This window comes from Myxocyprinus asiaticus, chromosome 8 (assembly GCF_019703515.2).
Source record: "Myxocyprinus asiaticus isolate MX2 ecotype Aquarium Trade chromosome 8, UBuf_Myxa_2, whole genome shotgun sequence".
NCBI classification, from domain to species: Eukaryota; Metazoa; Chordata; class Actinopteri; order Cypriniformes; family Catostomidae; genus Myxocyprinus; species Myxocyprinus asiaticus.
This window is the reverse complement of record NC_059351.1, coordinates 7,004,205-7,060,660: the sequence shown is the minus strand read 5'-3', so window position 1 is coordinate 7,060,660 and position 56,456 is coordinate 7,004,205. Positions and strand designations below refer to the sequence as shown.

Below are 56,456 nucleotides of genomic sequence, written 5' to 3'. Positions count from 1 at the left end.
CAACTGATATTTTCATCAGAATGAAACCTACAGAGAAAGAGAAACCATTATTTATATTGCATGAGTCTTGAACTTTGAATTATGTTCTTTTTTTTCTTTTTTTGCTTTACTTTTGAATATTAACAGTAGCAGTAGAGTTTACAGTACGTTCCTGGCTACTAGTTGCATGACTTTCACAGTATATTTAACAGTAGTATTTCTACAATTTATTACATTTAAAAGACAACTATATACTGTGAATTTACAGTACATTGAACAGGTCCAGGAAATTACTGTAAAGTAGCAGTGCTGCATTGTAGATTCACAATTATCAAATGTAGATTTTTTTTAACCTGCAATGTTTGTTAATTATCATTGAGTTGTGTGTGCTGAGTTTGAATATCTGTGTGTACCTGGTTGCTAAATTTACCAAAAGTTTATGTGCAATAACAGATCAATTGTATCACAGCATGACATTGCAAGAATCACTTCCTCATTATTTAATTACAACTTGTTTTTCTTACAAATGCACCATATAGTTTAGTCTAAAAATCTTAATCTGACTTAGTCAATCTCTAAATTAAATTTATTTTCTCCCTGCAGCACAGTGTAAAGAATAATGTTCTTAAAACACAACTGCACCAGCTAGGAGGAAATGTATTAACTTTAAACAAGTCAAAGTTCCCATTCCCAAGGGAACACTAAACACCATAATGTTGGCTTCTCAAATGAAACACAATTACCCCACAATGCAGTGCGATATAGTAATATCTTTTTTTAAAGTAATTTGTTGTGTTATAACAGAAAATGGCATAGCCTGCATTGATTTTACAGAAAATTCTGAAAGCAGTATTTTGTTGTAAGAAATTACTGTTAAATCTTGTAAAATCCTGGCAATTTTTGACAGTTACAAATAACTGTATAAAATAAACATATAACTTAAACAGCAAAAACACTACCAGTCATGAGTTCGGACTGAATTAAATTTTCTTATTTTTTTTTTTTTTTTTTTTTTGTAAACTAGTTTTAAAGACAAATATGAATTTCTATACAAAACATTTGAATAAAAAAACATATTTGGTAATGGAAAAGTACTACTTTGAACTACTTTGAAGAAGCTTAAGTATAACAAAGTTTTGATTTGCTTAATATTTGATTTTTTTTTTTTTTTTTTTTTTTTTTGTCACAGTATTTGTAATATCCATTTGTGTTAATAGTAGACTTTACTATTATTCTAAAATGTGGAACACTTTTGACTAGTAGCGTATATATCATCACCATGGTGAAAGTTTCAATACATCGCAAATGTTTGCTTGCCCCATTTTATTCAACCGCCAGTCCTTTAAGCTGTGGACCACCCTAATCAAACCAAACACAGTCAGTCTAGGCCTAGTGTGCAGCTGCTGTTTACTGATCCCAGTGCGCTGGATGACCCGGGGCACTAGAGGACTATGGGCCGTAAGCTTGTTAGAGCTGGAAAGAGTTTGACTACAAGGCTTAAAGACCAATTTCTCTGGATGCTACTGTGTAATTTGGGTTCAGTGTAAGCACAGAAAAACTCTTCTGTCACCAAACCAAATGTTACTGTTGCCAGAATGGAATTATCCACACTTATCAGAAACAATATGTGTGGTATATACTTGTGTGGTAATACTCAGTTTCCTAATCTAGATGTCCTAAAATCCCACCATATAAAAAGTGAGAGGGAAGGTATCCTATTTTCCTATTTTTCCTGTCTGTCTGGTAGTGTTATAAACTGCTTGCTAATTGTCTCATGCCTGGTCGTAGAACAAGTTAAAAATGTCACCACAAGCAGTAGATTGTTTAGGCTCGGTTGCAGCCTAATCTATTTTGAATCAATGGAAAAGATTGACAATGATAAAACAGTGAAAAGAGAACTGTTTAACACACTCTGAACCACATTTGTAAGATATTCCATAAAAAACTGCAGTTCTGGGAACAGATTCTTAAATTGAATCCAGAGGGATTAATGCTATGTATCCAGGGTTTTCACCCAGGGGCCCGTGGAAGGTGCATTAACTAATGGTCTGATAAGCATTTTGTAATGTAATAATACTGATACTGAAGGGGATGCTTGGAGAAGAAACATAAAACACAGAATGTTCTTTAAATATTTTCAAGACATTTCTAAAAATTTGAATGAACATTATTAACTAATGATCCGATAAGCATTATAGTGTATCAGTGCGTTAAAGTTATTTTTATTATGCTTTAATATTTTTACACCATGATCACACGGGAAGGTGGCATGTTGTTTCTGAGAGTTCTGGTACCCTAAGATCAGTATTATTATGCCAACTCACTGACAAGTGACATCTCCTATCAGCAGGAGTGGAGCCAGGATTTTTTCACAGGGGTGACCGGGCAGGGGCCAGAAATTTGTCTGTGGTGGCACAGAAATTTCCATGCAGCATTTTCGAATGGTGGTGGGGGGTGGGGTGTTGTTAGTGTAGAAAGCGCAGGCGTGTGGATACAAAAACAGAGGAGAGTGGATACAGTGACACCCAGGATGGAGAGGTGCGGCGACCTTGGAGTGCGCACATGCTAAGTCTCCTGTGTTTTGCGGTTGTACAGAGACGGTTCCACTTCTAAAAAACTAAATTGTGTCCAAGACAAAAAATGACCAAAATGGCAATTGCAAGTGAGGTGACCAATGGGGTGGCCAGGCTTCAGTCCATGGTGGCCACAGCCACCACTGGCCACCCCTTAGCTCCGCCCCTGCCTATCAGACATTTTTGCATCGGCTCCAATATGTTTACATTCCATTGTGGCGCATCCGGAAGAGCGTTGCATCAGCAGCATAGGAGACTGCGTTGAAACCAGGAAGTAATCGTGTTCGCATAATCAGTGACGAGCATGGTTCAGAGGTTTAATTTTTCCCTCCAACTTTGCATTTTTACTCTACTTATGATTAGTTTAGGTTTTCAGTTTGGGTTGGGGGGTGGGGGATGGGGGTACAGTTTATAAATGCTGCATCTGAAAACTGGAAAAAGCTGCCTTCAGTGACTGATGAAATTAAGGTGCTGTTCTGAGACCAGTTTCCTTAAGAATTCCAGTTTTCAGTTAAGTCATTAGCTTATAAGGCAGTGAGACAGCAAGTAAGCTGCCTACGTTTTTGGAGGTAGCCAAAATATGCATTCCTCTTCACTGTATTACAGCCTGTACAGCTGAAAACAACTCGCTTCATGACTCACTTTTGGAGCCCCTCTGTAGACATGACCAGCAGCCATATCACCCTGTAGCTCTAGACTGGTTACCCACTGAAGCTAAGCGGGGTTGAGCTGGGCTAGTACCTGGGTGGGAGACCTCCTGGGGAAAACTAAAGTTGCTGCTGGAAGAGGTAATAGGGAGGCCAGCAGGGGTGCTCACACTGCAGTCTGTGTGGGTCCTAACACCTCAGTACAGTGACCAGGATACTATACTTTAACAAGGCACCGTCCTTTGAATGTGACGTTAAACTGAGGTCCTGACTCTCTGTGTTCAATAAAAATCCCAGGACACTTCTTGTAAAGAGTAGGGGTGTAACCCTGGTGTCATGGCCAAATTCCCCCATTGGCCATTATCAGTCATAGCCTACTAATAATCCCCATCCATTAATGGAGACTTTGCTAAGCCCCGCCTTAAAAGCGCTTCTGACCAATCCTGTTTTAGCAACTGTTGCCCTGCCGCCAATACTCTGACATGCGTTTGCTATTTTCTAATAAAAGCCTATGGGAGTAATGTGTGTTTGAGTACTTTTAAGCGGGATTTAATCAAAATTATTTTTAAAAAATGTAAAACTCGTTGTTGACGGGTTTGTCTGTGTGTGTGTGTGTGTGTGGGCAGGTTTGGGTGGTTTACGAGGTAATTACAAGGGTATTATGCTATAAATGTGGTTTATGAGGACATTTCTAGTGTCACCATAATTCAAATTGCTTAAAAAACCTATTAACATACAAACTACAAAACAAACTTTTTTTTAAAATGTAAAAATACAGAATGTTTTTGTGAGGTTTAGGTTTAGGGGTAGGGTTAGGGTTAAGGGATAGAATCTATAGTATAAAAATCATTATGTCTATGGAGAATCCACATAAGGATAGCCACACCAACATGTGTGTGTGTGTGTGTGTGTGTGTGTGTGTGAGAGAGAGAGAGAGAGAGAGAGCGGGAGAGAGAGAGAGAGAGAGAGAGAGAAAGAGAAAGAGAAAGAGAGAGAGACCCTCAGCGAGTGGACATTGTTTAAAAGCCTTGTTTTTGTTTGTTCTCACATTGTCCCTCTGTCACACACACATACAGACTGACAATCATACACAGAAGACAGCAAGAGATAAACACTTCTCTTTATTACATCCCTCTATCTCCTTCTTTCGTTTCTTTCTATTTTCAAGCCTTTTGACCCATAGATCTTTCCTTTGTACAGCTTTTTAACTGTGTCATATTTATCTTCTTTTCCTGTAGCTCTTTCATCTCATCCCTCTCTTGCTGTCTTTTTTGTGTATCCTATCTTTCCAATCAGAGGGAAAATGTGTGAGATTAGTCACAGAGATTTGCTCACGGCTGGAGTGTGTCTCGGTCTGACCAGGTCTTACGCAACCAGTAAAATGCACAGACAGCAACCAAACCTTCACACTCTTGCACGCACCCACTCAAGACTTTATTGTACTCCATTGGTGATTTAAACTGTTAGGTACAATAGTGGCAGCAGTACAGAGAGAAAGGGGTAGTGGAGGGGGGTGTCATAGTGGTAAGCTGCTTTGCCGATCATCTTTTTGCTTTCTATCCACTGTGAGCACAAGACATACTCTATGTCCTTCTCTCACTCCCTGCTGGTGAACTCTGAGCGTGAAGAGTCCACTTTCTCTGATTCTGAATTTCCATCTCTTTCTAGCCTACATTTTGTGTCACCATTGCTGTTGTTTTACTGTTTTTTTTTTACTGTCCTTTTTTGTAAAATGGTTTTCTTTAAAAGTATGCTTGTGCTATATTTCTTTAAAATAATTGCCAATTGTTTTGATATTTTTGTATCTAATACAATGACATTCATACAGGTACATTTTATGTGTGACTTAGGTGTAAAAATACTATTTGGGTCCACTGATATATATATATATAGAACTAGGTCGCTGACACAACATTAAACTGCCAGCAGGAGGTGAAGCCACCGGAAGTGTTCGAGCAGCCATCTTAGTATGCCCAAACTGCCATAGAGCATCAATGACTGACAGGCGAAAACACACGTTTCACCATCTCCGACCTGCGGATATGACAGCTGCATTTCGCCCTCTAGTAACAATCATGTTTAATGATGAATTAGCTGTTATCAATAATATTTGTTACAAGGGAGAAAATATATGCGGATCACGATGTCAGAGCATTCACCTGCCCGGGTGTTCAGCCTATCAGTGCAGCACAACGATCACAAAAGTAAGCGGCAAAACTATCCACAAGTTGTAATTTAAGTATGAAAAGCTTTAATATTTGCTTGTTTTGGGGTGACAACATGTCCGTTTTCCTTGGAGGGTCCCCAGTGGCTTCACTGATATGACGTCATGAGCAATTCAGTTCTATATATATATATATATATATATATATATATATATATATATATATATATATATATATATATATATATATATATATATATATCAGTGTTTGGGTCCACTGTAGGATTTGTAATCATTCAGAAAATTTGATTTGTGAGAAAAGGCCCCTACCTTCTCTGTTTGGACAATTAAAGAGGATATACCCAATTCATAAGGCTTTCATTTTCCACTTTACCCTAGATCGCAACATAGAATCTCATATTTTCAATATGACATGGATGGCACTCAAGACCAAGGCCATACTATATGACTATTAACTGTCTGTCAGGACACTCGTCAAAATCTTACCTGTTGTGTGCAGGCTCTTTCAGCAAGGCCAGTGTCTGAGGAATTGTGAGAGGACCTGCTAGATTACTTTTATTGCAGTCTGGGTCTTTCAGGGCACAATAAAAGTCATCAAAACTCGGTCAGAGAGGTGCAGACTGAACAGAGAGAGCAAGACAGAATATTCATGGACACAAATCAGTTTCAAACACTAGCTATGTTTCCATTTTCCAAGTTGTGAATTTATTTTATATGAAAAAACATAATATCGCAAAAGCAATGTGTGAATAAAGCTGGTTTCCATCCCATTTGTTCAAAAGAACAAAATCATCACTCATGAATAAATTGTAGCCACTGTGACTCTTTTATTAATAAATTACTTGCGGTTTAGAGCATGCAGACAAAATACTCTAAATATCTCCTGTCTGGGAGCTAAAGCATGTCACACAGTCCTGGGAGCACTATGTGTGTACATTCCACCATCCTTATGACTTTATCTTGCAGATCTATAAGATATTTTCCAAAAGTGTCAATAAACAGGCTCTTCTGCACAGTTTTAGTTTGTATTCAACTAAATTGCTTTGCAAACTTTTTGCAAGCTTTAGATTTTCAGGACACTGTTATTTCAAAATGACCAGAGCAGCATTTCAGATGCGATGATTGGTCCGCTGGTTAGTCTAGTTATGAACGAGTTACCCAGACACATGATTTTTTTGACGCACATCTTGTATTCCTAATAAATTCTATTTTATTCGGTAAATGTGTTTCAATCATAGTTTATGAGCATTTCTTCTTATCGAATAAAATATTTATCCACCTCAAGTGAGTGTGTAAGTTTTTTATGCGCATTTTGGAGATTTTATTTGCATCTTAGTGTTTTTAAATGTATGCGATATCCCAAAATGTGCATTAAAACACCTAGATGGAAAGCCAACTACTGATCATTAGAGTGCACACAGCTTTCCATAATGCATAGCAAAACATGTTTGCTCTGTGTGGGTTTATCTAAGCATGGCCCTATTCATTTTTGCTCGAATAAGAATTAAAGTTAGGATCTCACTCTGAAGTTAGATCTCACTCTGACTTACTTACCGAAATAGAAGGTCTTTCAACTATTTAGCTGTGACAGGCCGCCTCAAGAACGTAGTGAGGATCTCAAGCACAGACCTAGGAAAAAATCAAGCCATAAAAAATACACATCCAAAATTAGCATCTCTGTGTGCGAGTGTGTGTATGTGTTTTTAACTCTTGTACCTGTTGACCAGAGGTTTGCCATCAGGGTGGTTATTCTTGAACAGGATTTTGAGTGTCAGAACTCCTGTGATTTGAATACGTTCTTTAAGCACGTCAACAAACTTTAAAAAGACACATGGAGAGCAGTAAAATGCATAACTCAAACTGGTATATAAGTGTACTGTGGTTTCTTAAATTACTTATACAATAATAACTAATTGACAATGAGCAACTCACAAATATTCTACACTATTGTTTTCATTTTTAATTTCAATCATAACACACTATTCTACTTGACAAAAATAGAATCAAACAAAGGTTAAGTATGGAGTGCCACAGGGATCAGTTTTAGGGCCTCTGCTTTTCTCCTTGTATCTGCTTCCCCTGGGAGATTTTATCAGGAATCGTGGAATAAGTTTCCACTGTTATGCCGATGATACTCAAAGATTGGACGGCTAGAAATTTCGTCCTACTCAATTCCGACAAAACAGAGGTACTAATTATTGGACCAAAAACCAAAAAAAAAAAAAAAATAAGATGCTAAAATATAATTTGACTCTCAATGGATGTACTGTAACATCGTCTTCTACAGCGAAGAACTTATGTGTTATATCTGATACCAATCTGTCCTTTGAAAATCAAATTTCCAATGTTTGTAGAACAGCATTCTTCCTTATGACACGTTCCCTGTTGCTGATGCCGAAAAACAAATTCATGCGTTCATGACCTCAAGACTAGATTATTGTAATATATTATTGGGAGGATGTCCTGCAAGTTCAATAAATAAACTTCAATTGGTTCAAAATACAGCAGCCAGAGTGCTGACTAGAACCAAGAAATATGATCATATGAGCCCCATTTTATCATTGTTACACTGGCTACCTGTTAAATTTCATATTAATTTTTAAATTCTGTTAACTATGTACAAAGCTTTGAATGGTCTAGCTCCGCAGTAAGTGACCATCTACCACGCTATATTCCATCACGTTCATTATGGTTGCAAAATTCTGGCCTGTTAATAGTACCTAGGATCAAAATCCACAAAAGGAGATAGATCCTTTTCCTATTTGGCTCCTAAGCTATGGAATAGTCTTCCTAACACTGTTCGGGACTCAGACACACTCTCTCAGTTTAAGTCTAGACTAAAGACTCATCTATTTAGCCAGGCATACACCTAATTTATCCATCAACTCATAATTAGGCTGCTTTAGTTAGGTCTACCGGAACTGGAAACACTTCTCATAATCTATAACTCTGCAATAAATTTAATGCCATCTACGCTAATATTAATTTATTTGTTTCCCTGTCTCAACCTCAGGATTCATATCTTGAGGTTACCAGAGCCATCCGGATCCAGCTCCATTCCTGCTTGGTGTCGGACTCCACTGCTACGTGTCGCTGAGTGATGATGACTAACTGCAGCCAGTGCCAGCCAGACATCATTTCAATCTACTATGATGGACTTCAGAGGATGAACTGATGTCAACTCCAACTGTAAGACATGGGATACTTCATAGGCCACTGCCTGAACCTTGGATTTAGGATGGACCTCACTGAACCTCACCGAAATGACCTGCCGGTTGAACTGCGATGCACGTCACTGATCTCTGCCTGCATCACCTTGGTCTAATGATGGACTACACTCTTAAAATGGAATACATAGACTTTCAATTAATTGCCAACAAAAGCCTTGATCAGCCAACTAACAATGAACAATGTATCTACGTGACCTTCTGCAGTTAATCCAGGATGGACTTCAAAGACATTAGTCATTAATCTTACAGTTCAAACAAAATCTTTGTTTAAACACTAGCCCTTAAAACTTACTTAGTTTACTATTTTTAAACCATGACTTGCACTACACACAAAAAAAAAAAAAAAAAAAAAAAAAAATATCATATTGACATTATATTCATGCTGGTTAGCCAGAGGGCAACTGGACCCACAGTGAACCTGGTTTCCCCCAAGGTTATTTTTCTCCATTAACCATCATGTAATGGAGTTTTGTGTTCCTTGCCACAGTCGCCTTCGGCTTGCTCACAGGGGTTCTAAATACAATTATGATTTACTTATTTATTTTATTACACAATTTACAATCATATTTTAATCAAACTACACAATGATGACTCTAAAAATTTATAAATATTACAGTTTCATTTTCTGTGAAAGCATGATTTTCTGTAAAGCTTCTTTGAAACGTATAAAAAATAAAAATGACTTGACTTGACAAAATAAGTGCATACTTGTTGCTGTAAGTTTGAATTTTCACATGTACATTAGTTTTGATGCTAAAATGTTTAAGTTTGAATTTTAGTGTTGATGCAGATCTACCACAGATTAACTGCAAGTTTGGCATTAAAAAAAAAAATGAATTGATGGATCATAAACAGATCAAAGAAACAAAAATATCAAAAAGTCTCATTCTACAAAAGTCTTGTCATGGGGGAATGTATAAATGATAATATCTCCATGTTGATGTGAATCTATGGTTAGTGTCTTCAGTTGAAAACTGTAGTAACTGAAGGACTTGCATGATTTAGAGGACTGAATGTATTAAATATGTTGAATGACAGCACGTCAAGCTTCTTTTGTGAATGGGATAGGATGGAGGGGTCGTGTGTGTTTATCCATACACCCACATACATCCACTCTGACTCTTGTGACGGGTGTGTGTGTGTACCCCCACTGTGTGACTAAGGCAGCTCTCGTGACCAGGCGGAGTCGAGGGGGCTTGTGTGCTGGGTTCAGTCGGACAGACAGGCAGGACCCCAGGGATAAGACTGGCAGGGTTAATCACACACAACACCCCCTCCAGAATACAGACACCTGCAGATTTGCAGGACTTTCTCTCTCACACCCATTTCCATACACATGCATGTGATCCCTCCCTTTCTGTCTCCCTCTTTTTATCTCTATCTCTTTACTAATATCTCTCCTGGGTAAGCTCAGTAATACATTGGTGTTAAGCACTGAGCTGCAGCTGAAATTTTATCAGTTGGTATTCTACATAAGCAGTAGCTCTCTTTATGGGATAATGACTGACTTTGATGTCAAAAGGAGGTAGACAGGCCAGCAACCATGTCATTGAGAGGAAAGCACAAGGGGATACTTGAGAATATGTTTGTATTAATTCACTGCATATATATATATATATATATATATATATACACACACAAATGCCACTTGGTTTGATCTAATGCAAAGATATGAATACATTTTTAAGAGCAATTTAAGTGTCCAAATACATTTGGGGCCACTGTATGTAGAGATCTGACACTTACAATGTGAGGTATCATGAACATATTATTTAACATAAACATACAATTAATGTGATAGATGAGTGTTTATTACCTGATCAGTTTGATCTGTCATCCATGACTCATTGCTGGTGTATGTTGTATGAGAAACTCTACTTGTGGAGCGATTTTCTGATGCCACCCAGTGACCTGTTTCATACAAACAGCACCAAACACACATGTAACAAATGATTTCATTTAATCTAACCAATAAGCCTGTTTACCTGAAAGGAAATGGGGGTCCAATGTAAATAGTTAAAAAAAAATCTTCAAACTTGGTGGAAAGAAAAGAGAAAATACTCTGAATTAAAATAAAATAAGTAATATACTTATTAATATACTCAGTCTCAGCATTTTTGCATCAGTCTGTGCTGTTTTTAATAGTTTTTCTATGCAAACATGTGCTAGACCATGGGTGGGGAACATCAGGCCTCAGGGCCCTGGCCCATGAGGCCATTCGAGAAATAATTTGATCTGTTTTTCACCCACACCTATTATATCACTTCTGAACATATAGATTTAACCACTGGAGTCATATGGATTACTTTTATGCTCCCTTTATGTGGAAAATGTTGGCACCCATTCACTTGCATTGTAAGGACCTACAGAGCTGAGATATTCTTCTAAAAATCTTTGTTCTGCAGAAGAGTAATACACATCTGAGATGCCAGGAGGGCGAGTAAATTGTGAGAGAATTTTCATTTTTGGTTGAACTATCCCTTTAAAGTCTGTATAATATAGATTACTGTAAGTAGCTTGACAGAAATTTCAGTCAGGTATCAGTCCACTGAACAGTTCATTCCTTTGATGAGAGAGCGCCCTCTTGTGGACAATGGCGTGAAAGGGTGAATAAATGAAAAATTCGAATGTGTCTAATGTGATCGTGGATGAGGAATTTGAAAATTGCATCAGTGGTGATATGCATAAGTACAGTGACACATTATTTTTTCAACGGAAAAGTTATAAATCATGAGAAGAGCGATGAAGCTTCACAGTCAGCAATTCATTTGGCGCTGTTTCAGGTGCTGAGATATTGATTTACAGGCCTCCATAATAAACAATGCCAACACATTTGAGGGACATGTACTACTAACAAGCTTCATAAATGTCATGCTTTAACTCACAGAAGACAGGTAGCCTGGGGTTGTCCGTGTCGTGGACTACTCTCTCTGGGATTTGCTCTGGAATATCCAATCCTCCTCTTTTTCCTCATCTTTCCTTTTCAGAGAGCTGATATCACTTCTGCTGCTCTGACTGCGAGGCTCTCCGTCCCTGGAGACTGAGGTCTGATTCTTCTCTGGGGGATGCAGTATCTCTGATCAATGTTGCAGTCTGTTGAAAAACCCCGTAGAGAAATGTGCTCTGGGTCTCCAAGTCTTGATGAAGGGTGTTGAATGGCTGGGAGCCGTAAAGAAGCCTCTGTGGACATCATGACTGAAATGATTCAACTCTCTATTGAAGCTCTTGAGCCAAAGTGTGAAGCCATTGTCATGTCTCGTCGGCTCTTTGAAAGCTTAAATGTCAAAAAGCTCTGTGTGCTACAGCGGTGCAGTATTTTTATGAGAGGAGATTCTGTCTCCCTAATGTTTTACAGAAGAGAAGCCAGGTCGCTCCTAGCAACATAAAGCGCTCGCGCCTCCAGTAGCAGGTTGCACGAGCTGAACTCATAGTCAGTAAATGCGCGTTCTTACACGAGACCAAGAAGAATCACACGCGCGCGCGGTGAAACAGTGTTTCAACCTCTCTATTGGGCATGCAGTTTTATTATTGAGCATACTTAAACTTTAAATCCCTCCGAGAGTCAACTCTTCAGACAGTCAGTGTAGAACAGAAATGTTTCTGTTTCTGTGTCTGAGGAAATTTGTGCTGATGTGTACTTGGCACCCAGTCAAACTCTCACTGGGTTTCAAAACCTGTCTCCTGCTTTGTTTTTAGTAACATTCAAAACACCTCAATGGGAATACGGCTGTATTGCAGCTAAGCAACTGACCAAACCAACAAACTGAGAGGGAGAAAAATAAAATGAGAGCAGTTGTAGCAAGAGAAGGGTGTATGAGGACTGTCATGCCAATGACGCTCTATTCTACCATATTAAACACACGTGGTAGCCAAATACTTTACATGTTACACAATACACATATACCCTATATATTAATACAATTGATAACAAAAAGCAATAATAAAAAGGCTACACTGTAAAAAAATAATAATAATAATAATAATAATAATAATAAATAAAAAACGTCTAATTTTATTGGTAAAAGTCTGTAAAAATGCTAAAATAAAACGTTAATTGATTAACGAATATTAACAGTAAAATATACAGAATTGTTTTTAAATATATTTTAAAAGACAAAAAAATTTTTTTGTAAAAATTACATTTTTTTAGATGTAAAAGTATGATTTTCCTGTATAATTAATGGTAAAAATTTACATTGTTTAACAAGAGAGTACATGTACTTTTTTTAAAAAAATTTTACAGTAAATTATTGTTAAAATACGGTACAAAAAACAATAATCAGGCGTTCCCACAATTCCTTGCATGACCCATCATATTACATTTTATGGGAATATTAATGATTCTTCTTATTTTTAATATCAGTTACATACATTGTGGTGTTCTGTTTTATATTTAATATAGTTTAGTTAATGTTTACTGCATTATTTAAATGCCACGTGTGTAACTCTGATGGTGTTTAGTGTTTGTGTGAGTGACACTGAGCACTGTCTCTACATGTTTATTGGTCATTGCCCCTGGAAGAGCCACTATGGGTGAACTTCATGTCATCATGTGCCCTTCTGTAATTTGTACGGCGATTAACAATACCTTATGAAGTAGAAAGTAGATTTGTACAGTTTCAAAAGGTTAATATCAAGTTTGACGTTTTTTTACTGTAAATTTAACAAAAATTTTCCAATTTTTTTCAATTTTTTTATATAGTGCCATTGTGGTCATGTAAATTACAACAGTTTTAAACTGAAAAATGTACAGGTTGAAGTTGTTTACATGTCTACTGTATTTTTTACATAATTATTCTGACAACCACAGCTGCCAGTTTTTTTTTTATTTTTTTTTTTTTTTTTTACAGTGTACTAAGCAATAATAGCCTACTTACTAAAGTGTCTTTACAGGTTTACAGAACTTACAGTAAGTGTGTCCACACATATAATTAACCTGACTGTTCAAACATTCACACATATGTGAGGAAACAAAAGAAGAGAACATTTAATTGTAGTGCATCAGTGATTTCAAAACCCCTATATGCTTAACAGACATAAGAGCGCATTTTAGGACATTATAATACAAATAAACCTAGTGCACGCTTTTAATAAATTCATTTATCTCCTTTAACTTAGATGGAGTTTTAAATGTCTGCAGAAAATGTGATGCTCTGCTTTGGTCTTGAGATAATATTGATATTGCAATGTAATAATGCTTATAATAGTGTACATGTCATTTGAGGCCTACTGGTCTGTAATTGTGCTAACACTCACCATAATATACATTTGGCTCTACATACAACATACTGTAGCCAATGTGTATGCAATTCAGAGAACTGAACATCTCAGTGACAAGCAAAAGCAAATTTCCAAATACATAGACCTATACATTTATCTTCAATATTAAATCAAATATTATCAATTCAAACCAAATTTAAAATAGACATGAACGATAGGAAAACATCACATGGCCTACTGCAGAGATTGCCTGTATTTATATCATTGTACAGTATATTTACTGGCCTATAACCCTTAAGCATGTTCGTGTTAATTTTATGTTGAACCATAAATAAATAGAATAAACCATTACGTGCAAAACTATTTTTACTATTTTCTCAGATTATGCCGTAAAGATATCTCACACATAGGGTTAATATTTCAACTATTTAAAAGAGTTTATAATCCGACTTGCTATGTTAATGTAGGCCTAATTATGTTATGTTGCTGTACAAATTAAATTTGCCCTTTAAACGTCCCCAGATCATGACCCGGCACAGGCAGTTATGGCATTAATGAACTTGCGCAAGACTCGTGACCCCTGACCAGGGATATTTATTCAGCTTTGATTTTCTGTTCGTTCCCGCGTGGATCCATCATCTACTCCTCTCGCGATAATAACTCGGGATATAATAGGGGCAAAGACGAACGCTCGTCCATTTGAAGGGACGTCGCTGGGGTTCTTGTTGGGTCTTTTAGTGGTGATATTGTCTTCCAGGAGATAGGACATCATGTCTGACGCAGTGGTCAGCTTTTTGAAGGATTTCTTGGCCGGTGGTGTGGCCGCTGCCATCTCCAAGACCGCTGTGGCCCCCATTGAGAGAGTCAAACTGTTATTGCAGGTGAGTTTTATATACAGCAATCACATGATTGCATTGCATAAAGTTATACTGAATATCATCAAGTAACTTTAAAAGTTGCATGCAAGTCTTCAATCAATCAGTAAATAAATACATAAATAAAATTGCATGAATTTGTGAGGCAAACGACATTTAGTTTGAAAATGTTTAAATAAAATTTAAATGAAAAGATTCAAACAATACAGGAGAAAACATATAAACTCTGTAGGTAAAAGAAAAGTTGTGGCGCTGTCCGTGGTGCTACTTCAGAAGACGTTTGTAAGAGCTGAAATGAAACGTACAAAAAAGTAGTTTCTGCACCGAGCGAGTTTAAGAAATTTTACTTGATGTTTATTTGCTGTTATTTCCGCAGAGTTTCCAAGAGCATATTTTGGAAACATTAACCTAATTTTCAATCATTTGTAGCCTAATATTTGATCTTGTAACGACTTCCGTCACGCTTTCTTTAAGTGCCAGAGTTAATAAAGGCCAACCATGTGATTTGAGATCGTGTCTGTGCAGAGCAGCGATATTTGGTTTAAGTTTAAAGTTAAAAATAGCCTCAAGGCTGCAACCCAACACTCAAACTGCGCGCGCAAGTGGGCTGTGACGACAAATGCAGCTCGCGCACGTGTGGTCAGTTGAATCCTTATGTGTAAAGAATCGACATGTATTCTTATTCAAGATGAACATGCAAAGTACATGAAATGTACTAGACATAAAGTTCAATAACCCAACGTGACCATGCTGCTAATAATTAACAATTTATGACCACTTTAGATGTTGTTTATCCAATCTTGGACCACCTTTAATCCAGACTGCTCCTTGCGTTTCTCTGCTTCAAAGGTCCAGCATGCCAGCAGACAGATCACAGTTGAGACACAGTACAAAGGTATCATGGACTGCGTAGTGAGAATTCCCAAAGAGCAGGGCTTCCTGTCCTTCTGGAGAGGCAATCTCGCCAATGTCATCAGATACTTCCCCACGCAAGCCCTCAACTTTGCCTTCAAGGACAAGTACAAGAAGATCTTCCTTGGAGGAGTGGACCAGAAGACCCAGTTCTGGCGTTACTTCGCCGGTAATCTGGCCTCTGGTGGTGCTGCCGGTGCCACCTCTCTGTGCTTCGTCTACCCTCTTGACTTCGCCAGAACAAGGCTTGCCGCTGATATCGGCAAAGGCACAGCGGAGAGAGAGTTCTCTGGTCTTGGTAACTGCATTACCAAGATCTTCAAGTCTGATGGTATTAAGGGTCTTTACCTTGGCTTCAATGTGTCCGTCCAGGGCATTATTATCTACAGAGCTGCTTACTTTGGTGTCTATGATACAGCTAAAGGTAAGCAATTATGGAATAGAAAACATCTGATTGTGTATGTGGATGATGCTAAAATAAGTTGCTTGCATTATGTCAAATCCAACTCAACATCTCTTTCACTCAGGTATGCTGCCAGACCCCAAGAACACACACATTGTCATCAGCTGGATGATTGCCCAAACTGTCACAGCTGCCGCCGGTATTATTTCATATCCATTTGACACTGTCAGACGTCGTATGATGATGCAGTCTGGACGCAAAGGAGGTAGGTCAAAAGATTATTAGCGGTTAGATGTGCAATAACAGCTTGATGTGCGGACTAATGTATAATGACTTTCTTTGTTTTTTCTCTCCTAATAGCTGAGATTATGTACAGTGGCACAATCGATTGCTGGAAAAAGATCACCAAGGATGAGGGTCCAAAAGCCTTCTTCAAGGGTGCCTGGTCCAATGTGCTGAGAGGCATGGGCGGAGCTTTTGTGCTGGTCCTGTATGATGAGATCAAGAAGTACACATAAACATTCTCCATCCATTGTTTCCATCATACCAAAGGAAACCCCTTAGCGCAGTGTATGTCTTAACTGTATAGAGTGATACCAACCAGGGAGAAGTGTGGGAAGAGTGTACTTGGCCAAGCTGGCCAAGGGGTGAGTTGTGATCACGTGACAGTACGTGGTCACTGTACCCTCCACCCCAATACTTGTAAATATATTTAAGCCAACCCACTGCCCCTCCGTTTTTTTCTTTTTTTAGTTTATTTATTTGAATAATTTTTCCTTAAATCCCTCCTAACTCTGAGAGTCATGCTTTACAGTGGCACTTATTCACTGCAGTTAGCTGAACACAATAACTCCCTGACTGAACCAAGTGACTGTACAATGGAAAGTTGATGGTTCTTGTGTTCCACCTTATGTGTTCTTTTAATAAGAATAAAACTACATCTTCTGTTTCCTGCTTGTGGTTTCTTTCTTTGACATTATGAAACATAGCACTGTCAGGTATTTCAAAACAAATCAAGTCACAGATTAATACTGTCCTACAAAGGCAAACACATTTAGTCAAAACCGGGTTATGACCGGAATCTCTATGCTCAGATTCAGATATAACTGCAGTAACTACTAAAAAAAAAAAAAAAAAAAAAACCACTACAACCAAAAAATCTCTAAAGCCAGTTTCTCAGTTTCAGTGTTGGCATGGTAACTGTGTTTTGCCTTTGTAAAGCAGAATAGTTAAAGGATAATTGTTAATTGCATTACAGCAATAATAAACAATGAATTCATATTCAGATATTTAAAATCACCCATAAAACTTCCAGATTTTTTTTATTTTTATTTTTGAATGGACAATTTTTGATAATGAATGGAAGCTGTTTTCCAAACAACCCCATTAATTTCTTCTTGCTGACTTAGTCATCGCTTAATACAGCAGAGTATGTTAACCCAGCAAACGATGTTACCTGACGAAATAAGTGTGATAGTTACATCCATTCTAAAAGGTGTGTCTAGTAATAGCAATATTGGTTACCACTTCATATTACCATTAACAAACATTATTTAATGCCTGAATTGTTCATGGATATTCAATGATTTATATCATTACATATTTGTATTTTTTTTATAATTATTTCCGAATTTTGAATGCCCAAATCCCACTACTTAGTAGATCCTCGTGGTGGCGTGGTTACTCACCTCAATCCGGGTGGTGGAGGACAAGTCTCAGTTGCCTCCGCTTCTGAGACCATCAATCCGTACAGCTTATCATGTGGCTCACTGTGCATGACACCGCGGAGACTCACAGCATGTGGAGGCTCATGCTATTCTCCAAGATCCATGCACAACTTACCACGCGTTCCATTGAGAGCAAGAACCCCTAATCACAACCACGAGGAGGTTACCCCATGTGACTCTACCCTCCCTAGCAACCGTGTCAATTTGGTTGCTTAGGAGACCTGGCTAGAGTCACTCAGCATGCCTTGGATTCGAACTCATGACTCCAAGGGTGGTATTCAGAGTCAATACTCGCTGAGCTACCCAGGCCCCTACCATTAATTTTATTAATTCAAATTTTAATGACATTTTTTTAACCCTCAATTATAGTTTAGTATTAAATATTGAAATAATGATTGTTATTGTAAAAAAAAAAAAGATACTGTATATACCATAATTATAAAATGTAATCCAGTCATAGCTAGTAACAGTAACTAGCTACAGTTATGCAAGTCAAATTACATAACACAGCCTTCCACGACAATGACTTATTTGTCAGTCTCTGTGCTTGCATAATAACTTTGCTAATTTGTCATGTGTTAATGAGTGTCGGTCAGCCTTGTCAAAAGTAGTTTAAGAGTGACATGAGAATGAATGGCATTGTTATGCTTGTCTGTTCATTGTAACAGATGGGGGACTATCTGAGCATGTGTGTCACTGTGTATCTGCATGCCAGGTATTCAAGTGTCATACAGTTGGGTAAAGACACAAATCACTTTTATATCTGAACAATGCACCATGACACTGGATATTACTATACCAAATAAAGCATTTATTTAGCATTAGATTACAAGTTTTGCAATATTTTAAAAGACAAATATATCACGTAATTAATCTGATAACAGAATTTACAGAAACAAGGAACAGTCATCTCTGTCATCAGCTGAATTCAGTGAGGCACTATATTACATACACCTGAAATATATACAAACCGATCAGCCACAACATTAAAACCATCTGCCTAATATTGCGTAGGTCCCCCTCGTGCAGCCAAAATAGAGCCAACCCGCATTCTGAGATGCTATCCTTCTCAACACAATTGTACAGAGCGGTTATCCGAGTTACTGTAGACTTTGTCGGTTCGAACCAGTCTGGACATTCTCTGTTGACCTCTCTCATCAATAAGGCATTTCTGTCCACAGAACTGCCGCTCACTGGATGTTTTTTGTTTTTGGCACCATTCAGAATAAATTCTAGAGACTGTTGTGTGTGAAAATCCCAGGAGGTCAGCAGTTACAGAAATACTCAAACCAGCCCATCTGGCACCAACAATCATGCCACGGTCCAAATCACTGAGATCACATTTTTCCCTCATTCTGATGGTTGATGTGAACATTAACTGAAGCTCCTGACCTGTATCTGCTTGATTTTATTCACTGCACTGCTGCCACATGATTGGCCGATTACATAAATCGCATGGATGATTGTTGGTGCCAGATGGGCTGGTTTGAGTATTTCTGTAACTGCTGATCTCCTGGGATTTTCACGCACAACAGTCTCTAAAATTTACTCAGAATGGTGCCAAAAACAAAAAACATCCAGTGAGCTGCAGTTCTGTGGACGGAAACAACTTGATGAGTGAAGCCAACAGAGAATGGCCAGACTGGTTCGAACTGACAAAGTCTACGGTAACTCAGATAACCGCCTGTTCAATTGTGTTGAGAAGAATAGTATCTCAGAATGCTATTCTGAGATGCGGGTTGGCGCTGTTTTGGCGGCACGAGGGGGACCTACATGATATTAGGCAGGTGGTTTTAATGCTTTGGCTGATCGGTGTATAAGCCTTTTTTTTGAGCTGCACACATAGGCACTAAGAATGTCTCTGAAAGCTTAATGTCCCACTTTATGGTCCCTGAACCATTTGCATTTATTATTTGACAAAATACATAAAAATATTTAAACAACATAATCAAACCTTAAGCTGTGTTGACCACATGTATATTTGAGAAATGTATATTTTTGCCTCCCCAGTTCTAAAGGAAATAATGTGTTTAAGCAGTTTACAATCATACAGGATGTTTGCCGATGTGATCTAAACTTAGTTACATTTTGATTTTATAGTAGGGCAGAATATTTAAATGTAGAGGGGCAGATAAAGTGAAAGATTTAAGGATCAGGACCAGGCGGGCCGTGGTGATGCTCTGTTGAGTTTAGCAGTCTCTGGTCTAGCTCTGTGCGGACTGCTGCAGGGTCTTGAACTCCTTCCTGTGTTCATGGAAGTACAGCGGTGTTATTTGTTAATTTATAGTGTAAATAAATACATTTAAAAGCATTAGAAGTATTTAAAGCAGTTAACACATTTACAAGTAGCATAATAAACACAATAATCCAATATCTGAACTCTTGTTTATCATTAAATGATGGAAAAAGACCTACATAGTGGCTAACTTATTTATAAAAGATGGGACTTTAAAAGATGGGAGGCAGATTTTAAATATCTTCAAAATTCAACCTGCTTCAGGCATCAATAAAAATCGTTGATACATATTTTTATTTCTTTCCATAATGGAGTTGGATACACTGCATTGTTGAAATGAAAAAATAAATAAAAATAAAATAAAGGGTATATTTAGAGGAAAATTTCAGCAAAATCAAACTTAAGATTAATCATGATTAATCATTTTAAAATATTACTGACAGTCCCAGTTATTCGATTACAATTTCTGGAAAGTGCGACATGTCAACTGAATTTGGGATGACGAAATGTGTTTACAGAACTGAACGTAATGTCTTCATTCAAAATGCATCATGCAAATTATAGCAAGGCTCAGACAGAATCAGCTGACATTTCTGCAATGTTTTTCAGGGAAAACCTGCAGAATTCATGAAATTTGGTGATATGTTGAGCGTTGTGAATGAAAAGCGTTCTGCGAATCTGCCAAAATTTCTGCATAGATCTGTGGGTACAGATTCTGTGTGGGCCTGACTATAGGGCTTAGGTTTGTGTGTGTGTGTACCAGATGTCCTGCTGGATCCTGGTTTAAGGGGTGGCACAGATGTAATGTGTGTTCCCAGGTATCGGCACTGGCGCTGGTAATCAGCTAGTTGTTCGTCTCTGGTCATACCAGAAGTGGCCTTCACAGATTCTAGCCGCTTCAGGAATGCCTGAAAATACATCTAGCCTAGTTACTGTATATACACCAATTTTAAATGACATTTTCTACAATGTCCTAAAGGGTGACCCCTCCATTACTGGTCATTATTTAAGTGGAAACTAATCCATTAAATGTGTTATTGAAATAATTTGTGTTTTATAGCACCAATAACAAAAGTAAAATCTTCAGCTGGGGATACCTTCAATTAAATCCTGTATCATGCGGCCTCTGAGCTTGCTTAATTTAAGTATAACATGATGGGTAAAAACGCCTCTCGTTATATTATAAACATGATCAACATCCAGTAAACATTCAGAAATATGAATACTTGGAATTTTCTTAGCTGTAAAAAATAATAATAATAAAAAAGGCATCAAACAATGATAAACATCATGAAGAAAATTCCATATCAAACAACTTTACAAAAAATATAGTTTTATTACTGCTTAGTTACCAAAAGTTTATATGGTCATTAAAGACCCAAGATATGCAACAGTGCCGCTTTTTTGCATTTCCATAAATCATATTTTTGTGATAATTTCAAATCTATATAAGTTTTCTATCACAGGATCTATATTTCTTTGCTTATTACAAGACAAATGAGTACTACATTCATACAAATGACTACTATTTCACGTTGATTTTCTGTGTGACAATGGTGAATTATCAGCATCCCATATGCCTGTACACATACATACATGCTATTCGTCAATGCCATTTCTTACGCTGGCGCTGATGTTTATAGGGATAGTTCAACCAAAAATGAAAATTTTCTCATTATTTACTCACCCTCATGATATCCCAGATGTGTATGATTTTCTTTCTTCTCCAGAACACATTTGAAGAAAATTAGAAAAAGATCTCAGCTCAATTGGTCCTTAAAATGCAAGTGGATGGTGATCCGATTTTTGAAGTTCCAAAAATTACAGACAGTCAGCATAAACGTCATCCATACGACTCCAGCTGTTAATGTCTTCTAAAGCGATATGATCGCTTTTGATGTGAAAAAGATCAATATTTAAGTACTTTTTAACTCTAAACCATCGCTTCCGTTAAGCTTTCCGAGAGGTTGGAGATCACGCAGTCTCTCGTGTGATGTATTCATGTTGCCATGGATATAGATGTAATCTCACATTCTCCATTCAGTTGAGGCATTCAAGATGAGCACACAAACGCACCACTGTGAGAAAAGAAACAGATAAATGCAGATCTAAACCAAAACCAACCAAGCTACTGTACAGCATTCCTCCTCCTTACTTGTAAACAGAGCTGCTCTTCCGGCTGTGACGCACGTGCCTCAGTTCTCACGTGCCAATGGGATTACGTACTGCTGCAGAACGGAAGCATGATTTTGAGTTTAAAAAAAAAAGTACTAAAATATTTATCTTCTTCGCACCAAAAACAATGATTGCTTTAGAAGACATTAATTTAACAGCTGGTGTCATATGGATGATGTTTATGCTGACTGTCTGAGATTTTTGGAGCTTCAAAAGAGAAATCTCCATTCACTTGCATTAAAAGGACCTACTGAGCTAAAATATTTTTCTATTTTTCTTCAAATGTGTTCTGGTGAAGAGAGAAAGTCATACAAACCTGGGATATCATGAGGGTGAGTAAACAATGAGAGAATTTTCATTTTTGGGTGAACAATCCCTTTAAGATTTGATTTACATTTGTCACTGCTATTTGACGAAGGAGCAACATGGAAGTAAATTACAGGAAGTACAACACATGAACTGTATGATTTGTCTATTGTCATTTGGGTGTACAACAGAAATTGTCAGTTGTGTGTCTATTTAGACAAAAATTGTCTGAGAAAATACATATGTGTATCGTATATGTTGTGTAGCTCAATATGTGTTTGACAGCCAGTTGCGTCTCATGAAATTTCAGTGTGGAAGTAATGAATCCTGTTCTATTTTTGTTGCATCATCTCGTTGATATGAAACAAATAAAATAAAAAATATATCAGAACATATTCTATTTTATTATTTTCTAATTGACTTGAAAATGTTATAACAATTTGAAACTACCTGGAAATTCTGTAGATCTATTTGTCATCCGTTCAAGGTCGCTTACTACATGAGGTATGCAATAATGTTTGGCGAAACACCCATGAATTTAAGAGTTAATACAAAATGCATTCAAATAAACGTTACTGTATTGTGACTATTCCGTATCATATCATTTCATTTATTATATCATTGATTTGAGTGAGTGATATGACCTGGAAATTTTCTTGACAGATTTGCAGAGATTCACTTTAAACCTAAACATGTGCCATTTAAATGTGACCTCATTAACTCCAACAAAATATTCAAGAGAGTACCATCACTACAGCCCTTCACCCTGAAAAGACACAGTGAGAGGCATTGAGAATAAAAATAACCGGCGGCTGAGGATCAGAATGTCACAGGCAGTCATGCCTCCGTATGTCAGTACAAACAACCCTTTGGAAACCTCTCAGTAAGCAAAAGCCATGAAAAGAGCTGGAACTGGAAATAGAGTAAAGGTGACGATAGAAGACAGCCCGCCCAGTGCTCTTAAAGAAAGAGAGAGTAACCGTCTTGTAGTCTTACTCGTGTTCCAGCATTTGTTGCTAGGCAGTAAAACGCTAACAAGACCTGCAGGAATATGCAGTCTGAGTCATAGCTTATAGTCCCTGGTTCTATTGATGATAGATTATTTTATTTTTTTCAGTTTTCTTTAAACCAGAAAGAGAGGAGGGTTTGTAATGGCAGAGAGCGAGAGAAAATGAGAGAATGTGTAATAGTAAGCAAGTGAGGTTCAAAGTGTACAATCAAAGAACAGATCAAGTTGCTTCCAAGGTGAATGGGTTACTAAAAGGTGAAGAGAGTGGGAAACAGATAGGGATGTGGACGAGTAATTGACTAATTGAGTAAACTAGTCGACTATTAAAAATACTACTCAAATATAATTGATTTTCCTTTGTGAATTCGCCTGCCACAGGCAATGCTGAATTATTCTGTACTTTCCCTCTGAATCTCACAAAATTTTGCAGTTACAATTTAGTCCACTGGGGGGTGCTGCACATGAGTGTTGTTGAGGTGTTGTATGAGAGGAGACATCATGGTGTCTGTGCTTTCAAGCAAAGCCAAGTGTGGCAATACTTGAAATGTTTTGATTGTTACGGAATTCTACTCTATTGGTATTCAGTTCTTGTTGAATTCATGCCCACCAATGGGCAAGGATCATGGTGGAAAGAAAATTTGAAGCAGTACAAGAAACTTGGAAGCTTATCAGACCAGTGTGTGTGCATGCAAGTTAAATCTCTGAACACGGGCAGTGCATTTTATAAATAGTCAACTTTCACTTCTTGTTTTTCTGAACAATAACATGTGAAATGATAAAAATCTGATAGCCTTTATGTGGACCATAACGCCGTAAGTACTGGTTTCTATGTAAGCTCCGGGTGAGTGCAAATGTTTTTTTACTGTTATTTTTTAATATATACATATATAATTTATACATAGTTGTCTTATTTTGAAACAGTTTTTGGAAACGCTTGTGAATAAAACAAAATATAAATTTCACGTATGTGACATACTTAGTTATTTTTAACTTATATTTTAAGTTGCAAGTAATTGATTACTCAATTTTTTTGTGGGTTTAAGAACTCAACTACAAAATTACTTGAAAATGTCCATCCCTAGAAACAGAGAGCGATCCTTTATCTGAAACAACTGACACTTCAGACACATTGCCATTTCATACATATAATTAGAATGTTACACTTCCTAAAATGGGTAATCAGTCCTTCATAAATGTACAACACATCAGTGAAAGCTGTAAAATGCAGTTTGCACACTCTCTCAAGTACTACAATACTGTCAAAATGTTGTTTCATTGCAAAAAATAAAGAGGATAAGAAATTGCATAAAATCTTCTGTCACTGAAGTTCGAAAGAGAAGATTAGGAGGGTTAAACTCAGTGTAGTGTCTGGCCCAGCATGTGCGCAAAACTGCTTCCACCTGTCTCTACTCGTCTTGTCATAAAATAAATGAAGGTGGTGACTGTCTCTCTACTTTCACTGGCTGTGGCTGACAGCGCCACCATGCACACACACTTCTACAGGATACTAAAATAAACACTCACAAAGAACATTACATAAATGAGGATCACCAAAGAAGAAGGTGCCAAGAGTACAAACTATGAACGTAGAATGTAAATGAAGCACACATATGCTCATACACAAACATACGCACATAAATTCTATCAGATAGTATCTGGATAGTGTGATTAAAGAAAAAGTTTACCCAAAAATTTGTGTGTTCTTCCAAACCAATATGACTTTTTTTACATTGAATACAAAAGCAGATATTATGCAGAATGTTAGCCTCAGTCATCATTCACTTTATGTAGGGACAAAAGAAGCATTGAAAGTGACTGGTGACTGACTAACATTCAGCTTAAAATCTCCCTATGTATTCCACAAGAGGAAAGAAAATCATGAGTTTGGAACAACATGAGGATGAGTAAATTATAACGGAATTTTCTTTTTTGGCTAAACTATCCCTTTAAAATTCAGATCCATTTATAACAATATCATTAGGAAAACAGATTTCATTATTCCTAATAAGAGAGTTGTACCACAGAAAAGATGGGCTATATCCCCCTCTACTGGACACAAAATACAAGCACATAACATTGCAATTTTCTTGGATAGTTTTTTTTTTTTTTTTTTTTTAGAAGCAATGCACTGAAGTATGTTTTCTTAATACTACATCACCCAAAATATATTTAGGTTAAATTAAGAGCCTACTGACCAGGTTTTCCTTCTGAATGCGTTCTTGCTCTCGTTGCCTGTTGAGGGCGCTGTGATAAAGGCGTATGGGTGGTGCATTGCTCCTGCGACTGCTGGTGGTGGAGCAGGCAGAGCCGGCATTACGTGAGGGTGCTGATGAACGTGAGAGTTCACGTAACAACCGCTGGTTCTCTCGGTCGATGGCCCGTACCTCTTCATTGGTGAAAGAGTAGTTCTTGCGACTACGGTTGCTGCTAACACTCCCAGGGCTGGAAAGCACCAGTGCTCTGTCCAAGTGCTTCTCTACTTTTAAAAACACTACAAGAGGGAGACAGAGATAAAGCAAGATTCTTATAAAAATTTTCAAGGAATAATTCACGCCCCAAATATTTATTTTTTTTATTTGTAATTTACGCACCTTCATTTTGGGTTTGTTCCAAAACTTAGTGAGCTGCCTCGCTGTCTCCTGCCTACATGGGCAGCTGTCTTAAATGGCAGCATCCTTACTGAAATGATGCCTCATTAGAGAGTAATTTGGAACGCTCTACATAGGCAGCAGCTCCGCGCATCGTTTAAATAGCATTCCTCACGAGACCGAAGTCTTTCTAGCAAATCAGTCCACTGTCGGCCATTTTTGGAATGCTCTGAGGAGACTATTTCCAGTCATGCCAGTGTAGCTCCTATCTACTTGAATGGAGAAACACCGGAATCTCAAAAACGGTTGGTCAAGATTTCGATCAAAGTGCATATTTTAAATCTGCAGTAAAATCTGACAAAACTGGTATCATAAATGGTGCTTCTTTACCTCATATTACGAGAAAAAGCGCAATTTTCCCGGCTTGTATAGCATGCTCTGTATCTAAAAGGTGATTGGCTCTTTTACCGGCTCTTTTACCAAAACATCCTTTCTACATTCGGGACTTCCTGTCCATATCCGTTGACCATTGGGCTCTTTAGAGCTCCTTGGTTTTGCATTCCAATTTTCTCCCATTCATTTGAACAGAAGTGGCCCATCTCTGCTAAACAGTCTCTGATGAGACTTGACTCACAACTGATTTCAATACAGTTGACACAAGAGAAACGGTATGATCCTCTAATGAGTACAGTATTTAGCTAGTCTACCCATCTCTGGATGCTACCTTTGAATTTGGCCAAAACGAGATATCTTATGAGGCAGCATAATTAAGATACCTACCTTTAGGAACAGCTTCCGCTTCGGAAGCGTGCCTATTATGTCTTAAAATGCTACCTCCGGAGGACTCTCACTAGGTTTTTGGAACAGACCCATTGTTTCTAACCCATATGACTTTCTTCCGTGGAACATGAAAGAAGGCATTTAGCAGAAGATTTTCAGTGAATAATTTGAATTAGTAATGTACACGAATAATCGACTAATCGGGTAATCGTTCTGCATCAGCTAGCCGACACTCAAAAACACTCCTCGAATATTGCAAATTGATTTTCCTTTGCATATTTGCCTGCCGTGGGCAAAGCTGAATTGGACTGTTCTATCCCCTCTGAATCTCTTACCAAATCTCGCAGTTGCAATTAAGCCCACCGGTGGGCACTGTGGATGTGTGTCATTGAGGTGTTGGATGGCAGAGAGAGATGTCATGGCGTCTTTGGTGTGTGCTTTCAACAAACATTTTTTGGGGTGAACTAACCCTTTAATCTATTGTACACTTCAACCCCTAAGTTTAAGAGCTTACCTGGTCCATCCTCACCTTCAGAACTTATACTGTCTCTGTCGTCTGAAACCACTTCATTTGCAACCATCTCCCCAGCAACATTGTGCTGTTGTTGCTGAACATCTGCTGCCAAAGGTTTAGAGTGCAGAACCATGTCAATGGACTGGACAGGACTAAGATTTGGTGTTGAGAGAGGAGTGACATCAGTGACTGTATCTTCAGATTCTGCAGTATCTAAGGCTTTAGATCTCTCCCTCTGATTGGCTGAGCCTATTCGGTGAGGTTTCACAGGAGAGTTCTGTGAATGAAGGGAGCTTCTCTCATCACTACTACTGTGGGATGACTCTGTGTCAGAAGATGACGAATTGCTACGGCTCAGGTTGCGAAATTTACCAGCAGATTTTTTAGGCATTCCGCGGGACAATCTATGTTTTGCTGTTCGAGATCCTGGAGGCATCTCATCCTCTTCACTTTCATCATCAGCACTGCGATGGTATCCATCATCATCACCACTATTAACACTACCATTGCTGGTTTTCCTGAGTTTAAAACCTGTATTATCCTCATCATCCAGATCTCTCTCCTCATCGGATGAGTATGACTGCACACTAGATCCTTCATCTGATTGGCTGTTGTTCCTAGTTTCTGAACTTTTGGCACTTGGAAGTGGCAAGGATCCGCTGAATGACACATCACTGCTTTTTTCATCCCTCTCAGAATCTTTCTCTCCATGGTGTTCCCTCCTGCCCTCCTGGGCTGAACCGTTCTTCAGTCCTGCTATTCCATCTCGTTCACTCTGGAATTCAGCTCCTAACCGGTCCATTGAAATATGGGTCTCCTTTCCTTTCCTCTCATTGTGTCTTTGTGAGGCCTCATTTGCTTCACTGTCACTGTCAAAGAACGAGTGGTCAACTTCTCCCTCTAATTCTTTGGGACTGAACATGTCTGTATTGTGTCCTTCCGGAGTGTCCTCATTCAGTAGAAGCTGGAAAGAAAAAAACATCAAAAGCATGAATATCCTGCAGTTCAGAAACACCTTTTGAGACCAAATACAAGTGGATAATGGCTGGAACATGACGCTCTACATTTCCAGTGATATGGATGGCATATATACACAACACTACAAAGCCTGTTCTTGTGTTTTCGGACATTTATTAACACATTAAAACACCGGAGAGCCTGAAAAAGCTGTTCAGGTCTCAGTAAAAAGCTCAATGAACGCTTTGAAAGCAGAGTTGATAGCAGTTTTCCTGAACAAGCTCATACACAAGGGACAGGTTTCCATAGCAAGATCTTTGACAAGAATTTGGGTGCTATATATTAAAGCGTTTCACAGTCGACAATACGCACATTTTATTGTATAAGAAACTAGACCGTAAACTTGTGTAAACATTCATGACTCAAGCACGCCAACGCAAACCCGGACAGCTAATGTAGCTAACCTCTTTACCATCACACAAAAAACATGCGGTTCTTCGACAATGTCATCAAAAGTCTCTGACACACAGGGCCCACCTACTTCATTTTATTTCCCTTTAAATCCCCAAGCGCTTTAGAAATAGATGGTAGCCGAAGATACGGACAAAAACACTCTTGCAGATGTTCAGCTCGCTGCACAGATGAGTGTGGGCTCGTTAGCTACGGTAACCACGTGACGTCATTTCCTTTAAATAGATTCGCACCGCCTCCAAAAGGAGAGAGGGCAGCAGAAGCAGCCAATGGAAGCAGCGGAATGCTATTTTGCCTCAGTCAGAGCCCTACCACCAAAAGGCTACAAGGTCAACAACAAAAGCAGCATATGAGCGGTACACTGGCGAGGAGACCAGGGGCCGTTTTTTAAAAATGGATGTCTGTGGAGGAGACGCTTCTGTGTGCTGAATAAACTGATTTTGTGAGGAAATAGCTCATTATTTCATTAAATGAGTACCTGTCCGCTAATCTTCAACATGTTTTACACCCACAATCAATTTGGAATGAACTATGTGTTGAGTTTACTACGATAAAATTGCTGTTTTATTATAGAAGACACAGACAATATTGCGGCAGGCAGGTGTCAGTTTACGGCTCTCTCCATTCATTTGTAAAGGATCCGCAATGGTAACTTACTGTCGCAACACGCTGGTTGACCGTTACGCTTCTCTCCTATGGTAAAAAAACCACAGAGGTTGTTATATAAGTACAGAAGATCTCTGGCTTCAGTCGCAATTACATTTTTTATTGCTATTGATAATATGTCCGAAAATCAGAACTGCTTTGGATGATTTTGTACAAAGATTACCTGTCTGCAAAATACCATGCAATCTTTAATTTTTTTTCGGCACTAAGTAATGCAAATTAGATGGTCCAATTAAACTTAAAGGAGCAATATGTAAAATTGACATCAAGCGTTTAGAATGCGTACTGCAGTCCAAATTAAAAATACTGGAGAGAGTTGTCTTTCCCGCATCCTCCTCTTCTGACTAGAAGCTCACGCGGGTTGCCAGGTTAAGTACACGCAACAGGAACGAGCAAACTGACAATGGCAAGCGACGAGCCTCACACTTTAAGTTGATCAGCTAATGTATACGTTTGCAATCTTTTTATTGTTTGCGAATTATAAACCAGCTCATGTGGATTTTTTATAACTCTGTCAATGTTAGCTAGATGTATTGCTGGCTTACACTTTTTCAGTGTTGTTTATTCTACTTTGTGTGATGGAATGTAATTCTGTTGCACAGTAAAGAGAGTTCATATAGTTTGAAAAACAGGAGATGTTACATGTAAAGGGCCATATACTCAATTAAGAGGAGAAACTTTTTGTCTGAGAACAACCAAACAAAAACATTAGGCCTACAGTGTATTTTGTCTCTGCCCATAGGCACATCTTTTGGGAATGATCCATTTAGTCCATTTAATCAAATAGTTTTCTGGCTAGTAGGGTACAGCAGGGCTAAAGGCCCCCTGGGGTAAAAGGCACATTAGATGTTATTTTCTCCCAACACACTTAATGGCAACGAAAACTACCACAGCACTTTCATAAACACCCTTTTGTCATTATGCACTGTAAAATTGTCCTGATCCATGAGATCATTGCATGTAATGTCTAAAGGTTGAGTTTTAGGCAATTTGATCTAATATTTAATACTTTTTAAAATGTTGCAAATATACATAGCTAATTAAAATCTCTGAAATTAACGCATGTATTTTGAGACAAAATACTTGTTTGTTATTTTCAGTTTTGTTCAAGGTTATTAAATTAAAAGTTTCTAATAACTGTCCCATAAGTGAAAGTATTGTATTTGGCCCTCCTGTTGCAGGAGCTAAAGGCACTCATAAAACACATTATTATTATTCTTAAAGGTGCACTCAGTGATTTATTTCCTCATTTACAAAGTTTTACTCCTAAAGAAATTAATAGTAATTTAGAAACATATGTATAAAATCATGAGCACTCGTGTGAGATGAAGAGTTCAGTCATATCAGTAACCTTACAAAAGCTGTTTTATTCTACATGGGGGAGGGGTGCACTCATAGGGGCTGCCATTTTAGAATCACATGACCAGCTGAATACTACTCGCTTAATCACAGCAACTGCCCTGTTATTGGACACTTTCATTCATGGATTAAATTAATCATGTCTTACTGTGCATCGTGAATTTCAACAATGGCATCTGTAACTGAAAATGACTGTTTGAATGATGCAGCATCCAGGCCACTAGGTGCCAGTGTAAGCCATACTTTGACATACATCAAAAAATTACTGAGCGCACCTTTTAGTGGGGTGAACAGATTCATTATGGAAAATGTTCTAAGTGGGTACAACTTGACTGATCCAATCACAATGGAAATTAATTTGTTTATAGAATACTTGTCTTGAAATGTTATGAAATGCCAAATGTGTTTGAAATTAACAGGAAATGGTGCACCCTTTGCATGTAGTAGATATACTTAGTAAGCATTATCTTGTTACTCAAAAAGCATCATGCTGTCTCAGTGTATTTGCATTAGTTGATACATTTTGCACTATAACTATTATTGCCCCTATATTTACATAATATCACTATAAACCCCCTGGGGGCCCGAAGTGTGTGGGCCACTTTTCTTTCTTTTTTCTTCTTCTTTTTTTTTAACTGAATATTAATTAGAACAACCTTTAATTCAACCTTTAAAAACTATTAGTTCTTTACACAGAAATGATAGTGGACAGTTCCCTGCACATTTAGCGGCATGCAGATGACACTTTCTGCTTACTTTGACTGCTTCAAACAGGTGTAGATGCAAACCTACAGGTAAGTCACATCACATCACCTTAGACAACTTTTGTTAAACTCCCTTTAGGTTACAAAAAGTAGTGCATGGGGTCCCCGTTTTAGATCACGAGTTCACCTGTATGCACAGCTGTTCCTTGAGTTATGCATTCAGTTTTACGAAACAATATGATTGTAAATGTGTATATTTGTTTGTTTGCATGCATGTTCATGTCACAGGATGCCTTGGATCAGGGTTAGGAAAATCAACAGAGGCGTTCCAGCTGACGTTTTAAAACTGATACATATGCAAGCATTAGAAATATTTGAAACGTATTTAACAATGGATACTCATTTATCAATTAATGCATCCCTAAAATGGTAAAAACCTTATCGTCTCATATATGGTTTTCATTAACAATTCTTTCTCTCCCTTTAGCATTTGCAACAGCACTGGGCAGACCGCCAAAGATATTGCGTGGTCTTGCGGGTTTGAGAACCACAGCTGAGCACCACAGAACGCGAGACTTGAGCAATGTCTCATCATTTGTTTTTTGTTTTCTAATTTGTATCCCCTTTTCTCCCCAGTTTGGAATGCCCAATTCCCACTACTTAGGTCCTCGTGGTGGCATGGTTACTCACCTCAATCTGGGTGGCAGAGGACAAGTCTCAGTTGCCTCCGCTTCTGAGACCGTCAATCTGCGCATCTTATCACATGGCTCATTGTGCATGACACCGTGGAGACTCCCAGCATGTGGAGGGTCATGCTACTCTCCGCGATCCACACACAACTTATCACGCGCCCCATTGAGAGCGAGAACCACTCATCGTGACCATGAGGAGGTTATCCCATGTGACTTTACCCTCCCTAGCAACCAGGCCAATTTGGTTGCTTAGGAGACCTGGCTGGAGTCACTTAGCACACCCTGGATTCGAACTCACGACTCCAGGGGTGGTAGTCAGCGTCAATACTCGCTGAGCTACCCAGGCCCCCATCTAATCATTTATTGAGCGAAACACACTTAGCAGCACTCTTATGGGACAAAAGCGAGGCCGCGCTAACTCTGATGCATGAGACGGAAGGAAGGCGCAAGACTGGTGATGAACGTTCACATGTAGAGAGAGAAATTGAAGTAACATCCATACTGGCTGTTCAGCCGTTGCAGAACTGTTAAGTGAATGGTGGTATAAATGACCTGTGGACATATGGTATGGACCCTAATGTAGCCTTAACGGTGAAGATCAATGGACCCTGTTCTGGACTCAGTGCTTTGGGGTCTAAATGTGCGAAGAATACATTCTGAAGCTGGCTTTAGAAGTACAGTATGCTATGCGCACACCTCGATCTGATGGTTCACTGGAAATGGGGATCAAGGCAAAGCAGATAATTTAAAGGAATAGTTCACCCAAAAATGAAAATTCTCTCATAGTTTACTTACCCTCAGGGCATCCCAGATGTTTATGACTTTCTTTCTGCTGCAGAACACAAACAAAGATTTTTAGAAGAATTTCTCAGCTCTGTAGGTCCATACAATGCAAGAAAAATGAAAATCATACACATCTGGAATGGCATGAGAGGGAGTAAATGATGGGAGTATTTTCATAGGGGGCAGATTGCAACTATATCACATCTCATTGGAAAAAGTATAGCATTAAACTGGATCACAAGTGCCTTGCAAATCAAAGACCCTTAAGTCATTGAAATGCTTTCCGAGTTTTGTGACAGTCTGTTACCATTAGCACAGACTAACCTTTTGGTGCTTTTAAGCAGAGTTTTATGTATCCACTGGGGAGGGTCTCTGGCACAAGTACAAGTTAGATGGACAGATATAATTTACAAGTAAAGAAACCTTATGAAACCACCAGTGTAAAAGGAGTCTTTTGATTTAAGAAACAAAATCACTAGTTTATTCTATAATGCTGAAAGAGATTTCAGTTGCTGTTCATTTTTATTAAGTTGCAGGAAGTCTTTTCTTGTGAAGATGTCTCAAGGTATCTTGTGAATTTTGCGTATAAGATGAACTTGTACATTTGTCCATTTCCAATAACATTTTCAAAAATATATCAATATGGATCATGTGATTCAAGCACATAAACCTGACAAAAAAAATCATGTGAGACCTTGAAGTCATTGTTACCTAGAGCAAGACTGAAAATTATGTTTAAACATGCAATGTAACAATAATATTGTAAGGACAATGAATAATAAATCATTCTTTTTCACGTGTTCCTGTTGGTTTGTACTCACTGAAACTATAGATTTCCAGCAAGTCCATTGATTACACTAGATGGATAATTGTCAGTCAGAGTCAAGTATGTGACTCAGATGGTCTTGGGTCTCTGAGGAAGGCAGAGGTTGTAATAGGCGTTCTGATCCCAGAACTCTGGCCCCTTCCATCCACACCAGCCCTGAACATTGTCACAGAGAAAACACAAGATATAGATATATACAGTATATATATGCAGTACTGTGGAAAAGTTTTAGCTGCATTATATTTTTCACAATAACATTTGTCTTAAGATGGTTATAGCACACTGTATATTCTCCTTTTAGTGTATCAGTGGGAAATATACATTTTAGATTTCAACATTCCCTTTGCATAAGAACAAGGAGCCCTACAACAGACGCTATGGCCCCCACAGCACCCGGACCTCAACATCATTAAGTCAGTCTGGGATTACATGAAGAGACAGAAGCAACTGAGACATTCTAAATAGGTAGAAAACTGTGACAAGTTCTCCAAGAAGCTTGGAACATCCTATCTGCCAACAACCAAGAAAAACTGTGTCCAGGTGTATCTAGGAGAACTGGTGCTGTTTTGAAGGCAAAGGTGGTCACATAAAATATTGATTTAGCTTTTTATGTTTACTTGGCTTTGTACGATGTTAATTAGTGAAGACATCCTCACTATACAACATTTTTCACAAGTGCCTAAAACGTTTGCACAGTACTGTATATCATATAATGATTTCCCACACAATACACTAACATTACAAGGAGCGAAATAGCATATCAAACTCTAAAAGCAGTTCATATTTGACCTACATTTGCCTTCAGACACCATCTAAACAGTTTATTCAGCCAATCAAATGCCACATATGTTAAGCTCTAAATCCCATGTTGTCTGGGTATAAGAGGAAAGAATTAAAAATCGACTCCTAAAACTTTACTATTTAGTAAACGCTTTACTATTATTTTGTCAAGTGTACCTTGTCAATGATGGTCTGCAGGTCCTCTCCACCTGTGTAGTGAGGGTCCAGGATGAGGAAGCGGATTTGTCCTGTGTTCTCACTCCATGCTACACCTAGAATAGTGTGTGCAAGTACACCCCCACCTGTTGACGGGGAAATTAGCATATTTGTTTTTAGTATCCTCTAGTCATTTTAGCTTTTACAACTTAAAAAGCAAAACATAAACATATACACTACCGGTCAAAAGTTTTGAAACACTTGACTGAAATGTTTCTCACGATCTTAAAAATCTTTTGATCTGAAGGCGTATGATTAAATGTTTGAAATTAGTTTTGTAGACAAAAATATAATTGTGCCACCATATTAATTGATTTCATTATAAAATTAAAATGTAATAAAAAAAATAAAAAAATAGTTTTTGAAATTGATGACCTGGACCAAATAATTAAGAAAAGCAGCCAATAAGTGCCCAACATAGATGGGAACTCCTTCAATACTGTTTAAAAAGCATCCCAGGGTGATACCTCAAGAAATTGGTTGAGAAAATGTCAAGAGTACATGTCTGCAAATTCTAGGCAAAGGGTGACTACTATGAAGATGCTAAAATATAACACAGTTTTGGATTTATTTTGGATTTTGTTTAGTCACAACATAATTCCCATAGTTCCATTTATGTTATTCCATAGTTTTGATGACTTTACTATTATTCAAAAATGTGGAGAAAAAAAAAATATAATAAAGAATGAGTAAGTGTTTCAAAACTTTTGACCGGTAGTGTATGTAAAATGACACAAAACAAACAATGTACTGTATGTTATAAGATAAGCACATTTGCTTGATCATTGGTTGATTAGTATTACAGCATTTTTTTTTTCTTCTACAAAAAACATCAGTCCAATTACAAGCTGAAGGAAGGAGCCAAAGATGATGTTAACACACCAATCATGACAGGTGTTCCTTCAGTCTGGAAGTGGTTGGCTAGTTCTCTGCCCTTGGTTGCCAGCTCAGATCCTTGACTTCAACAAAGAGACAAGCATTTTTAACTATTCAAACTATTCTTAGATTCCTATTGTAAATCCATCGATTTCAGCATTTTGCATTGCCAGACCCTCTCAATGAGCTGTCAGCAAATTCCAGCAAAGCTTTAATGAGACAAAACCAAATGAACTTTTTGCTATATTATGTATTTTAAGTTTGATTTTGTAGTACAGAAGAGGAAAAATTTGTCCAGTTTCATAATTTACATGATGATCTGTTATGCCCATTCAAAATAAAAATACATAACCCTTAAAGGGCAAGGAGTTAGAATGGCTTAAATCAAATAGGCTATGCTATGCTAGTAAGTTCTTTTACAAGGAATTCAAAGTATTCAATAACTAAGCTGGTGGAAAAGGCCGATAACTGATTAATCAGCTGAAATGTAATGTATTCACTGAATTCAATTATTTTTTTCTAAGTCTTTCTTTATTGTGACAGATACCCACATTAGGTGGGTTTCCATCCAACTATTTTTATGGGCATTTTGAAACTGCGCATAAGAAATCCTGAATGGAAAAGCTTGATATGCGAATAAACTTTCTAAATTTGCTTAAAATTTAATGCGCTAGGAGGAGTTTTGCATTAGTTAAAATGCGCATTATGGTGATGGAAACAGTTTATTCGCAAAACAATGACGTATTTTAACCATTTGTACATGTGTTATGAGTGTGCGATAGCTTGATGTGACTAGCCCACCGAAATGTCCAACCTCTGCACACAATTCTTTGAACATAGCGCTCGTCATTTGGAAGTGTTTAACCCACAGCTGGTCAATAAAGTGGGTCCCCACAATCCAGGTATGCGGAGACTGGCGGTGTGTGGCCATCACAGCTATTTCAGCCTACATTATATCAGATATTACATTTATTCTGCTGTGGCTTGTGGATGCATTTAATAAGATGAGATACTTGCTCCAATCTTGCAAATAAAACTGTCCCCAAAGCAGGGAGAGGTCATTCAGCTGCTCCATCATGACGAGGCGGCTCCCTCATGATAACGCGCATTACGTAGTGGATGGAAACGCGCAACAATTCGTAATTTTTAGAAATGCGTTTAAAAAATGTGAAACCTTTTGGATGGAAACCCAGCAAATGAGGCAACAAGAGTCCAAAATTAATAAAATCATAGATGCAGTTTATTATGCAACCAAAATCCCAATAATAACCAGAAGAAATTAAGATTTGGGGCATGCGGGACCTTTGGCAAGTAACAAGCCAGCAATACACTTAGGAATCAATATGAAATGTCTGTGCTCCCAGCTCACACAAACACATAAGCACTCTTACAATCTAGGGCTGGGCGGTGTTTGTGATTTTTCCGATTAATTCGAATTTGCGTTTTGACACGATTTATTTTAAATCGAGAAATCGAGATTTTGCAAGAAATATCGCAAACGCTATAGTTAGATATGTTGTAAATCCACCAAATAATAATAATTGTATTTATTGATCACGTTATACATTTGCACATATACAGTGAAATTCTTTTTTTTTCACATATCCCAGCTAAGCTGGGGTCAGAGTGCAGGGTCAGCCATGATACGGCGCCCCTGGAGCAGATGGGGTCAAGGGCCTTGCTCAAGGGCCCAACGGTGGCATCGTGGCGGTGTTGGGGCTTGAACCCCTGACCATCTAGTCATTAACCCAGAGCCTTAACCGCCAAGCCACCACTGCCCCTGCCTGAATAAGGAAGAGAAAAATAATTCATAGTGCTTGTCTTAATGCCGCTACTGACCTGATCAGCTGCACGTGTGTGGCGCGCTCCAAATGAACGTGACAGGTTAACAACACGGAGACTGATATTAAAGACAGCAGTAATATTCCCAGTACGATTGTACAGAGGGTGATTGTAGCACAGCTTCGTCCATCATGCAGGTATACACCAGCTTAACTGGCCTCAGTGGGCGCATGTTGATGAACGTTATCCTTTCTTTTATTTTTACCCATTAAAAAGCGTTAGTTACGTGACAGTTATGTGCGCTTCATTTCAAATCATGGAGAGGCTATATATGGGAGAATCAAACATCCGCCGCTCCTTTTGCCACGATGATTCAGATAGATCGCTAATTATTGCTTTGTTCTGTGACGTGTTTCAAGTATACTGCATCTGTAGCCAACATCTATCAAGTGATCATTTTGACAAAATTTGCTAGTTGAATTGTAATGATAAATGATTTAATATTGCCGCGCTGCTCAGCGTGAACTGCTAGAGGGCGCATCTCTATCTGCAGGGGTTTATACACACAAATTGTATGATATACAATGGCTGTGTCTCGTTTGGAAAGCTGCATGCTAGGTAGGACACGTCCTTTGAAGGCTGCAGTATACGGAGTGTCCTCCTTTAAACAAGCCTCGTTTAAACGAGACGGCCTTCGTAGGATAAATGGAAATGTAACGTAACATGGTTGCTATGACAGCACGCCACTCTTTAACAAGCGCTAGCGCTTTGAGTGAGAAGGGAACAAAGTTCCTCTGGAAGGGAATGCATGAGGTACATTTTAGGAGAGTTATAATTATGTAAAGAGAAAAGAAAATAGATTTTACAGGTGTACTTTTAGTCTAATACTTTATTTTAATTATATATTAATATAATTATACATATTATATACTCTGCACCCATCTACTGAGGTACTTCAACTTGGGAATTAACATTCCTTGCGTTTGAACATCATATTTACGGGCAAATTGGTGTCATTTGTTTTTAGACATTTCCGCTGAAGCAAAGAATTGTGGGTTGTGAGTGCCCACGAAGGATACACCTCATGCATCCTCCGAATTCCCGTGAAAGAAGGTCGCATTCGAAGGCTGCATTCGAAGTGTCCTACTCGCTTTTCTGAAACAAGACAGCCTCGATGACGTATGCGGCCGGCAAATGCGACCTCCGGAGGATGCAGCCTTCCAAACGAGACACAGCCAATGAGTACTTTCTAGATAAACTTGACAATTTATAGATATTGATTTCTAGATAACTTTCTAGATAGACATGGTTTAGATAAAATTACTGTAATACCTACGCCAAAAATGATTTTGCAGTTTTCTTATCTATTATTTCTGAACATCTGGGTTTATTAGATTTTGATTTATTTTACATTTACACTCTGTTGACTACTTCCCCCTGTGGTGCATTTGGTGCATTTTTCTTGCCCACCTTTGTATGCAATAATGAAAAGAACTTGGATTTCTCTAACCAGGTTGCCTTGCATTCTAATAAAGAACATACAATTTGAATCATGTTGAAGTACATTTAAAAGTTGAAAAAATCGATTTGTGAATCATGATCATCCATAAGTTTGATAAAAATTGAGATTTTCTTTTTTTGCCATATCGCCCAGCCTTATTACAATCGTCTAAAATGAATTACAAAACAGTATAAACACTATAAATTGAACATTGTCATAGGCTAATAAATACTGAATGAGCAATATTTTATCAACAGTAGATCATCATTCATTAAAACTAGTAGTCACGTGGCACAACAAACTCCATGCGGTGTCAGTGATCGTTTTTATTTCACCTCTAGAGGCCGTTGTTATACTGTAAAACTAAGACTCATAACTGTAGAAACCCTTCAGTGCTAGAAATGGACCAATAATAATAATAAACAATCCTATAACCTATAGTTCCAAAAAGCAACTATAGGCGCTGATATATCAGCAAATCCGATATATTGGTTGACCTCTAATTCAAAGTACTCTTACCATTAAAACTTGAGGTAGAACTCCCATAAATGTGTGCTAACAAAATATAAACCTGTCAAGCATAAAAATACATATAAGCACACACTTTGTCTACCTGACAAACATGATCTTTGAAGTGACCCCCAGCAGCTGGTTAAGGACAGCCTGAACTTCAAAGGAGCCAATCCACTGATGTGAGCCCACAAAATGAGGTTCTTTATCCCCTACATCCACAAGAGCCTGGCAAGCCAAAACACACACACACACACACACACAAACACACACACGTATATATACAGTATATATATACAGTTGAAGTCAGAAATGTACATACACCTTAGCCAAAAAACATTTAAACTCAGTTTTTCACAATTCCTGACATTTAATCATAGAAAGCATTCCCTGTCTTAGGTCAGTTAGGATCACTATTTTATTTTAAGAATGTGACATGTCAGAATAATAGCAGAGAGTATTATTTAAGCTTTTATTTCTTTCATCACATTCCCAGTGGGTCATAAGTTTACATACACTTTGTTAGTATTTGGTAGCATTGCCTGTAAATTGTTTAACTTGGGTCAAACGTTTTGGGTAGCCTTCCACAAGCTTCTCACAAGAAGTTGTTGGAATTGTGGCCCATTCCCCCAGACAGAACTGGTGTAACTGAGTCAGGTTTGTAGGCCTCCTTGCTCGCACACGCTTTTTAAGTTCTGCCCACAAATTTTCTATCAGACTGAGGTCAGGGCTTTGTGATGGCCACTCCAGAATTTGTTGTCCTTAAGCCATTTTGCCACAACTTTGTAGGTATGCTTGGGGTCATTGTCCATTTGGAAGACCCATTTGCGACCGAGCTTCAACTTCCTGGCTGATGTCTTGAGATTTAGCTTCAATATATCCACATAATTTTCCTTCCTCATGATGCTATCTATTTTGTGAAGTGCACCAGTCCTTCCTGCAGCAAAGCACCCCCACAGCATGATGCTGCCACCCCCATGCTTCACGGTTGGGATGGTGTTCTTCGGCTTGCAAGCCTAAACCTTTTTCCTCCAAACATAACGATGGTTTTTATGGCCAAACAGTTAAATTTTTGTTTCATTAGACCAGGGACATTTCTCTAGAAAGTGTGATCTTTGTCCCCATGTGTACTTGCAAACTGTAATCTGGCTTTTTTTATGGCAGATTTGGAACAGTGGCTTCTTCCTTGCTGAGCAGCCTTTCAGGTTATGTCAATATAGGACTTGTTTTACTGTGGATATAGATACTTGTCTAACTGTTTCATCCAGCATCTTCACAAGGTCCTTTGCTGTTGTTCTGGGATTGATTTGCACTTTTCACACCAAACTACATTCATCTCTAGGGGACAGAATAAGTCTCCTTCCTGAGCGGTATGATGGCTGTGTGGTCCCACTGTGTTTATACTTGTGTACTACTGTTTGTACAGATGAACGTGGTACCTTCAGGCATTTAGAAAAAACAGACTAGTGGAGGTCTACAATTTGTTTTCTGAGGTCTTGACTGATTTCTTTAGATTTTCCCATGATGTCAAGCAAAGAGGCACTAAGTTTGAAGGTAGGCCTTAAACTACATCCACAGGTACACCTCCTATCAGTAGCTAATTGGCTAATTGTAATCAACCTAAGTTATGTAAACTTCTGACTTCAACTGCATACTAATATATATATATACATATATACACACACACACACACACACACACACACACACACTGGCAGCCAAAAGTTTGTAATAATGTACAGATTTTACTGCTTCTGAAGGAAATTGGTACTTTAATTCACCAAAGTGGCAAAGTATAGTCAGGACATTACTGATGTAAAAAACAGCACCATCACTATTTGAGAAAATAAATTTTTGATCAGATCTAGACAGGCCCCATTTCCAGCAGCCATCACTCCAACACCTTATGCTTGAGTAATCATGCTAAATTGCTAATTTGGTACTAGAACATCATTACTTCAAACACAGCTGAAAGCTATTTGGTTTGTTAAATGAAGCTTAACATTGTCTTTGTGTTTGTTTTTGAGTTGCCACAGTATGCAATAGACTGGCATGTCTTAAGGTCAATATTAGTTCAAAAATGGCAAAAAAGAAACAGCTTTCTCTAGAAACTCATCAGTCAATCATTGTTTTGAGGAATGAAGGCTATACAATGCTTAAAATTGCCAAAAAACTGAAGATTTCATACAAAGGTGTACACTACAGTCTTCAAAGACAAAGGACAACTGGCTCTAGCAAGGACAGATGTGGAAGGCCAGATGTACAACTAAACAAGAGGATAAGTTCATCAGAGTCTCTAGTTTGAGAAATAGATGCCTCATATGTCTTCAGCTGACAGCTTCATTGAATTCTACCTGCTCAACACCAGTTTCATGTACAACAGTAAAGAGAAGACTTAGGGGTGCAGGCCTTATGGGAAGAATTGCAAAGAAAAATCCACTTTTTAAAACAGAAATACAAAAAGAAAAGTTTAGAGTGGGCAAAGAAACACAGACATAAGATAATTGCAAAGAGTGTTACGGATCTTAAACCCATTGAGCTTTTGTAGGATCAGCTAGACTGTAAGGTGCGTGAGAAGTGCCCGACAAGACTAATCTATGGCAAGTGCCATATTTAAGTGACAGGCACAAGCGGGAGTGAAATGTCTTCTGAGTATCTGGACAAACTGACAGCTAGAATGCCAAGGATCTGCAAAGCTGTCATTGCTGCACATGGAGGATTTTTTGATGAGAACCCTTTGAAGAAGTTCTGAAAAAAAATTCAAATTGTAATAGTGATTTTTCATGTTATTGTGATCAGTTGAATGCCACTTTGGTGAATAAAAGTACCAATTTCTTTCCATAAGAGCAAAATCTGAACATAATTCCAAACTTTTGGCCACCAGTGTATGCGTGTAGTGCACGCACAGGGCATAGCAAATGCAATGATTGTTCCTCATCTGAATTAAATGGAGGAGGGAAGAATACCTGATGGTGAACCACCTGCGCTCTGAAGGGTATGGTTAGGACCTTAGGTACATAGCCTTTTCTGGGTTTGACAGTGGCTTATGAAAGACCGGGGCCAAACTCCAGACATGAATTGTCAATTGACAGTGCATGCAGGTCAATGACCCGCTTTACTGAGGCCAGAGCCAGCAGTAGTGTGGTCTTAACAGAGAGCAAGCGCAAATCAAATTAGTCCAAAGGCTCAAAGGGGGGCCCTGCGAGAGCTTTTAGGACTAAAGTTAAGTCCCAAGTCGGGACTGTAGCCGGCCGAGGTGGGTTTAATCATCTTGCTCCTTTAAGGAGCTTTATGATTAAATCATGCTTGCCTATACAGGCGCCGGCTTCGTGTGCGTGATACGCAGATATAGTTGCCACATACACTTTGAGCATTGATGGAGTGAGTCCTGCATCTAATCGCTCTTGAAAAAATATAAGAATTTCATGTATGGGGCAGTTTACTGGGTCTTTACCATGTGAGAGACACCAATCAGTGAACACCTTTCATTTTAGCGCGTAGAGGTGTCTCGTGGACGGTGCTCTGGACTGTAAAATGGTTTTCATGACTGAATATGTCACTTCTGGCACGTATAGAGGGCTGGAGTTCGTCTCGATATGTGCGAGAAATGCTTTGTGGAGATTGAGGGGCTTGCGGGGTGTGTGCCTGCACAAGGTCCACCTCAAATACATCCTGCTCGACCTCGCGGCCCTACTGTGCCTCCTCGTGTGAATCATCGAGTATCACCGAAGAGGTGGGTGGGAGGGCGCGAGAGGTTGAATCGTCCCTCAAAATTCGTGAGTGAAGCGACTTGAGACTCATGTCCTCACAGTGAGGACAGTCTGTCTCCATGAGAGCTGTCTCTGAGTGGGTGTGGCCCAGACAGTAAACGCAGCTCTCATGCTGATCTGACAGCGGGATGTGTCTCTCGCACAATGAACACTTACGGAACGACATCTTGAAAAAATGCAAACACTTAAGTGGCTCTTTTAGATATATAAATAAATATATATTTATCTTTATATCACACAAAGTATAGTATACAATATTAAATGTTTAAAAAAAATTTTTTTTAAGGATACTCAACACCTGCCGAAGCGCTGCGTAGAATAAGGATGATGAGACCTGTTCACCAGCGAAGCATCAAGCGGCGAGGCAGAGAGAAGCTTGCCGGAGTACTGCAGGGGATCGGAGAGTCTTCTCGCTGCCGTGAAGATTCCGCCCACTGACACGTGTATATCGACGGCGAAAGGGCTTCTAGGCGAGAAATGATCGCTGTCTTGAAGGAAGAAATTCTGAGGAAATGGTGTTTGTGCACCTGTTTTTATAGCGGACAGTTTCGCACCAATACAGGCAGGGCTCAAACACCATAGCCAATATTAGAATATTGGCGTTATTGTAGAGAGGTTTCAACTAGGTCGTGTAAAAAGGCACTCCCATATGCGTTAATAAATGCAATGTCAAGTGTACCGAGTCGTAAGGGAACAAATTGAGTGCTTAAGTTAAATTAGCTAATGTTTAAAATCTCAAAGCTATTATTTTCTCTGGCTACAGTACAGTAAATCTGCTCCTGTGTTTATAAGCGTGCACTGCTCCACACAATAAGTTTCTGTGCTAGAATGTGCATTTGAGTTGAGCGTGTACCTCCTGAGAATTTATATATGGCAATTTTAGCCACAGGAATTAGGGAAAAACATTAGTGAAGTTTCAGGAAGTAAAAAAAAAAAAGGGATAATGCATTTTTACACGTTAAACCATCAAATATTAATCTCAGAAATTAACACATTACATTTCCCAGACCTACTATTGTTGTGATAGGGGCAGTTCTACAAGCCCATAAAATAAGATGCATAACTTAACACCAGCCAATTACTGAGAGGGTTTTTTGTGTATGAGTGTACCTGCTGGATCTGTGTGTGTGTGGGAACAGCTGTCTCCACATATCCCTGCTGCTGGAACCAGGAGAAGACAGTCTGTAGTGAACGATATGCGCAACCCCAGCCGTCATCATTCACATGATCCTGCATGTAGTGATGATAACTGTACACACCCTGCACAAGATACAGCTACAGAAAGAAAGAAAAAGAAATGAGGAAAGAGATGCTTTTTGTTCATCCATGCAACTTCATAACGATAGCAGTGATAGCTGAATTAAGTGAAGCACTGCCTCACTTTGGCATCCTCAATGTTGGGTGGATTCAGGTGTACGTGAGGGTTGCGGAGGTAACCGTCTTTATAGGCTTCGTCAGGGAAATGGAAGGCATTTGTACGTCTGAGAAATGGTCGGTCACCTGGCAACTGAAACTTCATGTGCAGATCCTGTATAAAATGGATGTTGACTTGGATTAGAGAACTCTTAATGACACCAATATCACAAATAAATAACAATGCTGCCATATATGATTTTAGTGCTTTATTAATTAACGTTAAATTAGTTCTGTTCATCACAAAAAGTGATCATATGGATTCAGAAGACTTGGAATATAGTGTACAAGTCATATCGATTACTTTTAAGGTTGTTTCATGGTGTGTTTTTTTGTCCTTTTTCGAGCTTGACAGAACAGAGCCACTATTCACTGTCATTATATGGTACATAAATCCTGTCAAGACTTTTTAAAGTTCAAATTTTGTGTTCACGGAAGAAAGAAAGTTGTGTTTGGAGCAACTAATGGCTGAATTTTCCTTGGGGGAACTATTATAAGATAAACAAATATGACATTAAGATATTGTGCTGCATCTACTGAAAATGTTGTGTGTGTCTTGCCTCTCTGACAGCCTGTAGCTGGCTGTCTGCTACTCCTGCTGGGTATATTACAGTGGTGAGTCCCGCAGGTTTGGGCAACTCAAAGTGAAATGGCTGGGGCACCAAAAAAGAGGAGCCCTTCCTGTACCGTAGCACAACCTCCTCCATGTCTGATAACTGCTTACTCAATGCCTCCACCAGCCCTTTACACACACTGAACAATCACACACAATATACAAACATGATTCTGCTGAGCATCATAACCATGGTCTTTAAGCTTACTATCTTAAAAGTCATTTATAGAAAAAACCCTAATCATTTCTGTACATGGCCATTTAATTTTGATCCAAAAATCTGCAGAATATTCCTGCTAAACAGACCTTATGCTTTTAAGACATCATTAGAGAAATATAAATGCACTCACATTGCCAGGCTTTCATCAGTGGGCACAGACAGAACAAAGTCCAAAGGCAGCGGCATCCTCACATAGTGCTGCTGTCCAATCACTCTGCAGAGACTAGGAGCTTCACTGCCAGCAGGCTCTGTCACCTCAAACAACAGCTTCATGTTTACCACAGTCTAAAGAAGGAGAGATAGTAAATAGCATTCAAAGTGTTGCTGTTGAAGTGACTGTTGATAGCCAACCCTTTTATACACCCTTCAACTGAAATATAAAGCTGAACTAGACTGAAATGTATAATTTTACACTGAAGATGAGCAGTACTCACTGGTCCAGAACACTTCTTATCTTTCTTTTTTGATAACTTCTTGCTTCTGCTATCATCTGTCCTGTGAATCACAAAAATAACAAAGAATTTTAAATAATTGTCTTCGTATTATGTGCTTAATGCATAACGCTCTACATTTGTCATTGTGAAGGAAAAGGCCACAGGTGTTACGACTTACTCTATATACTTCAGAATGTCTCTACATGCTGATGCTTCTGTCAAGCTCTCTATGCTTGACTGGAAACTAGTGTTGGGCCATATTAATAAGGCACTGTTACAGACAGTGAAAACAAGATTCTTTGATGACACTTTAGAACAGAGACCCTGGAAACTTTTTGAGATGGTGCTTTGACTTTGTAAATCTGAAAAAAAGAAAAGAGAGGGATAATTTAGTTATATAACACTTTAGTATTTTATTTTCAAGTATTGGGACTATGATGTCCATTGGCAAAATTTATTCTTCACACCTGTTCTTTTCATTTTAGATAAGTATTTCACAGAAAGCATACAAAACTAAAAACGGCAGCACTTAACAAAATTCGGGGTATCACATGAATTTTACAATAAGGTTGTATTTGTTAACATCAATTAACACAACTGATCCTTCGCTAAGCCCCGCCTTAAATGTGCTTCTGATCAAACCTGTCTTAGCAACTGTTGCCCTGCCGCCATTACTCTGACATCCAATAGCTATATTCCAATTACAGCCTATGGGAGTAAGGTGTGCTTGAGTAGTTTTAAGCGGGATTTTATCAAAATAATAAAAAAATTGAAAAACACGTTGTTGACGGGGTCTTCTGTAATATTGACCTAGAGAGGATACCCACAGTGGTTTTCTTTCTTTTTTCAAAATAATATTTAAATAAATCTGGAGAAGAGTTTGGTCTCAACTGTGTCAGCCCTCATTCCCAAATGAATATATAACATCTGCAACGACATCTACATTTGCTCCAAAGTAAATTAAAGTTAACTGAATGTTAATGAATGTATTGATTCAAGTCATAGTAATAGCGATAGTAAATAAACAGTTCACAGCATCAAAATTAGTGTGTTATGAGACGTTATAAACAGATGTTCCCTTACGCCAATGTTATTGCACGTGTAATCATTATTAAATGAAGCTTTTCTCTTTTCAAGAGACTGTTATAAACGTTTGCCTTGATTCTGATTCAGTCTCCACAGTTTTTAACCAAATTAGTGTGTAATTTAACAATTTCTTATACACAAAAATGTCTTGATTCCATAAGTAACCTCAGCTCTCTGAAATGAAGGGAATGAGACATTGTGTTTATTAACGCATATGGGGAATGCCTTCCACACAACCTAGTTGAAACCTCTCTACAATAACGCCAATATTCTAATATTGGGTATGGTGTTTGGGCCCCGCCCGTTTTGGCACGAAGCTGTCTGCGATAAAAGCAGGTGCACAAACACCATTTCCTCAGAATGTCTGACTGAGAACAAGGAGCGCATCCCTTGTGCTTCAAGAACTCGGAGTCTTGTAGTGCAGCTAGTGTTCTCAATGTCTCGTTCTCTTCGTCTCAGGGAACTGGGGTTATGTACGTAACCAAGACGTTCCCTTACGACTCCGAACACTTGACATTGCGTTTATTAACACATATGGGTAACAGAATCCCATCATGCCGCACTACACGACATAACCTCCCAGAAATGAAAGCATGACACCGCAGTCTCGTGAGACGGCGACCAACATGAGTATGCCGCAGTGAGTGACCCTTGTGTTGGGCCAGGAGGGGAGCACTCAGAACGAATCTATGAACTACAGTCATTTAGTATGAATGGAAGTTTATTTATAATGTAAGTGCTTGTGACTTGTAAATTACAACGGCCTAATGCAGGTGGTTGTGTAAAAGATGGGGAGCTCGTCCTAAAAGGGGAGGAGCATAAGTATATTTATTTGGCCAATGGATAGCAAGCACTCTAAACAGAGAGGACTTGTGAAGAGAGAGACGTTACGTCTAGGTTGTAAAACCTTGTGAATGTGTTTTGAGAGGACCATCCTGCTGCAAAACATATGTCCTTTAAGGACAAACCATTCATCCATGCCCATGAGGAGGCCATGTCTCTAGTTGAATGTCCTTTAACACCAATTGGGCAAGTCTTACCCTGCGACTCATAAGCCAGGGCAATTGCATCGACAATCCAGTGAGAAAGTCTTTGCTTGGAGATGGACATTCCCTTTGTGCATCCTCCATAGCATACAAAGAGCTGATCAGAAAGTCTGAACTGGCGTGTACGCTCAAAGTATGCGTGTAGTGCCCGCACAGGGCATAACAAATGTAATGATTGTTCCTCATTGAATTAAATGGAGGAGGGAAGAAGGCCTGAAGGTGAACCACCTGCGCTCTGAAGGGTGTGGTTAGGACCTTAGGCACATAGCCTTTTCTGGGTTTGACAGTGGCTGTTGAAAGACCGGGGCCAAACTCCAGACATGAATTGTTGATTGATAGTGCATGTAAGTCACTGACCTGTTTTACTGAGGCCAGAGCCAGCAGTAGTGCAGTCTTAACGGAGAGCATGCACAAATCAAAAGAGTCCAAAGGCCCTGTAAAGGGGGGCTTTTAGGACTAAAGTTAAGTCCCAAGTTGGGACTGTAGCCGGCCGAGGTGGGTTTATTCATCTTGCTCCTTTAAGGAACTTTATGATTAAATCATGCTTGCCTATAGAGCATGATTTCACGGCTTCATGTGCGTGATATGTAGATATAGTTGCCACATACACTTTGAGCGTTGAAGGAGTGAGTCCTGCATCTAATCGCTCTTGAAGAAATATGAGAATTTCCTGTATGGGGCAGTTTACTGGGTCTTTGCCATGTGAGAGACACCAATCAGTGAACACCTTGCATTTTAACGCGTAGAGTCGTCTCGTGGACGGCGCTCTGGACTGTAAAATAGTGTTCATGACTGAATGTGTCAATTCTCGCGTGTTTAGCGTACTCCGTTCAGGGGCTACACCGTGCCTCCTCATGTGAATCCCTGGGTATCACAGAAGAGGCTGGTGGGAGGGCGTGTGAGGCTCAATCGTCCCTCAGAACGAGTGCGATTCGTGAGCGAAGTGTCTTTGAGACTCATGCCCTTGCAGTGAGGACAGTCTGTCTCCATGAGAGTTGACTATGCGTGGGCGCAGCCCACACAGTAAACACAGCTCTCAAGTCGGGCGTCCATCACACACTGCCCCCCAACATGTGTTGGAAGCATCCGTAGTCACCACTTTCCACCTGACAACTTGCTCTAGCACGACACCTTGCTGGTAAAATGCAGGAGCTGTCCATGGTGCTCAAGCAGCCATTCAGCAGCGGCATACAGTGATGCACATGTGCCCTTGGCACCAAGCATGTCGTTGCACACGGCACTTTAGCCAGCACTGAAGAGGTCGCTGCCATAAATCCCAATGCTTTCTGAAACAGCTATAGTGAAAGTGTTCTCCCCAGTTTGAACTGAGACAGACACTGTAGAATGGCCTGAACGCGCTGGCTCATGAGGTGCGCGCACCCGCTCGTGGAGTCGAGGCGGACTCCCAAAAAGGAGATATGTTGGCTGGGGTAGAGCATGCTCTTTGCCCAGTTCACATTAAGGCCCAAGCTGTTTAGATACTGAATCAGTAAGTCTCTGTGCTGACATAACAGAGCCTCTGATTGCACCAGTAACAGCCAATCGTTGAGCTAGTTCAAGATGCGCTCGCAGCTCAGTCTCAGAGGGGCAAGAACAGCATCGATGCACTTTGTGAATGTGCGAGGAGCCAGAGACAGTCCGAAGGGCAGGTCTTTGAATTGATACGCTGTTCCCTTGAATGCGAATCTCAAATACATCCTGTGATGTCAAACAATTTGGATATGAAAGTACGCATCCTTCAGATCTATCGATGCAAACCAGTCGTGTGGCTGTACATGCGATAAGATCCGTTTCTGAGTAATCATTTTGAACGGGTGCATTGTGTGTGCTCGATTTAAATGTCTCAGATCCAGGATCGACCAAAGCCCGCCGCCTTTCTTTGGGACTAGAAAATAACGGCTTGACAATTTGGCACAATCTCTATCACGCTTTTCATGAGGAAACTGTGTATTTCAGCTCGTAACACTGGTGGAGGTTCGGATGGAACCGTGGAAGACAGAACGCCGTTGAAATGGGGTGGCCGGTGTGCAAATTGGATTGTATAACCATGTTCGATAATTTTTTGCACCCATTCTGAAATACCCATTAGGGCTCGCAACGTGTCTGTGTAATGGGACAGAGGGCAATTTGGTTTGTTTACCATATGATATAATGTGTCGCTCACTATAGGGAAGTGGTTGCGCATAATGTGTGCGCTTTGAAGAGGAAAAGGGCTCTTTATTGAGAATGTGTGAGCATCTTGTGCACTTGCAATGGATGCTATATTATTTTTTGCACTTATTGCATTTTTTATTGCATTTATTTGAGTGCAAGACACAGAACCAACATTTTGAACAATACTGTAAACAACAATATTCCTTTCCTGACAAACAGCAGTGGGGAGATGGGGAAGTGTTTTGTGTTTCCAATCGAGCCTTTTTTGGAGCAGGCCCGGAGAGAACCATGGGCTCTGCTTTCTGCTTTAAAAGGTTGTGCCCATCAGGAGCGCTTTTGCTGCACGTGCTGATATGCAGGTGCCAGTGAGGCAGCAGGTATGGGGATTTTAGTTGGGTGCTGGCTCGAAAAAGATCGAGGGCGAACCGGCTGTGATTGACTCCATTTTGACATTAAGTGTCTCATAGCCCGTGACTGCTGCTGAGTCGCAACGTAACGCTCAAACTTATTCAAAGAGCCGCCAAAGAGGCTGGCTGGAGACAATTTCCTTATCACTCATTTCTGTGAGGGTCAGCCATATATGTCGAACCAGAACTGCCAGGTTGCCCATGAAAATTGCAGATGGCCTGTGCAGTGACTTTCGTGGCATGCAATTGTCCCTCAGAACGAGTGCGATTCACGAGCGAAGCGTCTTTGAGACTTATGCCCTCGCGGTGAGGACAGTCTGTCTCCATGAGAGCTGACTGTGCGTGGGCGCAGCCCAGACAGCTCTCATGCTGATCTGACCATGGGATATGCCTCTCGCACAAGGAACACTTACTGAACGACATCTTTAAAAAGACGCGGACACGTAAGTGACTCTTTTAGATATATAAATAAATATGTGTTTATATTTATATCACACAAAATACAATACACAAGATACAATTGCTTTGTAAGGATACACAAACCCTGATGTTCGCCGGAGCACTGCAGGGGAGTGGAAAGTCTTCCCGTGAAGATTCCGCCCGCTGACTTATGTATATCGATGGCAAAGGTAGAGGGTTTCTAGACAAGTGATGATCGCTGTCTTGAATGAAGAAATTCTTAGGAAATGGTGTTTGTGCACCTGCTTTTATAGCAGACAGCTTCACGCCAAAATGGGCGGGGCTCAAACACCATATTAGAATATTGGCGTTACTGTAGAGAGGTTTCAACTAGGTCATGTGGAAGGCACTCCCCATATGCATTAATAAACGCAATGTCAAATGTACTGAGTCGTAAGGGAACTTCATATAATTATGCATTACAATGTCACTCTTCATACCAGCCCATGTAAAAATATTATCCATTCTGTTTATGAGAATAATTTGCCAAAAACCACGTCGTTCATGGCAGTCTCCCATTCATTCCTATGGGAAGTTCTGCAAAGCTTGTCAGAGCAAGCAATGGTAGCCAAAAGGTGTGAACGGCTTGGTTTTTGGCAAAATATTCTCATAAACGGAATTGATATATTCTTACATAGAATGGAATGAAGAGTGACACTGTGTATTTATCTGACATTTTTTGTAAAAGGAATTGTTAAATTACACAGTAATTTGATTAAAAACTATGGAGACTGTGAATCAGAATTGAGGAAAACAATCATCACAGTTTTATATATATATATATATATATATATATATATATATATATATATATATATATATATATATATATATATATATATATATATAGTTGTTGGCGATTACATGCCTGATAACAGTGTAAGTGAACAGAACTGCTCATAACATCTCATAACACACTCACTATGACGTTGTAAACTATTTACTATCGCTTTTACTAAGACCTGAATTAATACATAAATCAGTTAACGTTATGTTATTAGCTTTAATTTATCTTGGAGCAAATGTAGATGTCCTTGTTGATGTTCTACATGTTCATTTGGGAATGAGGAATGGCACAGTTTAATCCATAGTATGCTCTTCTCGATATTTATTTAAAGATTGTTTTCAAAAGAAAGAAAAACTATTACAAGTGACCAGTGGCGGGCCGTGCATTAAAAGTCTAGGCCTTCAGTGTGATTCATGCCATTAAGAAAACACGGTTTCACAATGAATAAGACACCCTATGCCTTTGGGCATCATACATTATGTCACAGCTAACTGAATGTCTCTCCCGAACAGACATTCAAAAATCATAATTTTTCATATGAATCTACCAAGGAGGTCTATAACACCTGGAAAAATCTATCTAATAATATTTCTGATTTAAATGTTGCTTGCAATAAATTTTGTTTTGTCAGGGTACACGGTTATGCTGCGTCCCATTCAAGTTGGATGTGGGATATTCTTACTTGATATCTCTGACCATAAATGCATTCCATTCCCAGATATTCGGAAGATGACGTTTAAGGAAACAAAACTGCAACGCTCTCGTTAGCTTAGCAGGGGTTTGACTCTCATTAGAGATTTCTCCTAGCAACCCAGCTGATAAACAATGCTGCAGTGCTAGCATTTGTGCTTCAGGTGTACGATTATCAAAAGAGATTATAATGTTTTATACACCTGTTTCTGCAGGTATTTGTTAAACAAGCTTTAATATCATTTTTATCGATATTACTTAATAAAGTGAATGTTTATCACTTACTTTGTATATCTCCCTGAGTGTCGACATGTCTGTGTGACATCATGCCCCTGCATCTCGGCGAAATCAGAGTTTTTGCACGTGCCTACAAGTTGTAATTCTGACTTCAAGATGCGTTCTATTGCACTTTTCCTAGTAGGAAGTTGTAAAATCCGACTTTCCGAGTTGAATGGAACGCAGCACTACTTTTCAAAACTTGATCTGACACTGAATGCTCCAGCAGCATAATTTACACTTAGAAAACTCCTGATGTTGCAATAACAATGCAAAAAGCTCTTACCAATTTGCTTGAAGTGAAAATCAGTCCTCTTTTCATGATTAATAAATTAAGCAATCACACGGTCATGCAGAACATATCAGGTTTGTAAATCCATAAGGATCTCTTTCTCAATGGCGACAGCGGCAGTGATGACGATCTCGCGCTCTTTGCTTTCAAATTACATCACTTAAAGCATGACTGCGTCACTCAAGGCCAGCTAGAAGGTCACAACCGGGACATATCCTAAAGATCACACCCATCAAGAACAAATCAATCAATCTGATTGGCTGATGAATCTGACAATCTGACTTTAGTTGCCCATTCATTTGCACTGTTGAGGGATTCTGTGGAAATTCTGAAGGCCTGAGGGGGTGGAGCTCAAACTCACACGCTGCTTCTGCTAACGAGCTTGGCTTTGGGCATGTGATTTGGGCACTTTGGGCACTTCGCTTGTAAGCATCAAGGAATAAACACTGACTGGATAAACTTTTCGTTTTTCTCTATTTGTTTGTAGATTAATTAAGAGTGGAAAGCGATTAAAAATACATAAGCAAAAAGGTGATTGAGAATGAAAGGACGAAAAATATTTATTTATTTGGAATGTTAGGCCAGCAGAGAAGGCTTTGCTGGCCCTGAGAATTCGCCACAGCAAGTGACCCAGCAATGACGTTTTTTTACATTTTGTAGATCATTTCTGTAAAGTTCCACTTAAAACTGCTCAAACACACATCACTTGCATAGACTCTCTTTGGAAAAAACATACGCTTGTCAGAGAAATGACGCACGGTAACAGTTGCTAAGATAGAATTGGTCAGAAACACTTTTAAGGCGGAGCTTAGCAAAGGGCCAATTGTTAACATGTACTGACAATAAACAATGCTTTTACAGCATTTATTGATCTTGGTTAATGTTAATTTCTACTTGCACTAATACCTTTTAAATTGTGAAATATTTTCTTCAAAAATGAAAATTCTCTCATCATTTACTCACCCTCAGGCCATCCCAGATGTGTATCTTCTGCAGAACACAATTGAAGATTTTTAGAAGAATATCTCAACTCTGTAGGCCCATACAATGCAAGTGAATGGTGGCCAGAACTTTGAAGATCCAAAAAACAAATAAAGGCAGCATAATAGTAATCCACATGACTCCAGTGGTTACATCCGTGTCTTCAGAAGTGATATGATGGGTGTGGGTGAGAAACAGATCAATATTTAAATCCTTTTTTACTATAAATCTCCACTTTCACTTTCTTCTTTTGTTTTTTGGCGATTCCCATTCTTTGTACATATCTCTACCACTAACTGGTCGGCCTGGTCAGAGGTGGAGATTTATAGTAAAAAAAGAACCTAAATATTGATCTGTTTCTCACCCACACCTATTATATCACTTCTGAAGACATGGAAGATATGAATTAAGACAGATTTCTTTTATGCTGCCTTCATGTGCTTTTCAGAGCTTCAGAGTTCTGGCCACCATTCACTTGCATTGTATGGACCTACAGAGCTGAGATATTCTTCTAAAAATCTTAATTTGTGTTCTGCAGAAGAAAGAAAGTCATACACATCTGGGATGGCATGAGGGTGAGTAACTGATGAGAGAATTTTCATTTTTAGGTGAACTATCTCTTTAAAAGTTATACATTTACATTATTTCATGCATTATTAACTAACATGAACACACAATGAACAATAGTATTTGGATAAAATAACATGGTAACACTTTACAATAAGGTTCCATTCGTTAACATTAGTTAATGCATTAGGTATCATGAACTAACAATTAACAATACATTTTTTACAGCATTTATTAATCTTTGTTAATGTTAGTTAATTCAAATACAGCTGTTCAGTGTTAGTCCATGTTAGTTCATAGTGTATTTGCTAATGTTTACTTTTCATAATTTTTATTTTTATATTTGTATATGTTTTAATGAACATTAACTAAGATTAATAAATGCTGTAAAGGTATTGTTCATTGTTAGTTCATGTTAATTAATGCTGTTTACTAATGTTAACAAATAGAACCTTATTGTAAAGTGTTACCAATAACATTAACAAAGCTTAATATATTCTGTAAAAAGAATCATCTTGAAAAGTGTCACCATGTGTTCCAGAGCTTTACCATTAGAGTTGTCAAGCTGGCAGGCAAACTCCAAGAGGCCTTTGACCCGAAAAATAATGTTGCTATCTTCTGAATGAACCTGGGGAAATAATGGGCATTAACCTTTTTTTTTTTTTTTAGATAATGCAATTGCACCATGTAATTCTCTGTGAAGCATGTTACACATGGGTATGACATGATACATTGACATCATTACATGCAACAAACATTCATAAAATATTGACGTAATATAAAGCAGCTGCACAGTTTATTTCACAATAATTATTTTACCATTTTAATTCCCTCGATCAATCAACAAATTCAGCTGCTGTCACCAGGAGTCTACCATGTTTGCTGACGTATCGTAACACGCTTGTTGATGACGTCTCACAGAGAAATTGTAGTCTTTTACTGCCCCCTACTGATTTAAATATGATATATGTATCCGATACTGTACATGATCCTATTGATGGCAGAAAGATGTTCTGTATTGATCAAAGTTTACTTTATTTAATCAGACTTTAACCTGCAATCATATTTAAAGTTTCCAAACAAGCAATATTGTTCGCTTTTTATATATTTTTTATTATAATTATGAATAACCTTTGAAAACTGGGAGTACATGAAACAATAAAGAAATAGCATATTTAATGGCAAAACATAGTCAGAGACAGTTAATTAACATTTGCCCTGACCTATGGCCTATTAAAATTTCCCTATGCTAATACCCTTTTAGAGGAAAATAAATAAATATTTATTAATATAAATATTCAATAACAATTTTATAAAATGTAAAAGAACTAACAACTAACTAACAACTCTATTGCTATCTATTATTTGTTTGCTTTTTATTTATTTATTTATTTTTTATTATTTTTCTGAATCCTTAAAAATTGGGAATACATTAAACAATGAACAAATAGCATATTTCATGGCAGAACATTACCAAAAACAGTCACGCAACATTTTCCGTGGCCTGACCTATTACCATTTTCCCTATGGTAATTCACTTTTAGAAGAAAATAAATAATTAAATAAATACATTTATAATATAAATATTCAATAAAATTTCAATTTAATAAAATTTAAAAGGACTAACAACTAACTATCAACTCTACTATTACTGACAGTTATTTGTTTGCTTTTTTATTGTATCTTTTAATTATTTTTATGAACAACTCTCGAAAACTGGGAATACATGAAACAGTTAAAAAATAGCTTATTAATGGCAGAACATTGCAGTTACCATTTT

The 56,456-nt window shown here is 38.6% G+C and overlaps 3 protein-coding genes across 10 annotated transcripts; 1 reads left to right on the top strand and 2 right to left on the bottom strand.

The window, feature by feature from the left end:
• The first annotated feature begins 14,523 nt into the window (after positions 1–14,523).
• On the top strand, positions 14,524–16,973 carry LOC127445062 (ADP/ATP translocase 1-like). Its single transcript, XM_051704802.1, has 4 exons — positions 14,524–14,715; positions 15,559–16,045; positions 16,149–16,289; positions 16,385–16,973. The coding sequence occupies exons 1-4, from the start codon at positions 14,605–14,607 to the stop codon at positions 16,540–16,542; spliced, it is 897 nt and encodes a 298-aa protein (XP_051560762.1). The 5' UTR covers positions 14,524–14,604; the 3' UTR covers positions 16,543–16,973.
• Positions 16,974–19,497: 2,524 nt separating this feature from the next.
• On the bottom strand, positions 19,498–33,947 carry LOC127445065 (cilia- and flagella-associated protein 97-like). 6 transcript variants are annotated; one of them, XM_051704811.1, is made up of 6 exons: positions 33,813–33,900; positions 33,004–33,040; positions 27,360–28,323; positions 25,673–25,968; positions 20,748–20,895; positions 19,498–19,995 (listed from the first exon to the last, which is right to left on the bottom strand). In XM_051704811.1, the coding sequence occupies exons 3-6, from the start codon at positions 28,279–28,281 to the stop codon at positions 19,904–19,906; spliced, it is 1,458 nt and encodes a 485-aa protein (XP_051560771.1). In that variant the 5' UTR covers positions 28,282–28,323; positions 33,004–33,040; positions 33,813–33,900; the 3' UTR covers positions 19,498–19,903. The 6 variants fall into 6 exon arrangements, with proteins under 6 accessions (XP_051560771.1, XP_051560772.1, XP_051560770.1 ...); XM_051704812.1 differs by lacking the exon at positions 33,004–33,040 and having other exon boundaries at positions 33,813–33,947; XM_051704810.1 differs by lacking the exons at positions 33,004–33,040; positions 33,813–33,900 and adding an exon at positions 28,858–29,011.
• Positions 33,052–55,584, bottom strand: LOC127445066 (ufm1-specific protease 2-like). 3 transcript variants are annotated; one of them, XM_051704816.1, is made up of 12 exons: positions 55,496–55,584; positions 55,226–55,304; positions 46,110–46,293; positions 45,932–45,992; positions 45,628–45,782; positions 45,225–45,417; positions 44,633–44,779; positions 44,362–44,526; positions 39,586–39,710; positions 35,696–35,772; positions 34,775–34,899; positions 33,828–33,973 (listed from the first exon to the last, which is right to left on the bottom strand). In XM_051704816.1, exons 1-12 carry the CDS (start codon positions 55,496–55,498, stop codon positions 33,887–33,889), a joined length of 1,401 nt encoding a protein of 466 aa, XP_051560776.1. In that variant the 5' UTR covers positions 55,499–55,584; the 3' UTR covers positions 33,828–33,886. The 3 variants fall into 3 exon arrangements, 1 of the variants encoding a protein (XP_051560776.1); XR_007897923.1 differs by lacking the exon at positions 35,696–35,772 and having other exon boundaries at positions 33,052–33,973; XR_007897922.1 differs by lacking the exons at positions 33,828–33,973; positions 34,775–34,899 and adding an exon at positions 43,550–43,755 and having other exon boundaries at positions 35,749–35,772; positions 39,586–42,229.
• Positions 55,585–56,456: the final 872 nt, after the last annotated feature.

Excerpts from the sequence above, each read along its gene's own strand:
- LOC127445062 (XM_051704802.1), top strand. The coding sequence starts at position 14,605 with ATGTCTGACGCAGTGGTCAGCTTTTTGAAGGATTTCTTGGCCGGTGGT. Across the intron at positions 16,046-16,148 it reads TGTCTATGATACAGCTAAAG|GTATGCTGCCAGACCCCAAG; the intron begins GTAAGCAATTAT and ends TCTTTCACTCAG. Across the intron at positions 16,290-16,384 it reads GCAGTCTGGACGCAAAGGAG|CTGAGATTATGTACAGTGGC; the intron begins GTAGGTCAAAAG and ends CTCTCCTAATAG.
- LOC127445066 (XM_051704816.1), bottom strand. Across the intron at positions 45,418-45,627 it reads ACTGATGAAAGCCTGGCAAT|TGTGTGTAAAGGGCTGGTGG; the intron begins GTGAGTGCATTT and ends GTGATTGTTCAG. Across the intron at positions 39,711-44,361 it reads CACACACACAGATCCAGCAG|GCTCTTGTGGATGTAGGGGA; the intron begins GTACACTCATAC and ends TTGGCTTGCCAG.
- LOC127445065 (XM_051704812.1), bottom strand. The coding sequence starts at position 28,281 with ATGTTCAGTCCCAAAGAATTAGAGGGAGAAGTTGACCACTCGTTCTTT. Across the intron at positions 25,969-27,359 it reads TGAAGGTGAGGATGGACCAG|TGTTTTTAAAAGTAGAGAAG; the intron begins GTAAGCTCTTAA and ends TCCCTCTTGTAG. Across the intron at positions 19,996-20,747 it reads AGGATCCAGCAGGACATCTG|GAAGGAGTTCAAGACCCTGC; the intron begins GTACACACACAC and ends CCATGAACACAG.